The 72089-nt window shown below is 35.6% G+C and overlaps 3 protein-coding genes across 8 annotated transcripts; all 3 read right to left on the reverse strand.

Annotated features, from left to right (window-relative positions):
• Positions 1–1027: 1027 nt before the first annotated feature.
• LOC109046545 (methylsterol monooxygenase 1-like) lies at positions 1028–6482 on the reverse strand. Of its 2 annotated transcripts, none has more exons than XM_042777506.1 (6): positions 6211–6482; positions 5214–5487; positions 4930–5078; positions 4716–4842; positions 3729–3883; positions 1028–2160 (listed from the first exon to the last, which is right to left on the reverse strand). In XM_042777506.1, exons 1-6 carry the CDS (start codon positions 6465–6467, stop codon positions 1971–1973), a joined length of 1152 nt encoding a protein of 383 aa, XP_042633440.1. In that variant the 5' UTR covers positions 6468–6482; the 3' UTR covers positions 1028–1970. The 2 variants fall into 2 exon arrangements, with proteins under 2 accessions (XP_042633440.1, XP_042633498.1); XM_042777564.1 differs by lacking the exon at positions 6211–6482 and adding an exon at positions 6088–6109.
• Positions 6483–7902: 1420 nt separating this feature from the next.
• LOC109046540 (kelch-like family member 2) lies at positions 7903–21877 on the reverse strand. The gene is made up of 15 exons (XM_042777662.1): positions 21516–21877; positions 20931–21056; positions 20007–20113; positions 19242–19363; positions 17667–17829; positions 17446–17555; positions 15708–15824; positions 15457–15607; positions 14197–14313; positions 12895–13092; positions 12671–12759; positions 11479–11620; positions 11248–11388; positions 10999–11142; positions 7903–9264 (listed from the first exon to the last, which is right to left on the reverse strand). The coding sequence occupies exons 1-15, from the start codon at positions 21530–21532 to the stop codon at positions 9236–9238; spliced, it is 1773 nt and encodes a 590-aa protein (XP_042633596.1). The 5' UTR covers positions 21533–21877; the 3' UTR covers positions 7903–9235.
• A 1689-nt stretch (positions 21878–23566) lies between these two features.
• Positions 23567–58261, reverse strand: LOC109063458 (rap guanine nucleotide exchange factor 2-like). Of its 5 annotated transcripts, XM_042777766.1 has the most exons (30): positions 57524–58260; positions 45570–45640; positions 45418–45474; positions 42563–42646; positions 42404–42479; positions 42151–42318; positions 41809–41826; positions 39232–39354; positions 38628–38805; positions 38395–38531; positions 38158–38316; positions 37047–37199; positions 36772–36936; positions 36586–36693; positions 36288–36491; positions 36077–36185; positions 35743–35986; positions 35369–35529; positions 34272–34286; positions 32164–32404; positions 31690–32073; positions 30319–30530; positions 30101–30224; positions 29632–29655; positions 28511–28728; positions 27293–27421; positions 27062–27199; positions 26158–26317; positions 24571–25100; positions 23567–23875 (listed from the first exon to the last, which is right to left on the reverse strand). In XM_042777766.1, exons 1-30 carry the CDS (start codon positions 57605–57607, stop codon positions 23850–23852), a joined length of 4500 nt encoding a protein of 1499 aa, XP_042633700.1. In that variant the 5' UTR covers positions 57608–58260; the 3' UTR covers positions 23567–23849. The 5 variants fall into 5 exon arrangements, with proteins under 5 accessions (XP_042633700.1, XP_042633962.1, XP_042633831.1 ...); XM_042778028.1 differs by lacking the exon at positions 39232–39354 and having other exon boundaries at positions 57524–58261; XM_042777897.1 differs by lacking the exon at positions 29632–29655.
• Positions 58262–72089: the final 13828 nt, after the last annotated feature.

Below are 72089 nucleotides of genomic sequence, written 5' to 3' on the forward strand. Positions count from 1 at the left end.
TTTTCATTAGAGGATTACAGACTATGACAAAATCATCATTAACTTCATGATAATGTCGTGAATCGTTATAGATACTTGACATCACAGGAACGTACAAAACAAAGAAATATACATTAACGGAAACATAAGCTATTACTACATATATAATAAAAAGAGATTGTTTAATACCCCTCACAAAAAGTACTGTGGCGGTACCATCATGAAGTGATGTATCAGAGGGTAATACCACGCACATCAAGATATTTGATTTTAATTTACTGTGATATTCACATGGTACGCTGGTTCATGTCCTAAACCCCATGGTATTTTTTGGTACTTTGTTGTATGCGACATGTATAATGTACAGTGTGAGGTGAGTCTATTTTTTGGAAACACAATAATAAAAACTTTTTAATTAGGATCTAAGGCGCCCCCTGCTGGCCAAGCCACCCACCTCGCAGCTTCATGAGGTCCCCTGGACGGAGGTTCCTGGTGCTACACCCCAAGTACCAATCTAAACTAAAGTATAATGGTCCCCATGTAACCCCAGAATGAGCTTGTGAAGCCAGGAACCCATGTAACCAGCACGCATGAAGAGATGTTCTGTGTTGATAACCAATGTTAGTGATGTCATACCGACAAGCTCCTCATTGAAGCGTTCAAAAAAATGATAATAATTAAAAAAAAATAAAAAAAGAGGCCATTTTCCCTTGAGCTCTGAGTGTCTCTCGCTTACTCAGACCTCTTTGCGAACCGGTTTGACAGATTCAAAGCAACTGAATTAATCGACTGTTCTGTGGAATCAAACAAAAACAAATAAGTAGCCTATATATTAACATAAATATATGCAACTACATAATGAAAGGAGTTTTTGTTTAATACCCCTCACAACAAAACGTGGATTCAAAAGAACTGAACAGAAGCAAAAGATCCTTTTTGCGATTTTGCAGTTGCCAATGTCATGAGAGGGTCTGGAGAGAAGTAGCAGTGTCAAAGTACACATTTCCTCTGTAGCTAAGAAAAAAATAGAAGTCAACAAAAACTTGCATACGAGTAATGCAGAAATTTCCAAAAACTGTATTTCAGCACAATAAGAAAGTACTTCATTATTGGACACCTCTGTGCATTTAGATAAAGGGAAGGCCATCTACGCTTTCCATTGGATACTTTACATACTGTAATATGTGACTGTCTATCCACCCACCCCATATAGTTATTTACATACAATAATATTTACACTCTACAGCATGCATTTCCAACCTCATATGACACATTAAAAACCGTAGTATGTATATGCTGTTCTGGGACTGTCTACACACCCTATATTGTGTGCATACTGTAATTTGAGGTTTAGGATTATCGGTAATGGGGAATGTGAACTGTGATGAAAACACATACAGAAGTGTTTGGGAGCTCTCACAGTTTAAATACAGCACAATCACAGAGTTCATTTTTGTTTTTATTAAGTTGCATCTCAATTAGCTTTTTCCCTTATTAACCTTAAGTGTTTTTTTTTTTTTTAATATATATATCATTTTTCCACCCAAATCCTTTCAAAACCATATCTATATGCTATATACGTGGTCACTGTGGAAAGTTATAAAATCTTTAGCAAAAAAATCAGATAAGGCAACAAAGCAAAAAAAAAAACATTACAAAAATAACAATTTAAAACATTGCATCTTTGTTTAGGTGAAAGTAAAGTGCTTTTGAAGAATAATGTCATTATAACTCGAAACACATGAATGTTTATAATAATTGAGAGAAGGCTGAAATTCTTTCATTCCTAACAAACACTCTGTTGTTGTACCGTGAGCTGTGTTGGGTGTTTTCTCTTTTCAAAGGCACATTGCTGTAAAAAGCTGGCATTGATTCGAATCCATTCAGTCCGATTTTAAATACATTACAGTGAGCGAGTGCAGTGGAAGACCAACCAGAGCCCACACAGCAGTCCATGAGAGACAGATTGTTCTGGTGTACACGAGTGAGTCTCAGTCGCTCTTCACAGCTTTATGTTGTGAGTAATGTTTCATAAACTGGGAATCAGTGTTGAAAAGTCTGTCCCACCAGGTGAATGTGGATCCATAGTTGCCCACAAAATTCATGTGGTGGAAGTCATGGAAACGAGCTCCAGCGTAGAATGGAATCAGATGTAGGGGGTTCAGAGGAATGTCGTAACCACTGAAGAGAAGGCAAAAGAAGGAATGTCAAAGAATGAAACACATACATATTAGAAAAGATAAATCATGAAAAATATTTTATCAGGACACATTGTCCACACAAAAAATAGTTTAATTCTTAAGAATAAAAAAAACTAGTATTCTTATATAGTCAAACTTGTGAATTAGTGTCCATATATTTCTGGTCGTGTAGTTTTTTTGTGCACAGGCTATTAAATGAATTCACTGTCAATATAGTGCCCCCTACTGTTGCAATAAGTTATTATCTATGGAAGCCCGTTTCTGCCACTAAATAAAAAATAAAACAAGGTAATTGCGACTTTTAATTTCACAATTCGGACTTTTTTTCTCAGAATTGCGTGATATAAACTTGCAATTGTGAGTTATAAAGTCAGAACTGCGAGTTATAAAGTCAGAATTGCGATATATAAACTCACAGGTCTGACATTTTTTCTCGGAATTACAACTTTATATCTCGCAATTCTGACTTTAGCACTCACAATTCTGAGAAAAAAAACAAGTCAGAATTGCGAGATGTGAACTTGCAGTAGTGAAAAAAAACCTTAGAATTGTGAATTTATATCTCACAATTCTGACTTTATTTCTCAGAATTGTGAGTTATAAAGTCAGATTGCGATATATAAACTCGCAGCTCTAACTTTTTTATAGTTAGATATAAACTCGCAATTCTGACTTTCTTTTTCTCACACAATTGCAAGTTCTTATCTCGCAATTCTGACTTTATAACTCACAATTGTGAGAAAAAAAAGAAAGTCAGAATTACAAGACATAAAATCTCAATTGCGAGAAAAAAACTCAGAATTGCGACTTTATATCTCGCAGTTCTGAGGAAAAAAAGTCAAAATTGTGAGGTAAAAAGTCACAGTTACTTTGTTTTATTTTTTATTCAGTGACAGAAACGGGCTTCCATAATTATCAGCGTGACTGTGTAGACACTGCAAAATATACTGATCCAGACCATGGCATTAGTGTTAATTTCGCCAGCTATATTTTGCATTTAATCTTAGTCCTGTGTCAAATGTCCTTTTTAGTTTTTAGCATTTTGTTAAGTTTTTGTTAAATCTGTGAATTTTAATCTAGTCAATGAATCTCACAATTTCGCTCAAAATTGTAATCACGATTAAATATCGTGATTGTTGCTATTTGAGACATTTCTTTTTACATTTTACATTTCTTTTTACATTAATTCCTAATATTAATTCCAATAATTAGAAATTAAGTTTCTATTTTTCTATTCAAACAACAACAAACAAGACTTGTTTTGCCACACTGAGCTTGCATATGAGCGTTTAGTCAGCAACCACAATCACAAACAATACAGTCGAGATCCATGTTTGGATTTATTGAAGAGTTAACTGCTGAGAAGGTCTGACCTCAAATTTAGTTGCACCAAGGCAAACAGCACATTATTACACTTATTGCACTTTCATTTGTGCATTTTTACAGTTGGCATCGTCTTTTTGTCATCTCGTCTAATTTTTCAGCCTAGTTTTCATTAACAAAAGTAAAAGTACATCTACAGAAATGCAGGGTGTGTACTGAGCTTACCTGTGAACATCAATGGTTTCAAGCAAACGGAAAGCGACCCAGGCCCAGAGCAAAATCATATGATTGCAGAAGACCATGATACCAATGAAGAATCCCGCGCCCAGAATCAGAGTCTCAGCAGGGTGGGCATATTCTGCCTGCATGCCAAATGGAGCCTAACATACACACACACACACACACACACACACACACACACACACACACACACACACACACACACACACAAACAAACAGATGATACAGTAGATCATCTACCATTATCAGGATGAAAAGGAAATAAAAAATAGGATTTGCAAAGAAAAGAAAAATAGGCTGAAACTATAATTTACTAGTGGTGTAACAATACATGTTTAGGTTTGATACAGGATACAATACAAAATAATTATTACTTCTAAGACATGTGATAAACAGTTAACAAAAAGTACTGCTCATTAAAATGCAAAATTTGGTATTTTATCAGGGGTGCACTTGAATAGGCTTGGCCTTTGTTCTTCTCCCTCATGCACAGGGCAATGGTGACACCAAAATAGAATTAAATTTGCTTGCAAATTTAAAAAGCTTGAAGTATTGTGTTTTATTAATTAGTATAATACTTGTGGTGTTTTTGTCTTGTGATATATTGTGTGATGCAATATATTGAATTACAATATAAAACTAACATAAAAAAATATTTAATAGTATAAATTCACTCAAATTTAATTTATTTCCTCTGCAGGCCTATCTGATAGTTTTTCTACATATTGTGTGTGTATTTGTGAGTTTGTTTGTTTGTTTATTAATTTTTTTATGCCATGTTAGCATCATGGCTATTTACATGGCAAAAAAGTTCAGTCTCATCCATAAAATTTACATTATATAAAACATTTCAACTTAACATAAGACAGAAAATCTAAAATACATTCAGGTGGTACATTTTCAAATATTCCATGCAAGCATGTTTCTGAATAAAAGCGTTTTTGTGTATTTGTGAGAGTGTGAGTAACTTACAGTGAAGTCATGATGGACTTTATGAATGTACTTGTAGATTCTGCGATGATGTAGGGCTCGGTGGAGGAAGTAATGCCATGTGTCCTCAATTACTGCACAACCAAAGCACTGGGCCAATATAAAAGGCCTGAGATGGTGAAAGAGATTATAAAGAAAAATGGTTAAAGCCACAGTACAACGTCAGGCTCAACTTTTTATTAACAGGTGTTCTCACCAGCGAGGCATGGAGGCCCAGTCATAAGGGATGCTGAAGAACTCAGTGAAGTAATACGTCCCGCAGATGAGCGGTAGCTGGATGCAGAAGTGATTAAACAGCAGCATCTTAAAGCACTTCCACTGTTTCTCCCATGTCTCTGGTTTATCCTGCAAGCACAAAAACATATATAAGCAGTTAATAATAAAACCTTTTTTTTCTATTTTTAACTACAACAACAAATAAGCTATGCATATTCGATTTAAAATAAGAACAGATTAAAAAAATTACTTGATATTACATACCGGTTGGATCTTATACTTCTGCATGAAAGGGAGGAACTGGAAGATAAATCCAGGCAGACAGAACAGGAAGTAGATCAGTTCATGGACGATGAGCGAGCCCCAGGTGGCGATCTGGAATTTGCTGTAGTTCTGCAGCATGTGATTCCATGCGTGCTTCAGAGGCTCCTGCAGCGGATTTCCAGGAAGAAATGAATCCACATATTCCACCGCCAGATACGCCGAAGACAGAATGTTGGCCGTGCCGTTCACCTCCATGGCTGCTCCAAATGAGTTACTGTATTTAAACAAATGACATGAATAAAGATCAGCGAGGCTCAGTTATCTCTCTCAGAGTGTGGCATGCATGAAGGACAGGAAGTTAATATTGAACTGCATGCATCATATCAGGACAGTGTTATTACAGACAAGTTCATTCAGTCTTGTCACTAGTACATGTCTTTCAAATCCTAAGTCAAAGTTTTCAAGTTGGGTTGAGTTTCAAACCATGCGTTTGTTGTCTTGAGTGCATCTAATTATTTAAATATATTTAAATAAAATTATTATTATTATTGGGAAAAGTCAATTTGCATTTTAAAGTTATCAAATAATTATGGTGAGATTTCACATTACATTCCAATAATTTGATATGTATAAGATTTTTGTAGCCAGACAAAACAAAATCAGCTCGTCTGGTTGCATAACCACAAATAATCAAACACACAAATCCTTAAATATAACAATATAACTGGCTATTTTAGTCACTGCATGAGCATTATTAAATCACAATTACAATCATGACCTATAAACATTTTATTTATCACTCAAAGGCAAATATCTATTGAAATAATTTCACAAACAAATCCACTTTACAGTAAGTTACGTGGGTAATATTTACCTTTACGCGTCTTTACATTACTCTGCAGCTCGAACTATTATTTCTTAATCTAACATTTCTAAAAGAACATCACAACAGATATCTAGATGTCTGCGTTTCTTCGAGAACGCGTTGCTGACTCACCTGTGAGAAGCTCTTCTTCTACCTGCGCTGGCAGAACAGACGCTTTTAATGTTAAAGAACTTCACATAGGACCATTGGCTGAGACAAGAGGAGACGACGTGGGAGGACTGAGGCCGAGCGCTGATTGGCTGAGGCAAGAAGAAGATTGACGTACGCGGGCAGAGGCGGCGGCCTGATTGGTTGAGGGAATGAACTGACGATAGTGAGACCTTCAGTTTCCGCAGAAGCAGCCAATCAGAAACGCGCCTGTCTTTCATAACCTATAAACGTGCGCTGACTGGACTGAACCTCCTCCATTATTATTATTATTAAGTCAGGGGTTTTCAGTCTTTTAGATATATGGTTTCTTGTATAAAGACCCAAATTAAGCAATGTAAAAAGTATATTATAAATTATAAATGTCAAAAATATAATTGACATTGTTAATTTAAATTACCCCCCCACCATTATAGTACTGTATTTATTAATTTTTATTTTAAATTATAAATGTAAAATTTTTGTTTTGTATTTTTTTTTGTATTTATATATATATATATGTGTGTGTGTGTGTAATATACACAGATACACATATACATATATACATACACATATACACATATACATAATACATATAATTACCATATACCCATATACATATATACTATATACATACCATATATATACATATATCTACATTATATATACATATACATTATACTACATATACATATACCATATAATATATATATATATATATACATATATAATGTATATACATATACATACATATATATTATACATATAAAACATATACATATATATATAGACATATATACATATATATATATACATATATATACATATACATATATATACATATATACATATATACATATACATATATATCATATACATATACATATACATACATATAACATATACATATACATATACATATACATATATACATATACACATATACATACATAAATATACATATATATTATATATATATATATATAATACATATACATATATATATATTACATATACATACATATATACATATACATACATATAGTCTATACATATACATACATATATATATACTTTTTTGAGAAGGACCTGTATCATATACATACATATATATATACATACACATATACATATATATATATACATATACATATATACAATATACCATATAATATATATATACATATACATATAGTATACATATACATATATACATATATATATTATATATATCTATGTGTGTGTGTGTGTGATATATATATATATGTGTGTGTGTGTGTCTAAACTATTATTTGGAAAAATGTTGTTTCTATTACGTTATTGTTTTTAACTATATACTTCTAATTTGTATTTATATATTATTTATTCACCCATTTACTTATTTCAGTCTAATTTTTATTTATTTGCTTTGATCTAATTTACTTATTTTCAAATTTTTGTTGAATTATTATTTACTTTACTTTTTTATCTATTTGTTTTTATGGTATTATTTTTTTATTTAATTTATTTTAATCTTTTAAATTTGCTTTAAAAAAAAAAATCACATAAAAGTGGAATGTTAATAGTGGTGTATTCAAACAAGAAATCTTCTCTCACTCTCATTTCCCCCACAATATTTAGTACCCAATACATGCATTATTCAACAAAATATATTTTATGTAAAAAAAAAACAAAAAAACAAGTTCATTCATAAGTTACTTTCACATTGCAATATTGTCTTGTGCTTCACGTGAACACAGACACTCTCCCACGCAAACAAAAACATTTTAATGTTAAGTGTATTTACTAGAAGCATGTTTATTATTAATGATATAAAACAAGTTATGAAACTTCAAGAACACAACATTCCTGTTGACTGACAATTAATAATACACTGTTGTATATATATATATATTCATTAATAGGCTCGGTGACAGTAGTTAAAGAGACTTAAATACTAAACAGCAAGAGCAGAACAGAGAAAGTCATTAAAGTTACAGAAAACAAAGAAGAAGAAAAAAGAAAGATTTATATAAGAAACAGTACCTTTATACTTCTTCAGTGTTCAGTACCGCTAGTACAGAGAGCACTTCACGCTGGTTAGTGAGTACAGCAGTAGTTTAAGAATGGCACACAAACATCAGTATTTAGAACCATGCAAAGCGGTTTAATACCCGAGCAACCAGCGTCAGTCCACAGTATCGTGCATGCCGACGCATTCCTGTTAACGTTTCAAATGTCAAAGACCGCAATTCTCCAACAATCGGACCACAAGAAAAAAGCCAGAGGATATTAAAAGAATGAAAAACAACAGACAGTTCAAACTTTCAGACATCAAAAGTTATTTGGCAAACAAACTGCAAAATGTAAAAGTTTGTTCATCTTCAACAGAGGCCTTTCTTGCGTACAAGCAAGCAAAGTTTCAGCTCTAAAGTTTTGTCATCATCATCATCATCCATAATGAAGATGGTTCAAGTCCAGTGACTTCATAAACAACCTTCCAAGAGGCAACAAAGTGCTGGTCCTAAACTAGACACATTTTCCCTCAAACTTTATTTGAATAGGCAAAAACCATCAAGAGGTTCCTTCAGATCAAAAGATCAAGCAGCAAAAAATAGCTGGCCGTCCCCTCGTCTCAAACACAGGAACGCTTCGCTTCCGTTCGCGCTGGCCAAATATTTGCACCAGTCTTTTCTCAGAGTGTTTCGATTCTGCTTCATCAGTGCTCCTCAAAGTGCAATAAACATCGTCACTGACTACTCTCAAACAAGAGAAACAGAAAGAAAAGAGAGTGTGTGAGTGTATGTACTAGAGATAAAAAGAGGTAGTGTGTGAATGCTTGTAGTTGCGTATCCGAATGAGTGTGTGAATGTGTTTGAGAGAGAGAGAGAGAGAGCCGTATCCTCCAGGTCATGTCCATGGTGAAGCAGTTCCAGGATGAAGCCTCAACCATGATAAGAGCTTCAGTGTGAGCGAATCCTCAGCTGTGTGTCAGCTTCAGCTCCAGTGTTCAACGTCTTCACGCAGCTGCTCAGAGAGGCTTATCAATGACAGTCACACCTACACACACACAGCGCTCAATACAGTCATTCTACAAAAGCTTTGCGAAATTAATAAACGTTTTTATCTATTATCTATCATCAACAGTCACAAAAAAAATTCAAACAGAAACGATTTCTCATGCATTGTTGTAGATTTTGGAACTGACATAGTTTGTCAAAAGCTGATACAGATCAGTGCAAAATTATATTTGGGCCTATCACTGTTCATTTACACGCAAAAGGATTGAACATTTGTGACTTTGAACACCAGGTCATTTGTGACACTAAACAACCACTAGATGGAGCTCTATTCCACTCTATGCTCTCTTTTGGACTCAAGTATCTGTTAATCTTTGATCCTATTCCATTTAAATAATTTTAATTAAGCACATTATTATTCTATTAAAAAGTAAGTCTGGCCTCCCCATAACTGATGAACTGATGATATTGTAAAAAGCCTCCAAAACTGTTTTATGACTCGTTGTTTAATCTAACTAGTAATAAGCAATGTGAAAGGGTTAGTTCACCCAAAAACTAAAATTAGCCCATAAATGACTCACCCTCAAGTCATCCTAGGTGTATATGTCTTTCTTCTTTCAGACGAGTCCAGTCGGAGTAATATTAAAAACTTCTTTGATCTTTCAAGCTGTTTAATGGCACTTAGCGGGTGTTGCAGTGCATCAGTCCAAAAGAAGTTAAATAAAAAGCACCCATCCACAATAAAAAGTGTCTCGCATGGCTCCAGAGGGTGAACAAAGTCCTCCTGTGGCAAATTGATGCATTTTTCTAAGAAAAATATCCATATTCAAAAGGTAATAATCACTTTAATCTAGCTTGCGCTCACTGTTGTAGCAGTTCCAGGAGTATGACGTATGGAGGTCGCTTTTTATTTCACTTCTTTTGGACTGATGCACTGCAACACCGGCTGAGTGCCATTAAACAGTCTGAAATATCAAAGACAATTTTTAATATAACTCCGACTGGATTCGTCTGAAAGTCATATAGACCTAGGATGCCTTGAGGGTGAGTTATTTATGGGTTAATTTTAATTTTTGGGTGAACTAACCCTTTAATATCTCTTCTGCGTTGATAATTTTTTAAATTTGCAGATGTCTACGTACAAAGAAAGTAATTTATATTACATTATATAATATATTTGTATTATATCAAGATTAAATAAATAATATTTTTGTTAGTTTAATTGGTATTTGTACACAGAACACAAAGAATTTAATTGTATTTGATCAAAAATACAGTAACCATGTCATATTGTGAAATATTACTACAACTAACTGTTACAATTAAAATATTTTTATATATATATATATATATATATATATATATATATATATATATATATATATATATATTTTTTTTTTTTTTTTTTTTTAATATATAATTTATTCATGTGATGGCAAATCTACATTTTCAGCATCATTACTGCTGCTCAAGAAACATTTCTCATTATTACTAATGTTGAAAACAGTTTTGCTGCTTCATATTTTGTGGAAACCATAATTTCAGGATAAACTGATGAATAGAAAGTTCACAAGAAGAGTATTTATATGAAATAGAAATCTTTAGTAACATTAGAAATGCATTAACTATCAATTTTGATCAATTAATGCATCCCTTCTGAATAAAAGTATTAATTTCTTTCTTTAAAAACATACTGACTTCAAACTTTTGAACAAATACTGTGCACTGCCTACAGTACACAAAAATCAAGCAGTAGTTTGCTTCATTTCCTGACCTGCGTAGCTGCGTCCTGTGCTCATGCAGGTGGGCAGTAGGCTCCATTTATCAATGTTTGGATTGTAGAGCTCCACTGAGGCCAGGTTGCATGAGCCATCATCGCCACCAACCACATATAACAGGTTATTCACCGCACACACGCCTGAAACACGGACAAATTCACTGAAATATACTGTTAATCCAAAAGCATCACAGCTGGAATGTTTGATGTGTGTTGTGCTGTACAGCAGGGATCTGACCCACTCACCTGCGTTCCTGCGGCACATGTTCATATCAGCCACCTGCTTCCATGTGTTAGTGGCAGGGTCATAAACCTCACAGCTCTTTCTAACCAAGGGCCCGTCGTGCCCACCTACTGCATACAGCAGACCTTTTAACACACCTACACCTGTCCAACACAAACACTTCGTGGTTTACACAGACACAGGTTGATGGCAGTATATGTGAAGGTATGCGCAGGGTTGTGTGTGGGTGTTACCTGCACCGCTACGGCGGGTCCCCATCTCTGCTGTGTAGGACCATTCATTAGTGTTGGGGTTATAGACCTCCACAGTGCTCAAACACTGACGAGTTGCTCCGTCATACCCTCCCACCGCATAAAGCAGACCTAAAAAAACAGAGTTTGAAATCAGTTGAAATCAGCTGTTCGATATCAAACTAAATAAAAAAATAAAAAATATTATATATATACATATATAGTTATATATATATATATATTATATATATATATATATAGTAAAATTATATATATTTTTTAATATTATTATAATTAAAAAATATTATAAATTAATTACAAAATATATATTAAAATATATTAAAATATTAAAATAACTTCAAAGCTATAATTATAAAGCTAAAGTTCAAGTAATGTTTCATTTTCAATCACAAATTAAAATATATTAAGTATAATTATATGTGTTTAATAAAATATTAATAATGTTCACCTAAAACTAACATTTTGGGTTGGTAAGATTTTTTATTTTTTATTATTATTTTTGAAATGTATTATGCTCAGCAAAGATGCATTTATTTGATCAAAAATACAGTAAAAACTGTAATACTGTGAAATATTATTACAATTTAAAATTTCTAATTTCTATGTTAATGCATTATAAAATATAATTTATTTATGTGCTGTCAAAGCTGTATTTTCAGCATCATTACTCCAGTCTTCAGTGTCACATGATCTTCAGAAATTATTCTAATATGCTGATTTGCTGCTCAAGAAACATTTCTGATTATAAACAGTTGTGCTGCTTCATATTTTTGTGGAATCTGTGACATTTTTCTTCAGGATTCTTTGAGAATAGAAAGTTTAAAAGAACAGCATTTTTTTTAAATTATATAATTATCCTTATTATATTAATAGCTTTACAATGTAAGCACAAAGCACCACCAAAACAAAATATGCAAATACACTAATATGGCAATATTCTTCTTATTATCGGTATAATGTAATTTTGTACAATACATAATGGGGTCTCTTTTCTGATAAGGTTGAAGAGCTCTGGTTAATGGGGTCTCTTTTCTGATAAGGTTGAAGAGCCCTGGTTTAGGCTCTATAGTCATCAAAAGGCAAGGTTGAAGAGCTCTGGTTTAGGCTCTTTTTTAAACTCAGAATTCATTAGTATCAAAATGCAAACAAAAGCAGAACAGTCATGTACGTATATTAGATGAGTGCTGCTGCGCCGCGTGTTCATGGGACTGACGTGGAACCACTCATTGGCCTTAGCGTTATATGCCTCTACAGTAGCTAAACCTGCAAGCGAACATCATCATCATCATCATCATCGTAATGGTCACAGATGTGGGAATACAGTATATGTTCATCATCTCAGTCTGATGAGCACTGTAACCAGATTCAAGATAAATGACTATATTGTGCATGTATTACCTGTGCTGCCATCAAAGCCCCCAACAGCATAGAGCAGTCCGTTGAGGACAGCGGACCCTAGAGTCGACCTCCGGTCCTGCATGCTGCTGACACAACACCACTCATCTTTTATTGGGTCGTACGCGTCCACCGTCCTCACTCGCAACGACCCATTAAAACCTCCGACAGCATACACAACACCACCCATGTACACCACACCTACACATACAGAAAAACATTCTTGTGGTGAACTCTATCTTTCAAACTTACGATATTAAGAATCAAAAATCATCACATTTTTGTATCAGCTGTTGAGTAAAAAGGTACATCTGTATTGGGGCATTGTCTTTTAAATGTTATGAACTTACATCATTTATTAACTACAAAAACAATAGTTTATTAATTATTTTGTATTTGATAATTGATTTGATAATTTAATTTTGTGATGTTTGGTTTTTTATTGTTTGTTTGAGTGTTTCAATATATCACATCATTTAAGTTATAATGTAAAATTATGTTCTAATGTCTTTCAAGAGTGGGAAGGTCTTTTTTAATGTTGTGAAGGCTGCTTTTTTGATCAAAAATACAGTAAAAACTGTAATACTGTGAAATATTATTACAATTTAAAATTTCTAATTTCTATGTTAATGTATTATAATATGTAATTTATTCCTGTGATCAAAGCTGTATTTTCAGCATCATTGCTCCAGTCTTCAGTGTCACATGATCTTCAGAAATCATTCTAATATACTGATTTGCTCCTCAAGAAATATTTCTGATTATTATCAATGTTGGAAACACTTAATTTTTTTGTGGAAACTTTTGTGGAAACTAACAAACTTTCGAATGGGAGTGCATGCTGACACAAAATTGTGTTTAGTGAACTGTATCCTTAGGGACAGTGAGTAGTCAAGACTTGCAGTATTTTCTGTATAAAAATGTTTATGCTGCATAAAAAGTCTGTGTGGTACATATTCTACTTAAGCCTCTTTTGTGATGTAATTTTTTTTTTTTTTTTTTTTAACCCACATGTTCAGGGTCTCCAACACTTCAGTCATCTTCTATCACGTTTACACTGACTAAACATCACTTTCATCACCGGAGTTTATTAAACATACACATCACGACAGACACCCCAGCAAACAGGTGTCTGATTCTTTTTTCAGTACATAGTTAATCAGTATCACCATGACAACCTTTAGAATCCGAGTAATTACAGTAAGCGGTCAAGTCAGTACTGGAGGGATGAAGTGAAGTTCTGACCTGGAGAGCTGCTGAATGTGAGATCAGGGCGAGTCATTTTGGTGTCTGCGTGCAGCTCACCTGCTCGACATCGTCTGGAGGGCAATTCTGCCACTTGGAACCATCTCTCCTCCTCGAAGTCATAGCACTCCACACTGCGGATGGCTTTAGGAGCCTGCCCCCCCACCACCATCATCACTTCAACACACACACGGGAAAAAACTCCAAATCAAACGCCTCCAGAACACTGGTTCACAAACCTTTCTTTAAAATGCTGTTGTAATTATTTAGTTTATTCGTTTTAAAACATGCCACGTTTTAAGAAACTAATTCTTTGTATTCATGATATATATATATATAAACATATGCCATGTTTTAAGATTTTTTTTATTTGTTTTCATGTTATATCTGTAAAAATGTCATGTGTAAACATTGTGAAAATAATGCAGGATATAAAAATTCTTTAATTGTAAACATTATACATTCATAAACTGTATGCACTTTTGGGGGAGCTGTGTAATTTTAATATTGTTTATATGCTATTATACTTTTTTATTAATATTGTGAATTAGTTTTAAATTTAAATTTTATTATTTTCTTTGCACCTTTAACACACACACGGGAAAAAACTCCAAATCATAACCCTCTAGTACACTGTTTTTTTTTTAATCTAGATTTAATTATTTTGTTAATGCGTTTTAAAACACGTGCCATGTTTTTTGAAACATATTGTTTGCATTAATGAATTTTTAACTATAACATTTTTTATAAAAGTTTAAATATAATAACTCATGCTTTAATAATTTCATGTGTAACCATCAAGTAAAATTCATGTAGTATATCAAAATTCTTAAATTGTAAACATTATAGATTCATAAACTATATGCCTTTTTTGGGGAGCTGTGTAATTTTAGTATCATTTATATGCTATTATACTTTTTTATTAATATTTTGAATAAGTTTTTCTTTTTTTATTAATATAACAGTTGTTGAAGAGGTGAATTAAAATGTTTAGATTTTTAGTTGTTTTGGTTTATTTGAAATAATTTGGGCCCTCTAGGAAGTTTCCCGAGGCCCCTGTTTGAGAAACACTGACCAAGAACTTTCCCTACAGTTTCTTCAGGCAGATTTATTTAATACATTCATTTAATAAATCTCTTTAAAATCTCTATCATTTAGAATATTTATCACTATTTGAACATTTATATGACATTTGTACAAATCATATTGATATTATGGCATATGATATTAAACTGGTTAAAACCTCGTCACAGCCAATATCAATGAAAATGTCCACAATTTAAGAAATAAATAAATAAAAATGCCCATAATCAAGACCAACCTTTGGGTAGCTGATGGGTGTTCTCACTCTGGTGCGGATGGTCTTCATCATGGAGCGCTGCTCGGCCGGCAGCAGGTGGTACTTCATGGCTTCAATTAGGTAGTCTTTACAGGCGCTGCTGTTCTTTACTAAAGTTTCCTCTTCCACCCTCTGTGTACACACACATGAAATTAAATTACAATTAAAGAACGTCAATGCACATATTCACTGATGCGTATGCACACACACACACACACACACACACACACACCTGTACGAGGTATTCTCTGGAAAGAAGGGGTAAGCGAACATGTTCCATCAGATGAGCCATGTGTTCCTGACGCACATCCGTGTCATGTGTGACCCACGCTATGACCGCTTCAAACACCTGTGAACACACAGTGAGAGCTGATACACGTCTCATCTCTTATACCTGTGATTCAGTCACAAATTATCAGCATGAGATACAGGTGTCAACAAGGTGCAAAACATTTTGAGATCTAATAACTGCAGTCACATACAGAGACAGTGTGCAAGTGACCACATCGCATTTGGAGCATAAATGCTAATGCATCCTGGGTGTAGTGTGAACACATACATCGCAGTGTAGTGTGAACACATACATCGTGGACAACATAGGCATCAACGATAAATTAATTTTAAAATTCTTGTTTTTAAAAGTTCTTTAAAAAAAATACTCTTTGTATTAATGTTTGTTTCATGTTTTTCTTTTTAAACTATAACATTTTTTAATAAGAGTTTAAATATCATTTTATAAATATATCATTTGAAAAACGTAATGGAGCTACTATTTCCTTACACCCTGAATCATATCTTTTACTATAAATTCATAAATTTTATGATGTTTTTGGGGAGCAATGTTATTTAAGAATTATTTATATGTTATTATAGTTTTTATTTATATTTTGAATTAGCTTTTATTTTTATTTTTCCAGTTTTAATTTTAGTTTGCTTTTTTAATCATTTTTATGTTTTTAATTCTAGTAAGTTATGTGCTTTAGTCATTTTTATTAGCTTTTGTTTTTTAATATATATATATATATATATTATATATATATATATATATAATATATATATATATATATATATATATATATACTATATATATTTTTTGTTTTTTTTTTTTTTTTTTTTTTAATTTTTTAAACTATACTATTTAGGTTTAATTCAAAAATTTCTATTATTTTTTTAGTTTTAGTTTATGTCCAGTTAGTAATTTTAGTGCTTCAGCTTAAATTTATTTCAAGTAGTTCCCAATCAAGTATTTAAGCAAATCTAATATTTATATTTTATTTAATTCCAGCTTTATTTCATTTAATTAACAAAAATAGTTTCAGTTTTAGGATTAGTTAACAATAATAACTCTGTTGAGGAGTCACATCAAGACATCTTAACCTAAACTAATCTTGCCTTGTGATCGAAAAAGGTCATTTATTAAATTATCTGAAATTTTAAGAGATTTCTGACCTTGACAAACAGTCATTAGAGTCCGCAGGGCTCCTCTGTAGGATTTTATTTCCTTTAATACATTTATTTGCAGAAATTAGCATTGGGTCAAATTTGAATGCATGTAGTCATGAAATGAAACGCAGGAGATGTTTCTGAGATGCGTGTCAGTACTGGGTGAAAACAGTGCTCTGTCACGTCTGTGATCAGATCACGAGAGACGGATGTTAATACCAGGTGGAACAAGACAGACGTAGAATTAAAACTAATAAAAAGACAAAAATATCATATCTTTAGAAGCTGGTGTTGCCATGGCAAAAAAACAAAAATACAACAACAGCATGGTGCCCACGCCTTGCATCTTCCATCTCCAGTTTCCATGACGACCAACAAGCTCTCATCAGCAGCTACAGCTATTCCCATAGTGTTATTGTACCAGCGGTGTTACCATGGCAACAGAGCTGCTAAAGTCTGCATGATAAAACCACCTGTGTGCTGCTATAGTGACAGCAACACAAGCCTCTCATCACACGTGACGTTACCTTTTCTTCTGATGGAATGGTCAGTTTGTCGCTTGCTATGAGGCTGCACACTTGCTCCATGCCCAGATTGAGAAACTCCTCACTCTGCACGACCTCCGAGAAGTGTTGCTCTGTGAGTGTCAGTGAGTGGGAGAGAGATGGAGACCATCACACAGAGTTACTGACACACATCTGATAAGAACTATCGTGTGTGTGAATTTCTTTTATGGAAGGACACACACCGGCGTACGTGTTGGCGAGACTGAGCAGCTCCGTGCAGGCGTGCAAATCGGCGAAGGCGCAGATGCCGAGGCAGTTGGTTGGGTGAAGCTGGGTTGTGAGAAACTCGCAGCAGGCCTTTTTAACTTCCTGTAGCTGCAGCAGACCAGCAGCGGGCAAGAGCACCTAAACTAAAAAAAAAAAACACTGCGAGAAAAGACCTCAAATGAGCCCTTCAAGAAATGTGTCTGATGTATTTTTCCTTGTCCTGGCAAGAATTTTACATGCATTAAGGACATTTTTTTAAAATGGTGCTAAACTGTTTAAAACATCAAAACATTTTTTTATGTTAAACAATCTTTTTAAATTATTATTAGTCCAATAACCTTTTTTTCTCTCATTGAACATCCTGTTTCACTTTAAAATACATATGTTTACATAAGTAAAATGGTTTGCAAATGTCGTTTCTTGACTTTAAGAAAGCTGTTTTTAACCCTCTGGTGTTGTTGGGTCATTTTGGACAGAAAATTTGTTTTGGTTTGGTATTGTGTTTTTTTTTTTTTTTTTTTTTTTTTTACTTCTTCATTAGAATGGTACAAATCTTGGTTTTGGCACTTGCTAAGTACACACACACACACAAAACTATGGACAGGATTCGAAAAGGTTAAATCGTCCTGAAAAAAAAGGTCACACTTGTATTGTTTGCAGTTAAAAGTGAATTTGATCTAGTAGAAACATTTGGTGCTCAACCTCAAATTTGGAACACAACTTATTTAGATTTATGGCTTTGATTTTCTTGCTGTTTTAGAGTAGAATGTGTTTTGGAAAATATATATTTCAAATACAATTTTAAAACAGTATTTTTGTGCATTTTTCGTAATAATAAATTGAAACTTCTATAACTTGTTTTTTAGTTTCACCTTTGCAAAAATGTTTTTCACTATAATCTGCCTAGTGTTTTCTTTAAAAAAAGACCGAACTTAAGTCTGTGCTCCAAAGAATTCAAGATTTGCGACAATTTAAGCTGGAAATTTCATTTTCAGGTCTATGCTCTAAAAGTGTTTAACAGATCATAAGTAATATTTAGTACCATAAAATCCCCTAGAAACACAAAATATTAAATGAAAAACATTATCAAACTCAAACATAGCACATTCTTTCATAAAATAAAAAAGGTAATTTTTGAATGCAACCTGAACAACACCAGAAGGTTAAGCATCTCACGCCACTAAATGTTGCAACAAGTTAAAAGTAGACCAAGTTGCATTTCACTGGCAGTCAACTTCTTACTGTTAAGCTTTGCATAAAAGTTAGAATTCCTAAAAAAAAAATTCAGCCTCATTTTAACACCCTCCGTCTAGTCAACTGTGCAGACACAGACACATAAGCTACTGACACCCACCCACACAACACACACACACACACACACACACGCACGCATGCACACTTCCTGGACGTGATTTTCTGTGCTCTCAGTGTAATACCAAAGAACAAAACATAAAAAGAGCACAGATTCAGTCACCTGTGTTTTTAGGCCATGCGTTCATAGCATGCAAAGAACAGAAAGTGGCGCTCCAGTCCCCCCCACACACAGTTACCTGCACATTCTCCTCTGTTACTTGGATCTCAGCAGTGTAAACATAGTCGATCAGCATTCCCAGAGTCCAGCCGTCAATCTCTTTGATTCGAACCTTCTTCTGACGGCTCTCGGTCATCTCTCCTACAAACACAAATATTCACTAAATATTTCATGTTCAATATTATAAGTGTATTCTTATTATTTAATTTATATATATATATATATATATATATATATATATATATACACATACACATATATACATACACTACTGGTCATAAGTTTGGGATGAGAAAGATTTTTAATGTGTTTTATGGGAGTTTCTTATGCTCATCAAGGGTGCATTTATTTGATCAAAAATACAGGAAAAATATGTAATATTGTAAAATATTATTATGATGTAAAATAACATTTTTCTATTTTATTATACATTAAAATCTAATTTATTTCTGTGATGCAAAGCTGAATTTTCAGCTTCATTACTCCAGTCCTCAGTGTCACATGATCTTCAGAAATCATTCTAATATGATGATTTATTATCAGTGCTGGAAACTGTGTGCTGCTTGATAATTTTTTTGGAACCTGTGAGACTTTTTTTCAGGATTTTTGATGAATAAAAAGTCAAAAAGAAGAGCATTTATTTAAAACAGAAATCTTTTCTAACAATATACACTACAGTTGGGATCAGTAAATTTTTATTCTTTTTTTTTCTTTAAGAAATTAAAACTTTTATTCAGCAAGGATGTGTTAAATTGTGAATGTGTGTGTGTCAGTGTGTCCTCGCCTGTAAACATAGCGTGGAAGTATGGACACCCGGCAGCTAAGACGACTCGATGAGCAGCTATCTCCACATCCTCCGCAATGATGGTGACATCACACAACACACTCTGACTGCGGAGAGGGGAAAGATTTCACACACAGCGGTCACACAAAGGATTTGGACAAAATATCTGAGTGACACTGAATTAGACATTACAAACATCAAACCTAGCAGCATCTGCAAATACAGGAAGACCTCAGACCTAACTTCTTTTGAGCAATAGTTTTAAAGCAACTGCTTATGGTCATGTTTAACGTCTGATGACCAGATACATTGTTTTCTTAAATTATGTTTTCGACATAAGATAAGCATGTTATGATTAGCTTGAAAAGTTTGAGGTCGATTTCTGAAAACAGGAATATTGTAAAATATGAATACAATTTAAAATGAACGCTTACCATTTTAATATATTAATAAATTCGAATAATAGAATGTAATTTATTCCTGTGTTAAAAGCTGAGTTTTCAGCATCATTACTCCAGTCTTCAGTGTCACGTGATCTTCAGAAATCATTCTAATATTCTGATTTGCTGCTCAAGAAGCATTATTATCAGTGTTTAAAACAGTTGCTGCTTCATATTTTGTGGAAAATGTGAAATTTAGAAATATAAAGTCTGTGGCAACTGTATTAATATAACTATGTTACGACAACAAATAACATTTTAATACACACACCTGCAAAGCCCAGTCATAATTCACTCACGTTAAAAAGAATATGTCACCCAAAAATAAAATTCTGAGTTTTTTTTTTTTAGGTTAAGTATCCATTTAAGAGCACACACATAAAAAGCGGTGTTATTAAGAGGCTCTGCATGATTTCTACCAGTATCACACACACACACACACACGGTGTTAATAAGAGGTATCTACACACACACACACACACACCTGCGGAGCTCGTTCATGATCCTGAAGGCTTTCCTCATGTGACGTGGATTGATGGTGACCGCACTCTGTTTCTCACACACATCATCCTTCAGCTCCACAGCTTTATGATGGCAAAGCTTGGTGCATCTGAAACACACACACACACACACATGTTGGTATTGGTGCTTTATGGAGACTCTCCATAGGCGTAATGATTTTTATACTGTACAAACTGTATTTTCTATCACCCTACACCTAAACGTACCCCTCACAGAAAACTTTGTGCATTTTCAGATTTAAAAAAAAACACCATTTAGCATGAGTGTCCTCATAAACCACCTTCATATCGTAATAGCCGTGTTATACCCATGTCATTATACAAATTTGTGTCCTTATAAACCACCAAACCAGTGCAGTGCCCTTACACAAGAAGTGAACATATATAGCAATTATATATATAAACATGTGACATAAAAAGTGTTGGAGGTGTGTGGACAAGGAGAGATTTACTCTGTATTGACATTACAGTAGTGTGAACACAGCTCTCTCTCTCTCTCTCTCTCTCTCTCACACACACACACACACACACACACACACAGCTCTTACAGTGGATGTATCTCCATAGCGCTGGTTCTGTTCACATCAGTCTGCGTCTCTTCATCTCTGGTCGGGGTCTGTCGTTTAAATCCCCGCTGTGTCCCGTCCGCCGAACCGAGCCGAACCGAGCCAAACCGGGCTGGACCGAGTCCTGGTGTGCGGGTCCAGCTCCGCTAATGAAAATCAAAAAGTCAGTCGGCCTCAGAAACGCTGTCAGTGTGACTGTCGTGCCCGGATAATGAGCGACAGAGAGGTCCGTTGTGTGGGCGAAGACAGGACACATCCAGAGACTGAGACGCTACAGCTCACACACAAAAACAAGAGTGAAGCAAAGGCTGACACGCTCCTTCGGCGAAACACAAACACACGCGCGTGCCTACAGCGCCCCTACTGCTGGAAGACTGAATGACGGCAACCTGTGTTTGGTTACATCTCTATTGTGCTCTCCACGAGTCAGACAACGTCTTACAGAATTTTTTTTATATGATTCATTATTATTATTATCATGCATTGGGATCAGTAAGATTAGATTGGTTTTAATAAGAAGTCTATTATGCTCAGCAAGCCTGCATTTAATAAAAAATACAGTAATAACATAATTATCGCGAGATATTATTACATATCAAAATAACTGTTTTCTATTTTATGCATTTTAAAATGTAATGTATTCCTGTGATGGAAAGCTGAATTTCCAGCATCATTACTCCAGTCTTCAGTGTCACATGATCCTTCAGAAATCATTCTAATATGCTGCTAAAGAAACATTTCTGATTATTATTATTAATGTTGAAAACAGTTACTGCTTAATATTTTTGTGGAAACCATGTTTTTTTTTTTTTTTCAGGAATCTTCGATGCATGTAAAATACAAAAGAACAGCATTTATTTGAAATAGAAATCTTCTTAAAAAATGTCTGACCCCTATATTGAATTAAAAGAAAGTTAAAAAAAAAACTAAAAATTTGAATTTGTGAATATTTCTCAGTATTTTTGAAAATTAATTTCTGCACAGGGACATACCTTAAAGTACTGATTGCAAAAAACAACCAAACTATGAAATATTTAACTGTTATTGCATAAAAAAAATGTTCATTAAACATGTGTGAAGTCACCATTTATAGGCCATTAAATTTCAACTACCATGCATAAAATGTCCCCACTAACATTGAAACAAGTGTCCTGAGGCTCAACACTGGCAGAGAAGAATCTGATCACAGATCAAACTTAAAACATGTAGGAGGCTCTCTGCCGATGGCGTGAGTGTTGGTCAAATGTCAAAAGTTCATCTGAAACGCAACATTAAATCATCAAAGATGGAGATACGAGACATGAGATTGCATCGCTACAGTGTTTATTTTCCCTCAGTCATTTGTAGCTGAATTGCGTCCAATAAACAGAATAGGTCTCTGAAATCTTTAACAAAATATAACCAATATTTACAATAGCTATATTAAAAATACAAAAGTAGCTACAGACTTTGCCAGTTGTCTTTGTAAAAGACGTAGAAATACATGTGATTCTTCTAGATTTGTCTGGGTAGAAACACAGGAGCTGTAAGGGATACATTTGAGCACACGACATTCTAAGCAAAATATACTGTTTACTGACCGTTTCAACCACCTATCGTCTACGTAACTATAATTTATATATTCTTGACTACAATCGCTTGCTTCTGAAAATGTGTGCAACAATTCATGATTTGTGCCATACACTTGGAGAGCTGGAGACAATGGTACTGACAGATAAAATTAAATTAAAATACAAAACATAAAATCTTTTCAAACTGAAACTCGTGAGCACATCTGGAAAGTTTTAAGAACACGATCAGATAAGAAAAAGGATGTTGAGTAACATTAAACACTGATATCAGCACGGAGAAGACGTCTCGAGTCTTCTGAGCTCAGTCTTTTCTTTCTGTCCTCAAGTGTCCGAAGAGAACATCATCTCTTTCTGTGATTGATTTCAGCACTCCCTCTCTCTCTCACACACTCTCTCTCTCACACACACACACAAAGTGTCAGAAGAGAAAATCATATATTTACACACACACAACACACAGTTTCTGTAACACGTTTTTGTAACACTGATACTGCATCATGTGTAACACCTCTCATCACTCTATTCTTTAAATGACACTACGAGCTTTATTTTATTATGCAATAGTCTATTGGTTTTGAAGAACTTGTTAAAAGTGCCAACATTTTCTCCGCTCCTCTCCTCTTTTACAGTGATCTCCATGAAAGTCCAAAATGCGCTGCTGTAGTTCAGTCCATGACCACGTTTACATATCAACTGTCATGTGGATGTTGTCCAACTTTGGGACAGAGATATGAAGTGGCTCTTATTAAACTGCAGATATTTGCTCGTTTTCTGTAGAGAAAAAAAGACACAAAAAAAAGAGCTTGACTTATTATTAGAGTTTTAAGAGATGATATCATCCCATGACCAGAGGTATTATAGTTAAACTAAAACTGAAACTTAAATTAAAACCATAAAAAACAATTGACATAAATTTTAATAAATTTTTACTTAAAATATTTCTATTTCTCTTTCTCTCTCTTTCAACATTTTAATTTATTTTAACCTGATGTACTAAAATCTACTATAACTGAAATTAAAATTGATTAAAAAAAAAACTATATCGACATACATTTAAAAAAACACTACAAAATATTAAAACTTTAATATTAAAATGAAAACTGCTTTTTAATTGTTTTTCCTGTTTATCATAACTACAACAATAAAATCACAATATGAATAAGCACAATTTTTATTCTATAAATAAATGTATGAACTGATTTATTTTTATTGCCATACCAGCATCTACGGCTATTTTCATGGAAAGATGAAACAAAGAGTAATAAAGCAGTAGTAAGGAAAAACAACAATTCGCATCAATATAACAAACATTCCATATGATTTAAATAAATGTATGAATATTGGTATCAATGTCAAATAGATTATTGGTCATTCTCTAGCAGATTTTAACAATACAACAGTTACTTCTGGTATTAATATTATTATTATTATTTTTTTTTTTTAAGTTTAAGTAATCAAATACTCACCATCCGGTTGTGGTCGTCGTGGTGACTGGCAGTGGTTGTATGCTGGTAATCTACTGGATGGGTGTGGTGGAGGAGGATCACATGACCTTTTCAGGAATCGAGATCTCTGCAGAGCCGCAGTGTAGTCTGGTGGGCGTCGCCCGTGCGCATGACTGTGGCTTTCTGCCTCAGCCAATGACAGCGCAGTATAACCAGGTGGTGTGGGCGGCGGCTCTCTAAAGCGTCCCTCTCTCCGACTCGCAGTGTTCTTGTTTGTGTTTGGAGTCTCGTCTTTTCCACCTCTGCGTTTTATGGTTCCCGTGTCTCCTTCCAATTCATCGCCCCAGTAACCGGTAGGTGTGGTCATGTGACTACGTCCCATCCCTTCTGACAGCGTCTCCCAGCTGCGGTTGTCATAATAACTCACACGCTGTGGGATGCTCTGGATGTTGTCATGGGAACCACTGGAGCAGGACGTCCAGCTGCCGCGGCCGCTGTCTGCTGCGTCCAGTGACGCACGGTCACACTGATCCTGAGTCAAGGAGTAGGATCTGAGAGAGAGAAATATAGAAAGACTTTAGAAATAAGGTACGAGAGCAATTGTATTTACTGAGATTTACTTTTTTAGATACTTTTTCTATATACAGTACAGACCAAAAGTTTGGAAACATTACTATTTTTAATGTTTTTGAAAGAAGTTTCTTCTGCTCATCAAGCCTGCAATTATTTGATCAAAAATGCAGAAAAAAAATTTAATATTGTGATATTATTATTACAATTTAAAATAATTGTTTTTAAATTTATTATACTTTAAATTATCATTTATTTCTGTGATGCAAAGCTGAATTTTTAGGATCATTATCACATGATCCTTTAGAAATCATTCTAATATGATGATTCATTATCAAAGTTGGAAACAGTTCTGCTGCTTAATATTTTTTTTCAGAAACATGTGATACTTTTTTAGGATACTTTGATGAATAAAAAGAAAAAAAAAAGAAAAAAAAAAAGAAAAGAAAATATGTTTTTAAAATATAAATATTTTGTAATAACAATATACACTACTGGTCAGTAATTTGGGGTCAGTTTTTTTTTCCTTCTTTCTTTTTTGAATAAAATCAATACTTTTATTCAGCAAGGATGTGTTAAATTGATAAAAAGTGATAGTAAAGAAAATATATTATTAGAATATATATTATTGAATTTTGTTTTTATTTTGAATAAATGCAGTTCTTTTTAACCTTTTATTCATCAAATATATTAGACAGCAGAACTGTTTCCAACACTCATAATAAATCAGAATATTAGAATGATTTCTAAATGATCATGTGATAGACTGGATGTTACATGTGACACTGAAGGCTGGAGTAATGATGCTGAAAATTCAGCTTTGCATCACAGGAATAAATTATTTTTTTTAAAGTATATTCAAATAGAAAACTATTATTTTAAGTTGTAATAATATTTCACAATATTACAGTTTTTTCTGTATTTTTGATCAAATAAATGCAGGCTTGATGAGCAGAAGAGACTTCTTTCAAAAACATTAAAAATAGTAATGTTTCCAAACTTTTGGTCTGTACTGTATATATATATAAAAGCCCTTACCCCAGGCTTATCTGGTCAGGTTCAGCTCTGCGCGTGCTGAGTGGGTGTGTAAGCGTGTGGGGTTGAGCGTGTGTGTGGTCATCAACCATGATGAGGTCAGAGGAGGAGGAGCTTAACAAACTCAACTGATCCGGAGCTTCACTCACCACTAACCGTGGGCCTATGAGAAACACAAGCATAAATAACCAAACAATTAAATACTTCCGAAAATGTCTAACTCATTCTGAACTGATCTGATTGGTTTTCGATTTCAAAATTCCATTCAACACATGTGAAAAAACACAAATGTATTAAAATACGCATTTCTTGGAAATTAAACATCACTCATTACAAAAAAAACAACAACTATTATATATTAAAATATGCAAGTATAACTATTTATCATTGCATAATTATAAAATAAAATTAGATAACTTGTTAAATAATGCCATATTCAATATATGATACAATAATCATAAGCAAATCAATTTAAAAAAAAAAAAAAAAAAAAAAAAAAAAAAAAAAAAAAAACATTTAAAAAACTGAAAATTACATTACCAACATACTATAGAAGCTCCAAACAGAATTTAATAATTTCATGTCAGCTTGATCAGCTGACATTAACTTGGTAAAATATTTACATATTATATGCTAAGTTAACAAAAACTTAATTGATTTTATAGCATTTTAAAACAGATAATGCATTTACCTTAAAACAGTAAACAGAAACAGCAATCACTCAAACAAATTATTACAATATTATTACACACAGATTTCAATTTCAATATTGAATGATATTTAAGAAATGACTTGGACTAATATGGTTAAGGTTATTGACAGTCAGGTTTAGTACCTGGTTATTATAGTAAAAACATCAAAACAGAGTGCTACCCAATATCTTCAACTAGACATGATCAGCAGATACCTTTTCTAGGTGTGCTGTGAGGCGAGGTGCGTGGAGAGGAGAGCAGAGACTGGCTGTTCTCAGGCGGCTTTCGGTGTCTGTCCCGCCCCTCTTCTGAGAGAGACAGAATCTTATGGAGAGACTGAGGAGACTGGGCACCTACAGACACAAAAACCTCATCTCAATACAAACAAGACTTCCGAGTCACCAGCAGATCAGGACTCGGATCATTCGGATAGGTACAGCTCTTACCAAATGGCGGTAACTCTTTGCCAAGTGATTTCTTGCGACCATGATTTCCATTGGTTTGCTGTGGAGTGGTGCTTCTTTGACCGACAGGAGACACATCCACTCGCTTCCTCTCGCCTGAGTTCTTCAGCACTGAAACCACAAGCACACACACATTCCACTATAACCATTATGTGTAACAATGTACACAAAAGTAACACAATGTAACAATAATTTCTGGTTCTTTTGTAATCTTGTGGTGCTAATTCTTATTGTATTATTTTAATGTAGCAGCAATATTTTGGTAAATACTTAGATCAGGTCAATTTTAGAACTTCTATTATTAATGATAAGTTTTTGTACTAATTTTACATGTTGTTTTAAATATTTTGCGCAGATGGGAGAGTTCTATAAGTTTCTTTATAAAACGGATAGTTCCGGTCCTTGATTCTGATTGGCTGAGCTGCATCCGAAGCTATTGTAAATTACTCTACAATCATACACCTTTGTTTATGTTTGTTTGGAAACATTGGAACCACTTTGCTGGAACCACAACTGTTTCTAAGGAACTACATTGTTTGGTGGAAGAATACTGTTTTTATTGATATCATTACACTTTATTTGCTCGGTTTTAATTTGTGAAACCTTACTACATATATGGAATAACCATTTTATAAAAGCAATAAACCATGTGAAGCTGTGGTTTACAGTGAATTTATAACAGCTAAGCTTTGTGTCTTACCTAACAACGCCCCTTAGCAGTTATAAATTCACTGTAAACCACGGCTTCATGGGCTTAATGCTTTAGTGGCATTCTGTAATATTTTAGCGCTTTCTGGAACATTCCAGAGCACTGTGGGACAAAAATCATCCAACGGACACTTCTGAAGTTTTGGATCACTTATTTTTTACGTCAAACTGTTATTAGCTCAGTTTTATGTATTACATGTACCATGTAATTTTTTATGCACGAGTCATACCAGATAAGCTTGTTTAAGTTGTCAACATTTTTTTTTTTCATGATACACAAAGTAATGTGATCTTTGCATTGAGCATGACAAACTTCATAAAGAAACATTAAAAAAAAATAAAAAAAATTTCCTTGGGAAAGCTCAAGATGGTAAATGAGAACATAAAAAGACAACCAGCCATTGATGATCAATTACTTTTGATGTTATCACAATAATCAATGAAAATAAAAAGGCAAGGTGAGAGTCTTCTACAAATGTGTGTGTGACTCACTGGAGCTGTTGGCAGGCTCACACTGCAAGGAGAGTTTGTGGAGCTTGTCCTCATGACTCTCGTGTGTGCGTGTGTCCAGGTACTGCCGCACGCGTCTGCTCATCATCTCCACCTCATACAGCTTCTTAGTGCTGAGAAAAGAGCTCCGCCTCCCCTTCCTCTTCCCGCCCATCGTTCCGATGTCAGAGAGAGAAGAGCTGCTCACCTGACTTAGAGACCTAGTACACACATCAGAACAAAAGACACGGTGAACGCTAAAGGTAACAGGTCATTATTGAACACGTTAACAAGACAACTTTATAAAATCAGAATTATGCTGGGGAATTAACATGGCCATTTTTAACATGCAGAAAGAAAGGAATTGAGATGAGTGACTATTTTAGACATCTACAAGATAATGAAATATCTACGTGTCTAGAGAGTAGAGATGTGCATGAGTTATCAGGTACTCATTCTGCAACCAAGCAGACAGCTATTAAAATAACAAAGCAAATTATTTTCAAATGTTTTTTTTTTTTTTTTTTTGTACTAAACAACCAGCACTAACTTGTATATAAAAACTAAAACTGAACTATTATTATTATTTTTTTTTTTTATTGAAACCACTGTGCTGGCAGAAGTGCCTATTTTTTAATACCTCCTTTTATACATATAATTAGATTATACATGCATTTTTTTTATTCAAGCCGCAGATGTGTGCATATTTTTTTTAAATACTGATGTTTTCATTAATGCATATTTTATTTTATTTTTTTTACTTTTTTTTAGGAAAAGCATTTTAAACTGGTATTGATAATTTAATGTGCAAATAAAAATAAAAAAAAGTGTACATTTTAGGGTACTCTACTACAATATTACTCAATGCCTGTTCCTTCTTTAGTAAAAACATTTATACAACCATGTAGAAAACATTCATAACAAAAATTCATGCCTTTCAAGAAGATGACAATGAGAATTTAGGAGAAGGAAGTCAAAGATGTGATTTCACATACGCAGTGCAACTAAAACAACTTCGACTACCAAAGGAAGTGTTAGTGTGGTTTAGTACATGACAGCAACAAAAAAAACAGACAGTTAACAGAAAAAGTGACAGAGAGAAAGACAGTAGCAGTCCCACTTACCCAAGACTTCTCCACTTTTTCTTCCTAAAATAGAGAGCCATGAAGAGCCAAAGAACAAGAAAATTAAGAGACTGAGTAAGAAGAGACAAAAACACACTAGTGCTTAGACAGTGAAGCCCACAGAGCAAAACAAGAAGTCCAGTAAGACACCAAGCACACAAATGACTGAGAGCAGAAACTCATCAGCAATGGATATACGCCACACTGTGCAAGAGACTAGCTTGGTTTCGGTTCAATAAAGAAAACGCATTATGTATGTATATTATGTCACTGTTTGGAGCACTATTTGTGTAGCATGCACTTGCCCGTGTAGTGCATTTCAAATTGGCTTCTAATAAGGTTACATTTCCTGTCCAGGTAGTGACGCAGCTCAGTAAGTTTGTGTGTCTTTTATCTCAAGGTTATTGATGTCGTGAGTTCATGTGTATGAAATATCATTGCTGAATAAGTTTACACTTTGTAGGTGTACCTCGTCTTAAAAAGCAAGGCAGGGTCCATGGTGATGGAAGCCATTCGAACCACGTGCCGGATCTCTCGCGCAATCATCCTCAGCTTCTCGAAGTTCACCAGACCGTCCACCTTGGAGTTGTTCCCTATAAGCACATGCACGTTTAAGAGATTCATATTTCATTTTCAAACCAAATTCAAAATTACGAGGCAACAGGAACAGAGAAAGGTGCAAGTCACCCTCATGGAGGAAAGTGAGGTCTTTCTTAATGACAGGAAACAGAGGGATGACGGGCGGCTGCAGGTTGTGTTTGTTGAGGAGGTTGCGGTATTTGGCCATGTTGCGAGAAGGGTCGAAAACGTCTTGTAATTCTGCCAAAAGCTTCTCATATTTTCCAGGCAACCGTTCCCATGTGGATCGCAACCGAGAGACAGGTGCTAGATTGAACCCACTGCAAAAGAGATACATTCAGGAGACCATACAGTGAAGAGAAAATGACAATTCCAAGCATCAGCAGGAACAAACTTGACAAATTACGCAAGGAACAAAAGCACATTGACATGTGTGTATGGTGAGAAGCACACATATGAAAAGATTGCATCCTTATATTGTATCAGCTGTTATTTTATTGCAGACATAACTGATTCAATTCAAGTTTTGACAGTGCTGTTTTTCCATCAGTTTTCTGAAAATGAAGAATTAAATAATTTATAATAATTTTATATGATGCATAAAATATTTAGCATTGATTCAATTCAAGTTTTGACAGTGCTGTTTTTCCATCAGTTTTCATTATATAATCACAATAATTGTCATTTTCAACAAATTATTTATCTATTATCGACAACATTATTTTTTGTATTAATTTTATTTGTTGTTTGTGTTTTTTATGTTTTGAGAATTTATTAAAGTTTTTATTGGTGTGTAAACTGTCTTGACACATGAAATATATTTACATAATAAATACATTTTTTTAAATAATTTAAATATTATTAGTTTATATATATATATATATATATATATATATATATATATATATATATATATATATATATATATTTTATAATTTTAATATAAATATTTTACATTTTCCACATGAATAACAATAACATATTAGAAAACATTTATTATTATTATTATTATTATTGTGAAATTGGCATTGGCTATGTATTTTATATGATGAGTAATATTTTTAGTATTTCAGAATTATATGATTTTCATATTATTGTTGTGTAAATTTTCATGATAATTTTTTTTTTTTATATTGTTTTTTTTTATTTTTTATTTTTAGTTTATAATTATTTGTAACAAATATATATATATATATATATATATATATATATATATATATATATATTAATAATTTAATATTAATATTTTTAATTTTCCACACGAATAACAATAACATATTAGAAAACATTTATTATTATTATTTTTATTATTTTATTATTATTATTATTATTGTGTAATCTGCCATGGCAATGTAAACTAAAGCCAAAATAATTTAATATTAATATTTTGAATATTTTGATTATTCTGAAGTACTTGGTGTTATACTGTGAATCATAATAAAGGAATCAGGATGACACTAACAGACACATAAACTCTACCTGATTATGGCAAACATAGAGTTGAAGTTCTTGCAGTCACGGCAGTGAAGGGCAATCTTTATAAAGTGCTTGATGATCTTGACTCTTTTGGCCAGGTTGGCTTCCTGTACTATCTCTGTGGCGACCCAGAAGGTCTCCTGGTTTACAAGATCCTCAAAGTTGCGCAGGTTGGTGGGAGGCTCTTGTGGGTGGAGCTTGAAGAGGTCAGTGATGTAATCCGTCGGTTCAATGCCGGAGAAGAGCAGATAGTTGCGTGCCGACAGCTGATTGGCTATCTCCATGGAGCTCAAGGACAACAAAGGGACCACAGACTCCCGCTGCATCTCCTGGGCCTCCACATCTGAACACAGCGTCTCGGTCTCCATGTGGCTCTTCAGATAGTACCTGACAAAGCAGCAGAAAAACAGCCATCACATATAAAATTAAGTCACAAAATCGCCAGTTTAACTTCTTAAATTCAGCTCAAGACCAAACCTGGCACTCAGCTGTATCCTGTCGGCCAGTTTAGAGAGCTGATCAGGTAGCCGTCTCTGTTTGATAACTCCCTCCTGTGTGACTGACACCTCACAGAGCGAATAGGCTTCAGGACTTGCCGTCAAGCCAAACTCTCGCATCGCCTGATTGGCTGCCTCTCTTGCTGTGGTGTCCTTATTGATCAGTAAGTAACGACTTTGCTGGTCTGCCTTGAAAACACGCAGCACCTGTTCTTGCAATTCTGTGGATGAAAAGACAAAGAAAGCATAATATTAATATATATAGGTAGTATGTGTATGTCAATCAGAACTAGGATCCAAACATTCCTGCACAGCACAGATTACATGCAACTTCTAGAACTATATTCAAACATTAAAATGAAAAGAGATGAAAGGAACCCTAATAATAAAGACAGAGAGGTTAACCGGAGATCCAGATTAAGCAGACTGGCACTAATGAAAATAAAATATGTTAGTAAAGTTGTTAATTTGTATAGTGATATGTACACTACCGGTCAAGAGTTTGGGATCAGAATGATTTTTAATCAGGAGTTTCTTCCAAGCCTGCATTTATTTGATCAAAAATACAGGAAAAAAAAAGTAATATTGTGAAAAATTATTATGATGTAAAAAAAAAATTCTACTTTAATATACTTTAAAACCTAATTTATTTCTGTGATGCAAAGCTTCATAACTCCAGTCTTCAGTGTCACATGATCTTCAGAAATCATTCTAATATGCTGATTTATTATTCTATTTTAATATACATTTGCTGCTTGATATATAAATATATTTTTTTTTTTTTACTTTTTTCAGGATTCTTTGATGAATAAAAGTTAAAAAGAAGAGCATTTATTTAAAATAGAAAATATTTTCTAACAATAAACACTACAGTTCAAAAGTTTGGGGTCAGTAATTTTTATTTTTTGAAAGAAATTTAAACTTTTATTCAGGAAGGATGTGTTAAATTGTGATAGCAAAGATTTATATTTTTTTTAAAGATTAATATTTTGAATAAATGCTGTTCTTTTTAATGTTTTAATCATCAAAGAATCCTGAAAAAAAGTATCGCAGTTTCCAAAAAAGTATTTGGCAGCACAAATGTTGCCAACACTGATAATATTAGAATGATATCAGCATATTAGAATGATTTCTTAAGGATCATGTGACACTTCACACTGGAGTAACGGCTGATGGAAATTCAGCTGTGCATCACAGAAATAAATTATATTTTAAAAGATATTTAAAAAAAACCATTATATTATAAAAACATTTTGCAAGATTACTGTTTTCGTTCTGTATTTTTGATCAAATAAATGCAGCCTTGATGAGCATAAGAGACTTCTTTAAAAAACAAGTCTTGATTGATTTGTATCTTTGTTTTACTCTTTACTTGAATAACTACTTTAGAACTTGCAATGCTTAACTGAGAGGCAATGCTTTTAGAAATGTTAAGCATGAACAGAAGCAACATAAACTAAGTTAAATTACATAAAAAGACAAAGCAGTAAGAGTAGTATATCAATCAAAGTTTGAAAAAGGGAAAGGTAATTTAACTACAGGACTTGGCCCAGTGGCATGTTTAGCAGATGGCACCAATTGTATTAATCTACAGACAGGCCACTGAAACAAACCAGAAACAGTGTAATAAAGCACGGATACAGTACCACAGCCTTAAATCGTGTTTAATCTGATGCAGGGCGTGAGTCAGGCTTGCCAGACGACTGGCAAAACACAGTCAACTTGTAAAAACACATGGCAACAGTGCTGCTACACCTCTTTTTTACTTTCAAGAAAATGAGAACTTTCCATAAATCTATTTTTATCCACAAGTGACAGATTATCCATGGTGACGCCATCAGCGTGAAAACATTGCCACTGACTCAAGTTTGCAAAAATGACTCATTTATGTACAAGAACAATACTATACAGGGCTGAAAAAATCAGCAGAAAGGAGAGAAAGAAAGTCAGTCAAACAGATAAAACTAGACAGGCAATTACGTACGACAGGTATCTATGAAGACGAACAGCTATCTAGAGAGATGAGTGGAACTATACGAGAGGTGTCTAAATAGACGAGCAGAACCTCAGCAGTGCACAAATACTCACGAGTTAATCCAGGTGCTGTGAGCAAGCAGAGGGTCGCGGGATCATTAGTACAATGACACAAATATAACAAAAGGAAAGCAGGAACACAAAAGGCAGCAGTAAAGCAGAGAGAGAGAGAGAGAGAGAGAGAGAGAGAGAGAGAGAGCACACACAGAAACATAGGAACACAGAAACTTGTTGCCAGCACTGCCCCGCACTTTTTTTATTATTATTATTTATTTATTTATTTATTGCTTCTTTTGAATCCAAACAATCCGAACTTGATTTAAATGATTGACGGTAACAAATCTGACCTAATATAACACTTAACAATGACAGCCAGAGATATGACGCCCCGCACTTTTATTAATAAAATGGCCAAATGGCTAGCCGTGCATTATCCCTTACATATAATTATTATTACATTACAATCAATTAAATGATTACAAAAATGTAAGTGTAATTAGTAGTATGTATGTGTGCTGCATATAACAGAAATATTTGCTAACAATATAAGTCTTTACTATAACTTATCAATTTAATACGTCCTTGCTAAATCAAAGTATTTATTTCCTTCAAAAAATAAAAAAGAAAAAAAAATTGACTGACCCCAAAGTTTTGAACGGTAGTGTATATTGTTACAAAAGATTTCTATTTTAAATAAAAGCTGTATTAATATATATATATATATGTATATGTATATATATACACATTTTTTTTTTTTTTTTTACTAAGCAGCACAACTGCTTCCAACATTGATGATAACACATTGAAGGCTGGAGTAATGATGCTGAAAATTCAGCTTTGACAAAGGAATAAATTACATTTTAAAATATATTCAAATAGAATTTTTTTTTTAAATTGTAATATTATTTCACAACATTACAGTTTTTTTTGTGTGTATTTATGATCAAACAAATGCAGCCTTGATGTGCTTAAGAAACTTTAAAAAACACTGATCTTACTTATAACATCAATATACATATATACAAACTACACATATACGTATACATATTTGAATATTTAATTTGTCTGGTTTACGCTAGCTCCCGATCTATTCTTTTATTTGTTTTATACATATACACATACACACACACATTAATATCTTGTGCATTTACCTGGTGGTTGTGTACTGTAGTCGATGATGCGTTGTTGGCCTGGGGCCAGGTCAGGGTTACTGGATGAGAGATTTCCACTAACTGCCATAGTGGGCGGAGTCTGTTTGCTCTGCCGTAATCCCACAATGCTGTCATCCTGAGTCTGCCCTAACCCGAGGTCACTACACAACAGAAGCACAATGACTCAGCATGACTCGATGGGAGGTCAACATTACATCAAAGTCTACCATATAAGTCAAAAAAAGTGGATGTGAAATAATGCTAAAACCTTTTCCGTTTATGAACATATCACTAACATGACAAGATCTGTACTGATGTCTTTTCTTCTTCAGGGTTTCAAGTCAGCAAAAATATGAGTTTGTGTGCTTGTATACCTGTAAGGTTTCTGAGGTAGGATGCTCATGCGTGTCTTGTCCAAAATCTTCATGAGTTTGTTTCGGCCGCCCACTGTATGTGCCTTGACCTTCTTGCTGACTTTTTCTTGACCTATTACATCAGAATCAGCGGCAAGTTCAGCTACAGAATAACGGCTATTTTTCTTTCCGTCACCAATCTTTGGAAGATGAGGAATGCCGTTTTTCCTTTCCTCTGCCGCCCTGGCCACCAACTCCTTGAAGACTGAGAAGAGTGAAGAGAGATGAGAAAAAATTAGAGATATTTATCAGCAGCCTGTGTGTATTGGAAGGCGTATCGTGGTGGGACTCTTACCCAGGAGGTTGGTTTTGACACTCATACAGAGCTGTGTGTTGTTCCTGAGGATTTCAACTGCTTTGGACAACTGCACGTTCTCGAACGTCTGCCCGTTGACCTCTAATATCTTCACGAGAGTGACAAAGATGAGATCAGAAAAAAAAAAAATTGTTATAGAATACGTTCATTGTCTCAACACTGCTTTATAATGAGGTTTGAAAGGTGTTACCTGGTCTCCATGTTTAAGCCCCGCCTCTTCTGCTCTGCTACCGACTTCCACGCTGCTGATAAAGAGGCGTGTCCCTCGTTCAGCTCCTCCAATGAGTGTGAAGGGGAGGGGCATCTCTCGAGCAGGCCTATTTATAGTAATCACTCTGGGTTTGGCTTTAGCAGCACATGCTATGTTAAGTAACCGCAACTGACCTGTCATTTTCTGTTTGGATAAATAGAGGAAGTTAATAAGGATGGCTGTCTGTTAATGTGACGACTGGATATGCATTGAAGTGACACATGCATGCAGTTCATACCTCTCTTTCCAGATTGCTCTGGAACTCCTCCAAAAAACTGCTCATAGCAGGATCTCCTTCAAAGTCACTGAAGTGATTGTTAACCCATAACAACACAACTCGGGTTACCTGATTAGAGGAGAGAGAGAAGAACTTAGAGTCCCGTCCAGCTGAAGATTTATGTGTGTTTTTAGTCAGTCACACTACCTTATCCCGGTAACTGGAGTCATTAAACCAGTCTAGAAGTCTCTGTCCCAAAATCAGAGGACTGGGCAGGAAGGTACGATAGGTCAACAGGAAGTCCTCAATGTATGTGGGGTCAACAACTGAATGGTCCTCCACTAAGTGCTGCATCAGCCTCTCAGCAGTACCCTACAAAGTGTACATCAGATTTTTTATTTAAAAGGGAACATCGGATGCAAAATTCAGTGCATTCGTTTTTTTTTGCCCCCAAGTACGATTTTTCCAAAAGACAGTAATACCTTAACAACAATGTGTCCCTTGCGGGTGCCCGTCCGGTCGAGTTCTCTGTGTTCTTTTACCATAACGATTTCTCCTTCCTCTTCTACTCGCTGTGTGTTCTGCTCAACCTGATTCAGAATGGAGCAGTACTCCTGCTGCGCAATACACACAAACTACACACACACAAATATAATAATGTTAACAGGCGTTTTTTGATCTCATCATTTTACATTACATTTACATTCAGTCATTTAGCAGACGCTTTTATCCAAAGCGACTTACAAATGAGGACAATGGAAGCAATCAAAAACAACAAAAGAGCAATGATATATAAGTGCTATAACAAGTCTCAGTTAGCCTAAACACAGTATACGTAGCAAGGGCTTTTAAATAATATAATAAATAAAAGAAAACAGATAGAATAGAAAAAGAATAGAGCAAGCTAGTGTTAGAGGTCTTTTTTATAATTGTATAATAAATGAAAAGAAAATATATAGAATACAAAAAGATTAGAAAGGTAGTTACATTTTTTTTTTTTTTTTTTAAATAGAATTAGAATAGTGAGTGAAAAAGTTAAGAGGGTCAAATAAAGATGGATGTGTTTTAAGCCGATTCTTGAAGATGGCTAAGGACTCAGCTGCTCGGATTGAGTTGGGCAGGTCATTCCACCAGGAGGGAACATTTAATTTAAAAGTCCGTAAAAGTGACTTCTTTGGGATGGCACAATAAAGTGACATTCACTTGCAGAAGGCAAGCTTCTAGAGGGCACATAAGTCTAAAAGTAATGAATTTAGGTAAAGGGGTGCCAAGCCAGTGGTGGTTTTGTAGGCAAACATCAATGCCTTGAATTTTATGCGACCAGCTATTGGTAGCCAGTGCAAATTGATAAACAGAGGTGTGACGTGTATTCTTTTCGGCTCATTAAAAATTAATCTTGCTGCCGTGTTTTTATCCACAATTTGCATTACAAATAAAACTTGTATGGGGCTTTGTATTTGATACATTATCATTGAATAGGAGATATTCAATTTGCATTTCTAAATTCTAAAATAATTGAAGATCTAGATTACATTTGTTGACAAATGAGCTATTGGGTGATTCGTGCACAATTATGCCCATCCATCCTCTTACCTGACAATCATCCACTTTGGTCCTCATGACTCCGGTCATCAGCTGTTTGTCCATAGAAGGGGAGACACCAAAACTTCCACCCATACACACACTCTCACTGCTGCCGTCTGGATAGATCACCTCAACCGCTCCATTCAGAATGACCGACCATGAGTCCAGCTTAAAAACACACACATGTGCATGTTATCAGCTGAACACAAATAAAGAGATGAAATGCTGCGAGGGGTCCCGTCTCACCTCTTCCCCGTGGTTGAGTACGATGGTTCCGGCCCGTTCCACGACCGCAAACACCATGACGGCACAGAGTTCCCTCCGCACCGAAACACTCAGACTGGCAAATGCCGGAAGCTGCTGCACAAACTCCAGCAACTGCTCTGTACACAGAAAGAGAAAAGAAAAGTGAAAGCGTAAATGAAAGTAAAAATGAAAGCAGAACACATCATTGAACACGTTAAAGAACTAAAGTGTACCGATGTCATCATCTGTACGGTCCATAGGATCTTTCTCCAGACAGTCTCTCACAATATCTCGACTCATAAGAGGGTCCGTTCCCCTCCCTACGTCTTCATCATCATCATCATCATCCGTGTCCACTGCTGTTTCAGGAAGCCCACTCAGATCCATGTCTCCACATTCACTTTCAGTGGCCTGTGAAAGAAAGCATGTGAGTTCAAAATGTGTTTCTTCACAAATTTTCAGCTGATGACGTTCATAGACATTTGCAGCCGACATATGATTTGCAGGCTTTGTGACCCGCATTTATGTTTCCGCAGAGACTTTGTGACTCTGAGCCGGCTGTGTTTGTACATGCGGTGGATGTTTGTGTGTGCATGTGTAATGCTGATCTGTGGATCAGAAGGTACGTGCGCTTGAGGACTGACATGAATAGGTTATGGAGAGGTGACAGATGGAGCACAGAGGAGGGTGGGGGGAATCTTCTGCGGGACAGGATTTAAATGTGTGCAAGTGCGTGTGTCCCAGATGTTCACAATAAATCTCTGTCAGGGTGCGCTTCTGTTGTGGAGTGCGTAAGGAGATTGCTTCCTGGTATAAACTCTTAGTGTGTCTTATCACCTGGTAAATATCTGATAGGCTGCTACTTCCTGAATCACTGGCGATGCTGGAACGTGATTGGCTGGAAGTGATATGGGAGTGGCAACTGTCAGAGGGGTGTGGCTTTGAGAAGTCAGCAGGAAGCTGTAAGAGATACATATACCATTACAAAAAGAGTGATAAATAATATATATATTTGTGTGTGTGTGTGTGTGTGTGTGTGTGATTGGTCAGCATTTTCTTTTTTTCAACATTTTAAACACTTATTAGTTCATGTAAATTGTCCTGCAGTGACAAATGAATTTTTAAAAGTACAAATATTCCATGTAGACTTCAATTAATATGATTATGATTATACTGCATGTACAATCATTTTTTAAATTATTGTTTAATACAGTTTTATCTGGAGTGTTGCATGTCACATTACAAGACACCGCTGTCATCTCTGCAAATGTCATGTTATATGCAGAATAATACAACAATTCTTCCCTGACACAAGCTAGTGATCATTTGTGCAAACATAGCTTTTTTCCCTTTTCTAGTTCATCAGGAAACCAAGGATTAATTTTAAACCCTGTGTGAGTGTCAGCACAATTATTCTTTAGTGGAATGAATGATGTGTTCTCACATACACACACAAGTTCAGCTGAATGGTGGCATTTTAAACATTTAATAATCCATCTACGAGTCATTTTAATCATTGGTTGATAGAAATAAACACAAAATGAAGCATTATTGCTTGCAGTTTGGCACATACCTACCCTTTCCAGGTTTGGCAATTACCACAATTCCTTGATACAAACAAACACACAGCACCACAAAAAGGTCCAAAAAGTAAACTAATGTATGGAATAATGACTGAAGCTTTCATCAATAAATTAACCAAAGTAACGATTAGACCAGCTAGCACACACATCAACATCCTACTGTACAGCATACCCTGAGGCTTAATACAGTAAAGTTGATGGGTTCATGTACTGATGTCCTAAATCAGATGGCCTACATACAGTGACCCTACAACAAAATCACATGTAGAATACACTCACGCAACTCAGAAACTTAATAGTGTGGCCCCTTAAACAAACCACTGATATGAGTACATGACGTATTAAATATCAATAGCAAGAATTAAAAAAAAAAAAAACCTGCAAAAACATTAAAATTTTTATTATAAATGTAACTAAAATTATGCAAATAATTTACATAACTGTACATTAACAATTATACATTTAAAATGAATCAGAATTTAATTAAAATCAAATTGAGATTGCACAACAAAACTCAAAATATTTTTGTTCACTTAAAAATTGCATATTGAAAATAATACTTTTTCTGCTTGGACACTGTCAATGCCGAAACTCAGTCCACTCATTAAATTCAACAGCTCCCTAATACTTTATAAAATGAAGCATGCATAGCTAAACAAAGAATGCATGCACATCATGTTTATTTAAAATTAACTAATGCATGCTTTTGTTTAGCCTGTTGTTGCAAAAGAATTATGCATGTAGTCCACAGGCTTTGTGTTTCGAGAGAGAGAGATACTCACAGGCCTGGTCTCCTGTCCCCTGACTCCATAGCCATGAGACCGGACTAGCTGTTTCATAGCCTGCAATACTGAATGCCCAATCATCCTGTGTGCTAACCTCTAAAACATCTTCAGTCTCTTTCTGTACCACACTGTTCTAACCGCACCTATTTAATCTTCAAATATCTTTCTCCCCAAAGCTCTCTCTCAGAGACAGCATCGCTCTCTACTGTAATCTGCCCATCACCACAGTAACAGACAGCACTCTGGCAGAGGGATGTTTCTGCAGACACAGTTTTCATCAGACCCTGCCCCTCTGTCCCATTCACACACACACACACACACACACACACCCCAATGTGAGATCATGGGATTATCAAGAGGCTGGTATTGTTTAAGGGGAGGGGGGCGGGGGGTGGTTGACACCCACTGCCATACTAAACCAGTCACCAGGGCCAAGCCTGCAATGATTGACAGCTCACTGAACAATCAGGATGCCACATATATGTCAAAATCCCGCCTTCCTGCTGTCGATCAGGTCCTTGACAAGTCAGAGGATAATAAAAAAACTCATGCAAAGAGACTTAATGCTCAAAGCGTCACAAGGGGAAACAGAGTGATTGAAAAAAAGATAGGAAGCTTTTACCAGATTAGATTTGCCAAGAATGCAGACAAGACTATGGCTCTGATCCAAAATTTAGTGATCTGCCTTACTGTCTACATAGGCTGCTGTCTTCTAAGGCAGCACTCTATAGAGTTTCCACCTGCTGTATTTGATGTGTTTGTAGTTTTCCCAATCACAAGCGGCCAGCCGAGATATGTACAAACACACATTTTTTGTACATTGACAACAATGTACAAAAAATTTAGAAAATTTGCTTGGCATTTTTGAAAAGTTGTGTCTATGCCGGAACAATGTGCAAACCTTTACACCTTTTGAGGGAATCAACCTATAAATAGTGAACTTAACTGTCATCTCTACATCTGAAGCTGACAGTGTTTCAACAACAACAAAAATACACAAAGTTGCTTTGAAGATTATTATTCGATAGTATTAAAATGTAAATTACCTGGGATTTGGAGCATTCCTGCAACGAGACAAAATTAAAAACACATTAATATACATTCCATGGATTAATCTGAGGACAAAATACACTGACACTTCACAATAGATGGGCGATATGCCAAAAAAAAAAAAAAATCACAATTTTATCACATTTTTATGTGATTTTATTTTTTTTGTTTTTAGTGTTGTGTGAGAGGTATTTCCGAACCAATTTTCCTATTTTAAAAACGAAGCCTAACAAGGTAACAAAATAAAAAAATAAATCAACCTATTGCAAATTTCACTAATGTGACTGCACTTTAACGGCTGCAATTTGTACACTCATAATGTATGTGTCTGAACGGACCGAGTGGTATCCTGGAGGCAGAGGGGGCTTGCTGACTGGATAATGATCGACCGTATCAATTATAGTCTGCCGCTCTCCGCACTGGTTTATCTTGCGGAATCTTCTCCTGGACTGCCGATGAGATGTTTGTCTTTGGAAATACTCATCATTGTCATCCACGTAGTCCACCTGAGAGAGACAGAAAGTGGATAAATGTATCCTCATCTAACTGAAACATGAATTATTGCACATATACAGGCCTGATATAACTCACCACAATCATCTCAGAAGCCTCGAGGACGATACACTCACAACCACGACGCAAACTACCCGCAGAACGCTTACCAAAACTGAAATAAAACGGCATACATCACACAAAACACGGAGCAGGACACAGAGAGGATACAATGGGGCAAACCAAACACAATCATACCTGCTGCGGGGCAGAAACATGGATTCCTTTATAAAGACTGAGCCAGACAGGAGGATATACCAGCAGGTCCCAATGTCATCAGGACTGTAACACACACACACACACACACACACACACACACACAAACACAACACTTCTATTTTAGTCCATTCTTACTATTATACTCCGGGTGGAGCAGTGACCTGACAACGCAATGCCATGTTCGGGAAAGGAAACTAAAGTGATGAATCATACGAATGTGAGTGAATGCATCTTGCTCAATTTAGTAGTTCCCAGAACAAAGGGGCACCAGTGGTTTGCTAGTCTTCCGTAGCCAGACATACAAGGAATTCATTCTGGTGACAGAAGCTTTCAGTACACAGAGACAACAACACACTGATAATAAGAAATATTAGAAAGAAATATTTTATTAAAAAAATGCACTGTTGTTATAAGTTGCACTGAGTAAATACAGCTGGATAAAACAAAAACTGTGTCCGTCTTCATTCATGTTGCAAAGCAACAAAATATGTGACCCTGGACCACAAAACCAGTCATAAGTGTCAATTTCTCGAAATTTAGATTTATACATCATATGAAAGCTGAATGAATAAGCTTTCCTTTGATGTATGGTTTGTTATGATAGGACAAGATACAACTTTCAAAATCTGGAACCTGAGAGTGCAAAAAAAATCTAAATATTGAGAAAATCACTTTTAAATTTGTTCAAATGAAGTTCTTAGCAATGCATATTACTAATCAAAAATTAAGTTTTGATATATTTACATTAGGAAATTTACAAAATATCTTCATGGAACATGATTTTTACTTAATATTCTAATGATTTTTGGCAAAAAAGAAAAATAGAAAATTTTGACCCATAAAATGTTTTTTTTTTTCTTTTTTTTTGGCTATTGCTACAAATATACCCCAGCAACTTAAAACTGGGTCCATGGTCACATATGATTATTTTAAAAGGGGGGGTTATTTTCTATACCCCCTGTATGTATGTATCTATGTATATGTGTGTGTGTGTGTGTGTGTGTGTGTGTGTGTGTGTTTGTGTGAGTGTATTATATATAAATATATATATATAAATATATATATATATATATATATATATATATATATATATATATATATATATATATATATATATATATATATATATATATATACCACACACACACACACAGACAGGAACATTTTCCAAATATGTGTACTGTTACATCCCTAAAAATTGCATAAAATGTGTTAAAGACTGTGATCTGTATTTCTCTCCAAAAGCATTAAGTTCAGGATATACACTGCTGTTTAAAAGTCTAAGGTCAGAATACATTTTTTTGTTTGTTTGTTTGTTTTTGAAAGGAATTTCTTATGCTCACCAAGGCTTCATTTTGTGAAATTTTATAACTGCATATTGTGAAATGTTATTACAACTGAAAATAACTGTTTTCTGTTTGAATGTATTGTAAAATATAATTTATTCCCGTGCTCGAAGCTGAATTTTCAGCATCATTACTGCAGTCTTTAGTGTTATATAATCCTTCAGAAATCATTCTAATATGCTGATTTGCTGAACATTTCAGGTTATTATTTTTATTATCAATGTTAAAAGCAGTTGTGCTGCTTAGTATTTTTGTGGAAACCATGACACTTTTTTCAGGATTCCTTAAATAGAAAGTTCAAAGTTCAGAAGCACTGAATCTAACAGCCAAGCACCTAAACATGACATGTTTCCCAGACTGAAGCATGCCAGTTTGAGAAAGCACTCGCCATGTTCGTGTGCAATACGAACTGGTGAACAACTGTTGGTGGTCCCCGGGCATGCCATCTGAGGTTAAGACTGGTGGGTTTTAAACTATGCTGAGGAAAACCATATGAGCCCACGCATTTTGCACAACACAACTCTCAAGTGAAAAGAAGCACATGGCTGATTTTGTGTGCTTTGGAGAGCACAGACTTTGACAGCCTAGTAAATGCAGGCATTACACCACAGTGAAATTTACTGCAGATAATGGGAGGTTACAGCTAGAAAAATGTGGGGGGAAAAAGTACATAACTGATGGGGAATGTTTCAGATTTTGATGAGCTACCATGACTTCAATTTTCCATAAGAAGCGTTGGTCCGCCTATGTAAAGATTTACTTGAACATTCAAGTATGAACTGAGAAACTTAAAGGAAACTTAAAAAGAAAAATTAAAGCTGAAGGAATGCAATGAACTTTCATAATTTCATATTTTGATTTTAGACTTTTTATATCAATTGCTCTTGAGCTCTTGTACCTCATATGTAGCACAATATTTCATTTAGATAACTTCGTATTATATTCCATATAACATGTGGAATCATGTACTTGTATTTTTTAGTATTCAATTTATATTTTTTCTTATTCTTTTTCGTGTGTGGGTATTTGTATAAGATGCTCTGTTTTTGTTTTTGAGGTGACTTTTTTTTAACATTCTGTCAAGGGTCTACAGATAATAAAAAAATAGCATTTTTGGCTAATTCTGGTACATTTACAGCCATGTTTATTAATGTGCATTGCCCCGTAAACAAACAGACTAAACTAGGATTCAATACAATCAACAGTGTTTTGGCTGCAATGTTCACAGAAAATACAAGTAAATGTAGCATAAAAAATTATGCTTGCATTTTTCTTAAAATCACAAAATAAGACATAATAGATTATTTATTATAGAGCACAGAGAGAGGGAGAGCGAACAGATGTGTGTGTGTGTGCGTGTGTGTGTGTGTGTGTGTGTGTGTGTGTGCGTGTGCGTGCATAAAATCATCCTTGTGACTTTGATGTAAACCTCTGAAAAAATGACCTAGACAGAGAGTGTATTGAGTGTGTAAGTGTTCGGATACTCACTAGTATAAAACCTCATTCGCTTCATGCTGTTCATATCGAACTGTCTCACACATCAACCTGCAGGTGAAATAAACAGTGTTAAGCAAAGCACATTCCTTCTGTAATGTAGTAATGAAAGTCTCGTCACGCGCACACACACTGTTGTCTCGTACCTAAGCTGGTGTTCCCTCAAGTTGGACAGCGCTTCCATGCCATAGAGGTACGAGTACACGATCTGCAGATCCTGCAAAACAGAGACATAGGAGGTCACGCTTGCAATGCTACCGAAAACATCACATTTAGCTCTGTGCCACATTTTGCATGCAACCGTGTGCAGTTAGCAAAAAATTCCTTAAAATGATGTCATTTGGGCCTTTTCCAGAGCGTAAATAATCTCATTCCAGATTTCCTAACTTTTTACACAAATGGCTGCATTTGTCAAGCTCAACAATTCAACCAATAATACTAAAGCTATTGCAAGAAAATAAGATAAAACAAAATACATTTCCATGTATCAATAACTAAAACTCAATGTGTTAAAGATGTTTTTTAGTTCAGCATTTACTATGATTAATTAGTTTAATCTATTTTCATTGATGGAAAAATAAATCTGTATTTAGACACGTCTCAGATTTTGTAAACATGGAAAAACATAAAAAATGTGTAATTATTTTATACATTTTTCGGAAAGCTAAGCACTTTTTTTTACCAGCAATTTAAATTTGGAAAAGAAGCAGGGAAAAATGTTTTTATGCCCATGCAGCAATAAATAAGAAAATTATTTTTTAAGGACACAAATGTCCCTGATTTAACCTGCTTTCCCCCCTCACAAGACATTTAAAACCTGCCTGTATTTACACAAAAGCACCAGTAGGAGGCGCCCCATATATAGGAATATATACACAAATAATAAATACACACCTTTACCAAACACTCTGTATACACAACCCTCCTTAATCACTGCTTAACTCCACCCATCCAGAGTTACGCAGTTAGCATTTAACAAGAATGGAATGTTTGCAGATACTCCATTCACTCCTTCACATTCAGGTCTTTTTTTCTGACTTCTGTTTTTCACTCTCTACTTCTGTCATTATTCGATTCCTCTTTTGATACAAGATGAAAGATAATATGGATATGTCTCAGAAAGTGCCTAGAAAGTGCCTACCTCTTTGGGCATCTTATATAAACTTGTCAGACATTCACAAAACATATAAAAAATATATATATTTAAAGCTAGCTACCTAAATAACACCACTTTTCATTTAATGGCAAATACATTTAAAGTTGTTGAAGTTTGTTACTGCCACAGTAATGAAATGCTAAGTACACAACAGGACTGTGTGCTTGCAACATATTCGTTTTGTGTGTTTCTGGTCTAACAGACACCGTTGCTCAAATGTGCTGGTCTATGGATGTTTTTGTAAGCAACTTACTGATTAGAAAAATCTGGTGAGAGAAAACAATAAAACGGAGTACAAGTACAAGCACTTTAAACTCAATGTGACGACAATATCTCAAAAAGACCCAAAACAATTTATCACAGTAACTAAAATGTGACTAAAAACCTGCCAAAACATGTATTTTTGGCACAAGGCTTAATTTTTAACTTGATATACTAACATGTTAGCTTGCTTAACCCATTCTTAAAGGGCCGGTCATGCAGTCCTGTCGACACAGGTTTAGTGTCACCAACTAAGCATTTCCTGCGATTTGGTAAGATTTCAAAACTTCAGATGTGATTAGGTCATACTGGCTGTATCCTGAGCTTACGATGGCTTGATATACATACTAAAAAAAAAAAAAAAAAAAAAACACACAATGAGGTTTAAATATAATATAATACATATTAAATAGTTATTTTTTAATAAGCATGAAAATTTCATTAATTCAGATATTTTATCAAAAATTTCACATCACAATCTTTCATTATTTTTAATATGTCAAAATTCTGAAACTGCTTACTTCTGGGTTTAAATCACAGATTTTCAGCATAGTCTCAGGAGTTTGGGTCTCACTATATGTGTGAAGTGTAGTGCGGAGACCTTTAAAGGCCACAACATTCACACATTTATCTGTTCTGGGGGTGTGTGTGATATCACATTTTTTGATTGTGGAAGATAAAAATGTCACCACGATCTGCAGCACACATTCTATCAGTTGCAGTTCTGGCGCCTCGGCCTCAATATACTGTACAACGCCACACACATTCACATCAAATGTTAACTCAGCAGTAGAGTTACACTCACGGGACATTGCACTTCATAATCACAAAAGTACATTATTCAATGTATTCAAATTAATTAAAATGATATTTTTAAATATTTTAAAATGAAAATTATGTAACCAATATACGTTTCACATTCTTTCTTCTGAAAGTGACCAGAAGTGTTTTAGCATTACATAAAAGCAATGTCACAAACCTGAAAATGAAATTTTAAAATCAATGTGAACAAACAATTAAAAATTAATGCTAAAACGTTGACCTTTTGCAACGTTTTGATTTAAGTAGCCTATTATTAAAATGATTCAGATATCGAATGCCGTTGCATTATGCATATCGCGATATTTACATTTGTGATATTTCAATAATTTCGTTATATCATGCAGCCCTACTAAAAAGCCTGTCAAACTGCACCTGATTACTGGACTAAGTTATCGTTCGTGTCTGATTGTGCTAATAATATCAAAAACACACAAGGTTTACATATAAACACAGCTGGTTATGTCTAAAGTGAAAGTAAATAGTTTCAAAACAGTTTCAGGTCCCCATTGACTTTGATAGTTTAAAAAAATAAAAATAATAATAATTTAGTCACTGGAGCCCAGCAACTGTTTGGTTACCCAAATTCTTCGAAATATCTTCTGTGTTCAACAGAAGAAAGAAACTCATTCAGGATTAAAACATTTTGAGAATGAGTAAATGACGACAGAATTTTCATTTTTGGGTGAACTATGCCTTCAATATTAATAAAACAACAAAACTGCTCTTGACTGAAGAGGTTTAACAGTTGCTTTAATAAGAATCAATGTACAATTGATGTATATAGTGTTTTTTCCTTATATTTGTTCATTCAGTTTCTTGAATGCTACTGCTAAACAAACTGTACCTAAAAAAAAAGCAGTGTTTTATTTGTATATTATAATGTGTATCTTTGCTCTTATTTTTAAAATGACAAAGATTTGTATCTTAGCCCACTTTGGCCTAAACATCTGCCGTTCTTTTTTTATTTTAGATTTTGTTACCTTGTAAGGCTTTGTTTTAAAAATGGGAAAATAAGTTTGAATTGTGATAAAATCGTGAATCGTGATTTCCTGAAACAAAACTATGATATATTTTTGTCATATCGCCCATCCCTAATCTGTACCATCAGCTCTCCACGGTAAACTCTCTCAAACAGGACATCAGAGGAGTCATCTTTTCCTTCTCTCCTCCCTGACATTCCAACAACCTTTCTCATGGTCTATGACGCCCCTCCAACCCATAGATATCTCTCATCTACACTTACTACATTCAAATCAAACTAAATTCAAACTGCCCAATGGGTTCCAGTCAGGGGCGCTGTGCTGTGGCCTGCAATTGGTTGATTTGAGTGGAAGGGCATGAATGTTTATTCTTGGACTATGGCATTTCCTCTTTGAGAGACAGACACGCACGTAGAGTTCTGATTATGGCAACGGACTGAGACCTCCGAGTCAAGAGACCAAGGTCACATTTCAGTTGGTTGTAGATGACCTGGCCACTGGATCACTGAATTAAATAAATCAAATCTGGAAAATACTTACTTGCACACATGTTGGCATGTCCCTTCAGGCTAATTATGTTGGTGTAACTAAGTTGCAGTTCCTCTTCAGTAAAATACCAACAAATTAAATAATAAAAATTTTTTAACTGCATCGTTTAATTCCATTCTATCAAAGTCCGGCATCAGAAGTTTCAAATCCGTAAACTAGCCCTATATGATTGATCTCTGACTAAATCTGAAAATCATCCATTGCAAACAGGGTTTTCCCACTTTTAGATAACTCAATTTTGACTATTTTTTCCAATTGTTTCAAATTCAAACTAATTCAAATTCATTTAAATTCAGATTCACATAATAAATTATTCAGGCCGATCTAAGAATCAGTTTAATCACTTATTGAATAAAAATCAACTCAAACTAATTTCCTTACAAATAGCACATTACTCATTAACTTGTAAGCAATACTGAGTTGACTGAATATTAACAGCTACAAAAACATTCAACATTTTACATGAATATTTTATTAACATGTGACACTTCCAGGCCTCGAAAAAAAAAAAGTTAAACTCCATGACTGTGGGAACACTCAAACACGATTCATCTGGGAAACTCGGCTTCCTTCTGTTTTCTGTTTGAACCATGTGCCACTGACTATTCTATTCTTCAGTAACCTCCAGAGTTTCCTTTCTCTTCAGAGCCCTAAAATCTGTTGACATCTTGGCAGAGTTTTGCACCACTCCCCCTCCATCTTAAAGGGATACTCCATCCCAAAATGAACATTTTGTCATTAATCTCTTACCCCCATGTCGTTCCAAACCCGTAAAAGCTCTGTTCGTCTTCGGAACACAATTTAAGATATTTTGGATGAAAACCTGGAGGCTTGAGACTGTCCCATAGACTGCCAAGTAAATAACAGTGTCAAGGTCCAGAAAAGGTATGAAAGTCGCCTTCAGAATACTCCATCTGCCATCAGACGTGCAGTCTGGGTTATATGAAGCGACGGGAACACTTTTTATAAACGAAGAAAACAAAAATAACGACTTTCTTCAATAATTCCTTTGTCAACGGTCTCCTCTGTGTCTCTCCATATCACCGTATGCTGTGTGTGCTCTTCTGTATCATCCGAGCCACAAGGATGCACTGTTTTATTTCAAATCAAAGCTAAATTTTTTATTGTGGATTTGTGTTTTATAGTTGCGTTAGCAGCGCAAAGGTTGTGGGTTCAATTCCCAGGGGAACACGTAAGGTAAAAAAAAAAAAATGTTAGCCTGAATGCAATGTAAGTCACTTTGGATAAAAGCGTCTGCTAAATGCATAAATGTAAATACACGTAGAAACTGTTGACAAAGGAATTATTGAATTAAGTCGTTATTTATGTTTTCTTCGCTTACAAAAATTGTTTCCCTTGCTTCATATAACCCAGATTGCACGTCTGATGGCAGATGGAGTATCCTGATGACGATTTTCATACCTTTTATGGACCTTGACACTGTTATTTACTTGGCAGTCTATGGGACAGTGACAGGCCTCCCGGTTTTCATCCAAAATATCTTAAATTGTTTCTGAAGACGAACAGAGCTTTTACTGGTTTGGAACGACATGGGAGTAAGTGATTAATGACAAAATTTTCATGTTGGGATGGAGTATCCCTTTAAAACTGATATAGCCAAATTACTGGTACTATACATAAACAGCAAATATTTCCGTAGAATCCTAAATTCTACATCAGTACCTGTTTCAGCAGATACCTTTAATGAAGTTCTCAGTAACAACTGTTAAAATGTGCCAATGTTCCTCTACATGAATTAGTGTACAAGTTCTTCTTTACCCTCTTTCCAGTACAAACAAACACTGTTATTCACACAGCCGCCTCAAAATCAAACAACCCGACACAAGCTGCAGAGAAAGAAACTTTACACCCACTTTCCTTTCAGTTCTCTCATGGTTGTGTGCACAGGTGTTTATTAGTAAAGCCATGTGAGCAATTATAAATAACAATGAGTCACTAACCACACAAATTAGAAGTGAACATTATTACATTGACATCTCAAACCAAAACATTACTGCCATATATCATGGAAAAGCACAAAAAAAAAGCACCATGGAAAAAAACATTTACCGTGTACACCATTGTTCTTTGAAAGATTTTGGATTATAATCTATGATCCTGAATGGCATTTAGAAAGTGCCAAGGTTACGGTGTACTTTTGTATCACTTGCAAACATTGTGGCAACCAAGTCTAAACATGGTGGCCACTTATTATATAGTTGATGTCTTTTTTGTAGTCCAAAACAAATGGCTTTTTAGCCCACTGACAACACTTTTCAAGTTGTTCTCCTAAGAAAGTTCCTGTGAAAATGCAAAGTGAAAAAGTTCAAATGAAAACTAAAAAGCTAACGGTTGCCCGGCATCTGTGTTTGTGCGGTTTCTGAGTTTCACAGCGCATTCTGTGTAAACCGTGAACCCCCCCCTCCACCCCGGTGTCTCGGTGGCAGTGTTAGCAGGTGGGAAAAACCATTATAGCCAGCTGGGTGAACAAGATGAGGAAGGATTTAAGAGCAATGCCACTACTGAGAAATAAGTGCTGCTAAATTGAGCAAAACATTGTCTGAGCTACGGTTCAGATGGTGAATAGGCCATTGTCATTGCGACAAACATCCATATGCATCCTGTACACATATAAATGTAAAAAAAACACTATCGTCCTACATGAATTCAGATTCTGACCTTCGACCCTGAATTACTCACATTCCAGTTAGTCCACTAAAAGCACACAGACACTGTGTAACTAGACGGCTTATGCTGTGGACCTGTGTTACTGGGATGGTTGCTCATTCAAATTCATCAAAACAGAATAGATCTTACTTGTTCTTGTACATAATATGCATGTACATATTTATGTTAAATGCTCTCTTCTATCACAGTTTAACTTGCAAAGACAATTCTAAGCCAGCAATAGAGGTTGATTCCTCAATAAGAGCAACATTTCGATTTGTTGAGCATCTCAACCAGCCTGAGTGCAACAGAAATTGCACTTAAAGGGATAGTTCACCCTAAAATGAAAATTTGCCTATGGAGTACTTTTATGATGGATGGTTGTAGTTTTTTATGCTTCTAAATGAGGGGCACCATTCACTGCCATTATACAGCTTTGAAGAACCAGGACTGTTTTAAAAATAACTGCGATTGTGTTCCTCTGAAAAAGGAATGTCAGATTCCCCCTGAGGGTGAGTAAATTGTGGGCTAATTTTCATTTCTATCCCTTTAATGACCCCTGGAACAACTGTGATTCCAAGTAAACATCCACCAGCAGGCAATACTAACTGTGAGGCAATACTGCTCTGGTTCATGTCTTTCCGTAACAATCAAGAACTCCTTAAAGCTATCAGACTCCAGAGAGGAGACTCACTCACACCAACAGCATAATTACAGAAACAGGCAGTTTTGCATAAGTGTTCAACCACCAGACCACAAGAGAAAGCAGAAAGGTCACATCATGTCCACTAAAAGACAAGCAGTTTAGTAAAGTCAAGACAGTCTTTTCATTATTTTTCCTTATGAGAACAAAGCATTGTTTTGAGTCACCATTCCTCTGGAAAATCTAAAAAAAGTGACTTACAGTGAGGGCTTGGCATACCAGAACTAAAGTAATGAAAACAACCACCATCACACTCCTTTAATTTGACTAAGCATGTATTTACAAAAAGACTTCAGTTCAGTGATAATGCAGGAGAGGAGGCACATTATCAGCGCTGATTAATGCACAGGGTTGAGAAGAACATGGAAGGAGGAGAGGAAAAGCTGATAAGACATTATTATTATTACAGTAATGTGTCAATGCACTTATCAGCACTGACACATCACTTTAATAAAGGGAAAGAGGAACAGGAACATTTGTGAGGATGGGAGACATACTCTCACTCCACTCACATGCTCAATGGGCCTAACTGGGGTAAAAACGGAAACAACCTTTACTAAAAATACTCCAAATCAGTTTCACCAATGACTTTAATGATGTCACCAAAGTTCTGGGAAAGGAATAAATGGTTCACAGCTGAGAATTTGGCCCCAGACTCAAAAATAAATAAATAAATAAATAAATGAATTCTGTGAAGTGTACTTCAAACTAGGCATTCATCTGAGCCAGTACAGAAAATAATGCTCTTCTTAAATCTAACACTAAAATACTTTTCAATATTTTTATCAATTACAATAAGACAAAAACCTAATTACTAACAAAAAGACAAATACAACAAAGCAAAGACACAAATTAAACTAAGTTGTCAGCTACAGCAAGTTTATTTACATGTACGAAATATCACAGAAATTGAATAATCAATTGTTTAAATTAAACACTGCATAGTCTTTACTGTATGAGTCAAATGAGAGTTGATTCTTATTAATGATGAAACGTCATGAATGTCCTTGAATGCTTTCTCCAACTTTATTTACATGCATATCGGGACACATTCACACATTATAAAAAATAATTATTATTATTAAAAAAAAGTTAAACACTAACAAAAATAGTAACTAGGCATTATTTTTTATTATCAATAACTAGCAGTAGCCATAAATCATAAGTATTGGGTGGGTTATCAAGATCAACTGGCTTTTAAATAGTCTTGTCGTATTATGTGCAAAAGATAACGGTTTGCTCCATTTAAATCTCAAACAACATGTGATTCTGCATTTCTCTAAAAGCCCTTTCAAGAGGTCCCATTCACTAATGAAATTACACAAAAATAAGCAGGAGGGAGGAAATAAAACCATTGTTATGAAACTGCAGGGCTAATGCGTTTTGGAAGAACGTGAATCAGTTCCAAAGTCCATTTTTTCACACAATGCGAAAGTAAAATTATTTATATTAAAATTTACATTGTTCTTTTTCTCAACAGATCCCAACTTCACACCTTTTCACTACAAAATGTTACATTTTGTGATATAAATCTGTTTTAATGTCAGGTTTCAAACTGTAGTGAACTGTAAATAGTCAGAGTATGCCTGGGATCACTGGAGAGCTCAATTTTCAAATCCTTCTTGCTGTCCTAACATTGCCTGAAATGCCCATAATGGATAAAAAGTGATTCTTTTTGAGATTTGATGTATGTTTCAGCAAGCTCAAAAGATTTACCAAACCCTGACAAACAGATGTCCCACATTAAATCATCATGCAGATGAAACATGGCACTTTTATGCCTTGGAGGAAAAAAATATGAGATCTGTGTGGGTGGCATAAATGTCAAGATTTTTTTTTTTTTCTGCGTGGCACAGTCTTTGGTAAATGGAAATGTAAAGTCATAATTATGGCACACGGGTAACTTTTCATGGAAGGCTCAGAAGCAAGAGTATATCAAAATCATTTTCGGATTTATTTGTTCAGCATTGGTGTATATACACAACACATGCTCTTCTGGAGCTTGTACAGAATTAACTTTATGTACAACAAAAGCCAAGAGACTTTAGATAACATTTACAATGCTGCCAAGTAGTGAATTAGCAAATATTAAAATCAAACAATATATTGATATGTGTACTGTGTATAATATATATCATGTCACTCACAACCTGTTTAACAATTAAAGCATCAAAAAAAAAAAAATCAGTAATTTAGTGCTTTTTCTCAAATTAATAGTACTCTTGTCAGATTATATTCCCCCACAGGCCATATTCAGCCTGTGATTTGTCCCTTTGAACCCTCTGCTCTTAAGTGTTTTCATGAAAGTATTAACAATAATCATGAGTCAATAAAAATCTGTTAGTCTCACTCTAGTCTGATGTAAGAATTACAACAGCTCCAGCCTTACAGTTATCACCAAAACAGGAATTAAAGACAAAAGTCTAGTGGCTAGATTTTAACCTCAATCAGGTTGTTTTCGCTTTTCTGTTTATCTCTCTTGTTCCCTCTTCCTCTCTTTCTTCTACTCCTCTCTTATCTCAGTACATCTCATTCTTCTGCTCTCTTCCTGTTGCTCTCAGCAGCCAGCACACCACGGCAAGGCTCATTACATCGGGAAGCAACACCATAAACTCTAAAGCCCGTGTTGTACACACACTTGCTCTAATATGTAAAATATAATAACTGGCCAGTGAACACAGACAATTGGTTACATACAGTAACTAAAGAGAGAATGGAGTCTCTGGTGAGGCCAAAGCTTCAATTTCCTGATATGTTTACAAATGGATAAGAGCAAATGACACACAAACACACTTCCTTACATGCGCACACACACAGACCACAGTCGTGAGAATGTTGTGCACAGACACCATCATAAGTATGGTTCAGTGCAGCTTTCCGCTCTCATTGTGGGTATCTGGTATTTAACCATGTATGAGACTGAATGAGCATGTGAAATATAGAGAGTGCGGTAAGAGAGAGAGAAAAAAATGAGATTGAGATAAGATATAAACACAAGGCAATTGATTATAGTGTGAATTAGGGAAGGATGATATTCACAGTTATTTTACGTGCATTATAAATTTCAGAAACATTATCGCAAGTACAGTGATTTCATTAGGCGGGTTTTATCTTGCAAGTAAGAAATTGATAAGATCTCTTACTCAAACTGTGATTAAAGCAAAAACAGCAGCAGAGTAAGCAAGATTTATTTGAATCAGCACAAATATACTGTACTGCACGGAACTAGTGGAAATATTTCTGGATATGACTTTAATAGTGTGACTAATACATTGACCCGCACAACGGTTTCACAAACATCTGAGGTCCTGACCATAAACCAACTGCAGCAATGATGCGTCTGCTTGTCTACATGATGGCATCTGTGCAAATGCTTACAGTAAACAATAAAAAAGAAACAGGAAAATGGCGAAAAAACAAAAAAAATTATTAAACAATGACCTATTCCTGTCCTTTCTCCCACCACTGCTGCGGCATCTCTATACTACTTGACAAGAATCTTAGTTTCAGCTAGTGGACTAGACTAATATTGCTAAATTATTATTGAGCTGACACTTACTCGAAGTGACAGTCACAAAACACTTTTTACTGAAAAAGCCCACTGGAAACTGGGAATTCCCAGTTGCTCACACTGGTAAAAGCTCATGGATCAACCTTTAGCAGATTTCAATATACAATCCACTTTTGGTTACTTCCCCGGATTTCTAACTAATAGTTTCCAGTCAGAGATGCAATGCAATTACTTAATTATGCAAAAGTTAGCACACAACATCAAAGCTGCAATAATGTGTTCAGAAGGTGTTAGTGCGTAGATCTTCATTTATTTCACACCGGACCAACAGTGGCTTTTGAGCTTCAGACCCCTGGAAGTCAGAGGTCCCAGGGCCTGATCCGTAATCCTCTCTTGGAATTAGTGGTGTACCTGAACATATCACACTAATAAGAAGAGTATAAACAAAATGTGAATTCCTATAAGGAAGTGCTTTGATTCTTCATGGCAGCACAAAGAGGCCCAGATCTAAATGGCCCACACTACATTCCTCACATTCTTTTGATTCATTAAATCCCCAGGCTTGAAACGCACAACCCTGAAGTCCCACACACAGAACTCAAATGTAGTTTTATGTGGACACAGACAAGAGGTTCAGTGTGCTCAGACATTCATTCAGTGCTGGTCGTTTACAGAGCTGAAACTCTAATGAGCTCGTGGTCTGGGGCTAAATGGTGCTGAGACATTTGTTTATTTCAGATGGTTTAAATAAAGATGATCTAGTCTGGACTGAAGGGCACGGTGAGGAAACGCTCCCTTCCGACAGATGAGTAATACGTGTCTAGAAACAAGGTCCTTCCAGCTCTAATGAGTGTGACTATATTAAGCAACGCTTAAAAAAACCCTGTGGGCACCGATTACGACTAAACAATGTAAATGTGGAACAAAATAGCAACTTGCTCGACTGCATAATAAAGGAACACCACAATTCCCCCAAAAATGAGTAGAACTGGAGCTTGTGGCGCCTTTAAACAAGTGAAACAATGAAACAATGTATTCAATTCCACAATGAAATTGCGACAGTGTTTTATTTAGACGTTTTAAGTCAACTATCCAAATGAAACTATTTCAAGCTGATTTAAAATGTTTAAATGAAACAATTGATTCAGCTCAACTGTGTCCTTGCGTTGTGTATAAACCGTTGTGTGAACCGCTTTGTAGTTCTGGTTGTACAGTCTGATTTTCTGAGAGAGCTTACATTGTATAAACAGTTTCCTTTAGATATTTTAGGTCAGCTTGAGTTATATAACGCGTTTTCTAGTTGTATACATTGTTTCATTCAGCCAGTCCACAGTCTCTCAAAACTGCTACTGTGTAGCCGCAAACTAAGTAAACGATCGCAAAGATACAAGCTATGTCTCAAAATCTAGCGTGTTCCCTATATAGACAGCATGAGTGCAGTGGTCTCTCACCTGTTGCGTCCTCTCGGCAGGATTCTTTATGATCGCGTGCCGAAAACTATTGTCCACATATGACGCCATTCTGTCCGCGTGCATTCACATGCAACAAAAGATCTCCTTTAGTAAAACTCGAACATATCCTCTAATGCTTCCGACTCCTTCGTTTAAGCAGAGCTTAAATCTGTAAAACCCCATGCGTCCCTAAAAGGCAAAAATGTCCCAAAGTGGGCCAGTCTCTGAGCCCCGGGCTGGAGTTGTTTTCAACCCTCGGGTAACAGTAACGTTAGATCCTGGCAGTGGCGTAAACGTACAGAGAACAATATTTAACGTTACGCCGTCAAACGTTTATGGCATTCAGTAATATCTTTCCAAATAGAGCGTGAAGACTATAGGGTAACAGATCGCGTTTTGCCGAGTAACATCACTGAAACAGCGATACAACAACTAAACCCGTCTACAAATGTCTGAGCATTGACTTGTGTCCGGATGGAGGTTCACGGTTCTCCGTTGTTTCGGGGGTCGCTGTTCATCACTCCGCGTCTGGTGAGAGTCTCTTCAGTCGCGGCGAAGGCGAAAGCCGAAACTAAACGTCCGATTATCCGAGTTAGAGTAGTTTAACGAAATTACGTGCGTCCATAGCGACTGCGCGGCGGATACCGGACGGACGGACGGGCGGGGTGAAACTGGACCGGTGACAACGCCGTGATTCACAAGAGTTGAAACAAGATATTAAACGGCCGGACTCTGGCGCCCCCAGTGGACAACAAGTTCAGCCAAACTTTGAGTTAGAGCTGTGATAGTGGAGCGGCACAGAAGCGGCGACCAGTGGAAAACAAGCGCGTTACAAAACCAGACACCGTCCCTAAAAACACTTTAACTCTTAAATGTTTTTACTTTTGATTAATAATAATAATAATTAATTGATTATAATTAAATTGGAAAAAATGCACAAAAAAAAAAAAATTGCAAACAACACTAAGACCAACTGATCCACAGGTTTAAATAGGCCTGTCTTATTTCAGGATCAGAATCAAATCTTGGAAACAAAATAAATATATGTACTTGGCATCTAGGGCCGTCGCTAGAGGGGAGAAAGGTGGTGACAATTATAGGGGCCCACGGATGTGGGGGCCCCCTGGCAATTTCTACCAAGTGCCTGAGGCCAGCATGAAAGACGTTGAGGCAGAGGTGACTTACATTACATTTAGTCATTTAGACAATTAGGCATTTAGGCAAATTACTTACCCATTAGGCAAAGGTAGGCGACCACCTTGGGCCCTCAAAATCCAAGGGCCCCCTAAAATGCTTTTCATGTAGAAGATGCACACTAGGCGCAGACACTCGATCGTTTGCTGTGGTGTTCATTACCACGACAACTGTCTGCGTGTGCTCGTGCTTTTTGTGTATCCTTGTAGCAAATGAGAATATGATGCATTTGAAGCTGTGATAAAATATTGAGCAACAGTGCATATCATATGTTTATTGTTTTAAATGCCGCTTACTTTGGGGAAGTCGTGGCCTAGTGGTTAGAGAGTTTGACTCCTAACCCTAAGGTTGTGGGTTCGAGTCTTGGGCTGGCGGCACCACAGGTGCCCCTGAGCAAGGCACCGAACCACCAACTGCTCCCCGGGCGCCACGGCATAAATGGCTGCCCACTGCAGTCACCATACTTGGCTGGGTCACCATACTTGGCTGTATGTCACGTCACTTAGTCACTTACTCGTTTATAAGAAGGACCCAAGTAGAGTACGCATGCGCAGTTACTTTCCGCTGCACATATGTTCTTCATTTTTGGTTGATATAATCCATGTGTAAATGTATAATTTCCATGTCATTTTTTTTCAAAGCACCACCTAGTGTCCAATCTACTCCAATACCGTTATAAGCTGTTTAAAAGTGAATACTGCACTGCACTGCACTGGGTGGGGTCAAAATAATGTCATGTACATGAAAAATGTAGAGCATTGGACACAACTGTGGGGCACCACTGTGCAGCAGCAAGCACCACAACAGAGAAAGCAAACTCAAGGTTGATCGAGCTAAATGTGTGCTAATCTATAGGGCCCCATTTTATATGTTGCCTGGGGCCCCCAAATCACTAAATCCGCCCCTGTGCTCAGGACTTGATAGGCCACTGCTGCGCGTCTTAATGAAAACTTATCATTTGCTTTTTTACATTGAGTTTTATTGTTATTATTGTTATTATTATTCATGTGTGTGTTGTACCAGTTGACAGATTTGCCCACTACCTAAAACGACCAGCAGGTTGCGCTAGATTACTGTGCATTTAGTGAATTCGTGTTAATTTAATTTAGTAGAGCTTCATGAGGGACATGCAGAAGGATCTTGAGCTTATCATAGCAATGCAACTGACGAATGAAATGAAATGAAAAACATAAGTAAGTAAAACGATATGCAATGCATAAAATAAATCTGCTTTTTTTTTACTAATTGATATTTTAAGAATTTATTTTTTTTTGCTATTTTTTTTGATGTATTTAATTTATTTGTCTGGTTGTTGAGTTTATTTTTGGTAATTCACATATTTTAAATTGGGGTTCAGCTGATAAATATGGAAACATTAGGATGAGATCTTTCATGTGCAGGACCATATTTACAGTGTTTGTACAGTTTTATTTATGGACTAATGTCTTCCCAGAAGTGAGCTAAATCTAAAACCTCCCTTTGGGACATCCATGAACATCCTCAATTAGATAAAACAATCCATAAATAAAGTTTATAGGGGTAAAAGTTATGTTTAGTCCATAGCAATTACCATTATCTTTATATAAAAACAATAAACACATGGTATGTCCACATTTAGACAAGTAAGTGAAATAAACGTGTGTGTGTGTGTGTGTGTGTGTGTGTGTGTGAGTGTGTGTGTGTGTGTGTGTGTGTGTGTACAGGTTTGGCTGTCCTTGTGAGGTCCAAATTCTTGAAAATTTCCTCAAAAATAGTGAAGAATGACTGAATTGTCAAGTGGTTCTCTATTTTCTGATAGACTCACAAAATCCTTTTTGTTTCATATTTTAATAAAGGTTTAACAAACCTACCACTGAATTGTGTCCTCTATAAAATAGTGAAACCATTGTGTGTGTGTGTGTGTGTGTGTGCCTGGTATTCCCTAATTCAAGGGGATCAAATGTCCCCACAAGGATAGTAACACCAGTAATTTTTTCCTTGTGGGGACTTTAGAGCAGATTAACGGCTTGAAAAGGAGCGCTGGTTATATAGCCTTAATGAGCCGTGTTACAATCGTAATTTCATGTTCATCTTGTTGTCTGAGAAGAGAAACAGAAAAATATATAAATGAAAACCATTTTATTAAGAAACTGGCTGTATTAAAATGCAGTATGTGAGCCCAGAGAGCGAGAGAGAGACAAACAAATGTAAAAGGTTGGCACTAGGTATGTATTAAACCGTGGGTTAACTGTATTGTTGCATCCCTAGTTTGTAGAGTAAAAATCATTACACCTATTGAATGTCACCATAAAACGTGTGTGTGTGTGTGTGTGTGTGTGTGTGTGTGTGTGTGTGTGTGTGTGTGTGTGACCATCTATTAGACAAAAGCATTAAAATTAGAAGAAAGCATTAAAATGGGGTTATCAAAGGATCAGCCCAATAATTTTCAGCAGAATAACAAATCCCCATTGTGTCTTAATAAAGCGATACAGTATTTAGCCAAGCATGCACCCAGACAAAAACAAAACCCACATAACACACGCCTACACAGATGTGATGAAATGCATCAATTTAAGTGTACATAAACAGGGTATTTTAAAGCACTTAGACGGCAGGTACTTGGATGTAAAACATGAGTGGTGTATATAGAGATGTGGTTAGTATTTATACTACAGGTGATTTGGGAAGAGTAGTGTACACAAAGAGAAAGAGCAAGGGTATGATGAAAGGAGTGTAGGATATGTGTGTGTGTGTGGGGGGGGGGGGGGGGGTAGCGAAAAAAACAAGGCAGACAGATATTCTTCAGTTTGTGTAACAGTCCTGTATAACAGAAACAAGAGCCAGTAACATGTCTGTACAAAGATCTATAGGAAACTATTTACCACCGTGAGGATGGGTGTTAGAAGTCTGTGACTAAGACCAAGTGTGCTGGTGTTCTGTTCCCCTAGCAACAAAGAACTACTAAAATTATTGCCGCTTTATCTACCTACTCTATATGGTCAGATAGTTAAAGCTATGTAATGAAAACATGGGTGTGTGTGGGTATATCAGGTATCGGTGTGAAAGTATAGGTGCTTGTTTGATTTATGGCTACTTTTGTATGCTTAATGTTCATGTGTTATTTTGAACCTTTATTCATCCTGTAATTTACATCCACTTTCAAAACTTAACAACATGCAAAATATAATTTCATCATCCTGTAAAAGCAAACAGCACACTCACCTACATGTGTTTTTTCCTACCGATTATGCAAATATTGACCGTGAGTACAGTATAAAAGAGGCTTGGTTCCTTCATTGTTATTCTAAGCCGCTCTCTGATTTAATTGAGGTAATGATGGAAATGATTGCTATAGGGAAAAACAAACGTTTGATGAAGGATCCAGAATTCATTTCAGAAAGGCATCTATCTTAAATGCATTTGTGTTTACAGTAATTACTGTTTGGTGTGTGTTTGTGTGTGTCATCTGGTGTTCAACAGCTTTTGTCACTCTTCTGTCCAATTGCATCGGTCAGCACTGCTTGAGATAACACCCACATGAACAGACACACCTGCAAAATCTCCAAACAGACTGATCACACAATGCCATCAATCTTATTGTTAAGTGACTCATATCATGACACTATATTATACACAACATAACCAAAAGTATGTGGAAACCTGAACAGCATGAAATATGTGTGTTCCAAACCTGCATGACTTTCTTTCATCTGTGAAACACAAAATAACTCTTTTTGGCCACACAAAGAATGTCAGTGGGGTCCAAAGCAACATTAGACCCTATTGCCTTTCATTGTATCTGGGGGGAAAAAAAACAATACTGAGAAATTTTTCAAAATAAATGTGCTGTATATATCACTTACTAAAATTTGAGCTTTACACCTCAAGTAATGAAGAAGTTTTAACATAAAAATGTATGTAAGTAAGTTTATATGTGCTGTATATATGTTTAATTTATTCCTTTTTCATTTTAATTTTTATTTTATTTATTGAATTTTTTTTTTTACATTTTTTTTTGTATTTTTTAAATTGACAGTTTGATTCATTTTATTTTAGTTTCAGTTTTTAGTACATACCCTAAATAAAATATAAAATATAGATATAAAATATAGTTTCCCCCCAAAGTTTAGTTTCAGTTATCAATAACTTTAGTCACCACTAAAATTTCTCTGAAAGCCAAATCTGTCAATTTAAATCAGTCTGTTCACTTACTTTTGTTTATGTGGTGTAGATAAATGCACACATTTTAGTACATAAATGACATTTGTTCAATAATATGTAAGGACTTTAATTTTTATCTTTGGAAACTTGACATTCCCTTTGAAGGATTTAATTCGTATCATGTTTGATCCTCAAGAGCAGCTGGGCTGATAGTATATGAAAATAACGAGCTGGGTCTGTATTTTGGGCAGCACTTCAAAGCTTGTGAAAAACTCTCCCCATTTGTGTCTTCCTCAGAGAACCTTATTAAACATGCAACATGCTCACACTACTTTCTGCTGCTGCAGACAGTTCATTGTAAATTATAATCACCTTTGGCACCTTTAGAAAACAATATCCATTTATAACCTGATGTTCAGTCAAAGGGCCAAAGACAAAAAGTATATCCCCACATTTTCAAGAAGAATCAGCAGACAATAAAATAGGGAGAATATATATTTTATTTTCTGCTGATTCTTCTTGAAAATGTGGGGATATAATTTTTGTCTAATTAGCTGATTGTATCATAAAGATCAAAGGATTATACCATAAATATTGCAACTTGCAGTAAATCAAAAGCTTTTATTGTTGACTACTTTGAATGAATTACTAATTAGAATTTGTCCCAGACTTTGGCATACAAAAATAAAATTCAGTGATAGAAAAATTGTATTAGGCATAGTAAAGGGCCTAGCTGTGATATCATGATCAGTTGAAAAACAGACAAACACACAAAACAAAAAACAAAACACTGATAGAGCTTAAATAATTTACTTAATACTAAAACTGGCACTGCATATTAGGTCACAGCACAAGCATGTAAGGTCAGATTTGTATGTATGTACAAAGATAATATCGCTGATATTGGTCATGTTGTCAGCAGTAAAGCAATTTGATATTAAACATGATTCATTTTTTAACCATATAAGTCCAACTTTTTACAGCAGCACGATGAAACATATTTGGGTCTAAGAATTTTCCTTAAGATTAAGAACAACACACTTTATCATACCTCCTGACATGCACAGCCCTCCCCACACACACACACAAATACACCCACACTCAGTTATAATTTTCTTTTTTCTTTCTTTCTTTCTTGCTTTCTTTCTTTCTTCGCACATCTTAAATATGTTTGTGTACAGGTAAAGAGTATTTTCAGTTGAAAAGCAACCAAAAACAGCTTTAATGATACAAACCATTCTTTTCCACTTTGAAATGTAAAAATTAAGCTTTTGAGCATTTGGAAGCAGACTCAGTCTCTCTTTCGTTGCCAGTCATAGTCAAAGAAACAGTAGCAGAAACAGTAGGAGCCATCATTAGAGCAAGTGGTTTAACACAACAGACGTAACACGAATAATGAGAACGCCTGCATTGTTGTGCAATTTGTTCTCTTCCCTTTTGTACAATTGAAGAGAATTCTTACATCATCCACATTTTACATCCAGGATGTTTTAATGATGTTGTGTGGAAGTGGATGAATAAAGGTCCTCTAGACTGCTGCTGCTCTAAGAGCTTAGTCATTTTAGTCCATTATTATTAACCGAAGAGATTAGAAACCATCTTAATGAAGTGAGCTCATAATGGAGAGGACAGAGAGAGGAACATATCGTGGCAAGGAAATTCAAAAGGACTACTCAGTATCCTAAGAGACAGTGCTTTCACAATACCAGCACCTTATTTTTATTTGGTGTGTTCAGTTTCCCATCTGGTTTGAATGTTCACTTTTGAGTGTGTGTGTGTGTTCCCTCATTCATTTGATAATTAAGCATCATTATGTGCTGGATATGTTTGTGTCTGTTCATAAGGCACACAGTATGTGGGTCATTCCTGCCATTTAGTCCATTTTCATCACCCCAAAATATTAAACTCACAGTTTTTGAATATAAAAATCATGTTAGTTTTTTTTTAATTTTTTAATATCTAGCATGAAAATCTGTCAATTTATTAAAAAATCCTTACCTTTCTTTTTCACCACTCTCTAATTTAGACATTTATAAAAATAAAAGAAAAAAGAAAGATTATTTAAAGCACAAAAGGCAGGTCAATAGACAATATTAGCAATAGATTTTATGAATTCAGTGATTCAGTTTTGTGCTATTAGTTCCCTCCTCAAGATCATTGTAAATTACAAAGAAAAAGACATACACACACACACACATATGAGTTAAGTTTATCCCTAACTAATGTTAGCTCTTTATTTCCATCATATTCTGTTTTATTTGACTTGATGGGAACATTTTATTGCCAGTAAATAACCCTGACGCTCATAATTAATCTTCTTTCTGTCGAGTCATTTTAACAATCAGTTAATTCAATAGCAAACATGTGAAGATGCATGTTTCAGTTCTTCCATAGAGGTGATGAATCAAAGATACTAGAGTATAGGCTACATATGTATATCTATCCAATATCTGTTCTAGCATCACAGATAGTTTGTTCACACAAACTGATTGTTTGTGTATACGGTAATCATCATGTCCTCGTGTAGCACTGAGGTCAAACAGACCCCGCTACAGCAATATAATAAATCAGTCAGTATGACTGATGTTGACGCAATTCACTGCAAGAAACAGCGTAGAATTTAAAAACATCCATCTGCTGCTTGACACACTGCCAACATCCTTTTTTTTTTTTTTTTTTTTTAAATGTGATTAAATGTCTGGGAAGAGACCTATTAGATACAGAAAATGACTAATTTCAGGCATTTCTCCAAAGCCTATTAAAACAGTTGTTAAGTCCCTTCTAAAAAGCAATCCAGAAAACTGCAGAATTGGAGGAATTCCTTTTGGTGTCAGGAGCTTCCAGTACCGAATATACAGACATAGTGCAGAAATATATATAATTTAAGGTAATTAAAAACACTAATAATAAAGAGAATAGACAATGAATTATAAATAACAATATAGTAATAAAATGTAGAAAAAAGAGAAAATGTCAGTAGACAGAACTGTGAATGTGCATATGTGCTATTTACAGATGAAAGTTTTGATGAGTTATTTACAGATGTACAGTCTTAAGGTGTGTTATGTGTTGTTCAGGTAGGATATGACATGGGGGGAAGAACTGTTCTTGTGTTTGGCCATTTTGGTGCTCAGAGGGCAACAGTTCAAAGAGGGAGTGTGCTGGGTGTGATTTTACCAGCCCTTTTCCTCACTCTGGAGGTGTACATTTTTTGAAGGTTGGGCAGGGGGGCACCGATAATCCTCTCAGCAGTCCTGACTGTCCGTTGTAGTCTTCTGATGTCTGATTTGGTAGCTGAGCCAAACCATATATTTACAGATGAACACAAGACAGACTCAGTGACGGCTGAGTAGAACTGTATCAGCAGCTCCTGTGGCAGGTTGAACTTCCTCAGCTGGTGAAGAAGTACAACCTCTGCTGGGTCTTTTTCACAACAGAGTCAATGTGATTGTCCCACTTCAGGTCCTGAGAAATGGTGGTGCCCAGGAACTTGAATGACTCCACTGCAGCCACAGTGCTGTTTATGATGGTGAGTGGGAGGAGTGCAGGGGGGTTTCTCCTGAAGTGCACTATCATCTCCACTATTTTGAGCGTGTTTAGCTCCAGGTTGTTAAGACTGCACCAGACAGCCAGCTTCTTAACCTCCTGTCTGTAAGCAGACTCGTCTCTGTCCTTGATGAGGCCGATGACTGTAGTGTCATCCGCAAACTTCAGGAGCTTGACAGAGGGGTGTTAAGAGGTGCAGTCAGTTGTGTAGAGGGACAAGCGAAGTGGGGAGAGAACGCATCCCTGGGGGGCACCAGTACTGATAGTGATGGTCCTGGATGTGAGTTTCCCCAACCTCACTAGCTGCTGCCTGTCTGTCAGGAAGCTGGTGATCCACTGACAGACGGAGGTGGGCATGGAGAGCTGGGTCAGTTTGTCTGAGAGAAGGTCAGGCATTAAGATCCTTGCATAATTCCCAGGTCTGTCGAGGTGTTGCAGGATGTAATGCAGTCCCATGTTGACTACATCTCTGTACGCAAACTGAAGAGGATCCAGGAAGGGTCCATTGATGTCCTTCAGGTAGGCCAGGAGGACCAGTCTTTCAAATGACTTCATGACCACAGACATGAGAGCGAAAAGTCTGTAATCATTAAGTCCAGTGATTTGGTTTTTTTTGGGGACCGGGATTATGGTGGAGTGTTTGAAGCAGCAGGAAACTATACACATCTCCAGTGATCTGTTGAAGATCTATGCAAAGATGGGAGCCAGTTGGTCAGCACAGACTGTTAGACAGGCAGGTGAAACACCATCTGGGCCTGAAGCTTTTTTGTCTTTTGCTTTCTGAGGACCCGGTTCACATCCTCTACACAGACCTTAAGCGCAGGTTGAATGGTGGGGGAGGCAGGAAAGGGGGTTGCAGGAGGGATAGGTGAATGTGTGAAGTGCAGATCAGAGAGGATAGGGGCTGGTAGACTGTGCTTTTCGAATCGGCAGTAAAACACATTCAGATCGTCAGCCAGTTGTTGATTCTCCACAGACTGTGTGGTGTTTTGTTGTTTGTGTTGATTCTCAGACCAGTCCATACTGACGCCGAGTTGTAGGCTGAAAACAGTTTTTTCAGCTTTTCAGAGAAGGTTTTTTTAGTTGCTCTGATCTCCTTAGTCAGTCGGTTTCTGATTGATTTGCTTTATTAAAATCCCCAATAATGATTAAAAGAGAGTCCGGGTACCGTTGCTCCATTTCAGTTCAGCCGGCTGTTGCAGCGCTGCGCTTACGCATCTGCAGGGATGTAAACATTCACAAGAATGAATGAGGAAAACTCCCACGGTGAGTAGAAAGGTTTACAGTTTATGAAGAGCACCTCTAAATTAGGAGAGCACATCTTCTTCAGAGTTGTTACATCTGAACACCAACCTTCATTTATGTAAAAACACAGTCCGCCGCCTTTTCTGCATGCTATACAATGGAAGATCTATCTTAAATCTTCATTTCATAGGCAAAATCAATGTAAAGGTTATCTTCATTTGGCACAACAACTTTGTAAATGCAAATTAATACCTGAACAATTTCCAATATGCTTAATAATATTGCCTACATACAGATTCAGGCAAATTCCATTGCTGATATAACTAGATCTTAGATACAGTCATCCACAGTATACTCCAGGACACAGACAACACTCTCTGAGATGGTGCTCAGCTGGTTTAGACAATATTTAGAAAGCAAGTATTACTTATATTAACAACTAAAAATCTGTGAGAGCCTCTATGAACTGTGGAGGCCCCCTGGGCTCAGTCCTTGGACCTTTTCTGTTCAATCTGTATATACTCCTGCTATTATCCAAAGATTCTTACCAAAGCTATATTGAATACACACATATCTACCTAGCTCTATCACCAAACTATTACATCTCCAAAGACTCTCTATATTTTATTTTAATTTACTTAGTACAAATACTTCGTTACATTACTTAAGTAGAAATTTTGGGTATCTATACTTTACTTGAGTAATTATTTTTCAGCCGACTTTTTACTTCTACTCCTTACATTTTCACGCAATTATCTGTACTTTCTACTCCTTACATTTTAAAAATAGGTTCGTTACTGCTATTTCGCCTTGTTTTCATTCCGTCTAGTCATCATTAAAAAAATAAAATAAAAAAAACCTATCCAGATAAATCGCGCCATCCGGATGAAGTGAAGTTGATTGTGGTTGGATGAGAAGTATAAACATATACCATTCCGACACCCTATTGGTTTGTATGCGATCCATCGCACCTGCACATGACACAGATCACATCACACTCCAGTAAGGGCATAGCCAGTTGGGTTCGTATATCAAAAAATATATTTCTTAAAAGTAGGGTTGGGGGTATGGAACCGGTATGCACCGAACCGAATAAGGACGCGGATTTCGGTGCCTCTTAAATGCCTGAGCGATCGATTGTCCTGGTTCTCCGATATGTAGGCCTACACAAGAAGCATGGGCGTCGCTAGGCTTTTTTATAGGGGCTATAGCATTTAGCTCCATAAACTGTACTCAAATTCGCGATCGCCTCAGAGTCAGTCCCCTTAAATTTCATATGAAAAAGGCGGCAGACCGGTCTACTCTCCGTCTTTCAGCGCGCTCTTCAATCCACAGACGGCGGTGGAGCAGCGCGAGCGCACTTAAACAGAAACAGAGGACACAAGGTGTGTGTTTATCGATAGATTGTTAGAATATCTGTATCTGTGCAGTTCTTTGTCATAAAAACAGTTTACAAAAGGTCACGAGGGAGCAGTCGGTTTCTGTAAAGTTTTCGCTTGTCACCGCTCATCACACCACAGCTGTTTCCTCCAGCGACAATCTAGCCCTTAACACATATAAACGAACGCATACTTCAATTGTACTTATTTAAATATACTGAATTAAATCATACGTACTTTATACATACACTACTGTGTAAAAGTCTTAGGCACGTTAGTGTTTTCACCCCAAAGAATGGTGTTCGGACAGTTATTTATATATTTTGCTGTAGTGTGTCAGTAGAAAATCAGTTTACATTTCCAAACATTCATTTTGCCGTTGTCAGACTGCTTGTGCATTCAAAATCACACTAGATTATTATTAAGATTAATGGCAAACTGATATTTCCTACTGACAAACTACAGCAAAAGATATAAATAAATGGCTTAAACCCCTTTTTGGGGTGAAAATACTAATGTGCCTAAGACTTTTGCACAGTACTGTTTTTTACGGACGTCATTGTTGCTACTTTATAAAGAATGACCATACAGTCATTTGCAGAACTGCTTAAAGACAGTGACAGACACCACTCATTTTAACTAAATATCAGAGTGATTGACAGAGATACAGTAGAAACATTATGTGTGCTTTTGTATTAAATAATGACCTAGATTGTGAAATACATTTATTAGCCTTAGAGTAAGGGAAGCACAACTTGGCAAATGAGAGCATCCAAGGTGAAAGCTATGGATTTATTTTAAATATTTGTAATGTTCTTTATTGTTAATCCAGTTTTTTTTTGTGGCTCTTTTTTTAAGTATCGTTTCATGCACCGTTTAGGCACCGGTACCATTTTAAAAGTATCAAAATGGCACCGGACCCTACTTAAAAGTTATTATTTCTCAGCTACTGGCTCATTTATCAAATGGGTGCTTTCTCTTCATCCTCTGCAAATTAAGCTACTGTAGGTAGTCCGGTAACTAGACGTTTGAATAAATTAGCGTTTGCAATTGACAACGCGATTGACTATGTGAAAGTCGTGACATTTGCCAAGTACGGTAACCCATACTCGGAATTGGTGCTCTGCATCTAACCCATCCAAGTGCACACACACAGCAGTGAGAAGTGAACAAACCGTGGAACACACACCTGGAGCAGTGGGCAGCTATATATCCAGCGCCCAGGGAGCAACTGGGGGTTCAGTGCCTTGCTCAAGGGCACTTCAGTCATGGGTATTGAGGGTGGAAGAGAGCGCTTCATTCACTCATTCCCACCTACAACTCCTGCCAGCACCGAGACTCGAACCTGCAACCTTCTGGTTACAAGTCCAAATCTCTAACCATGTAGCGAATACAGGAAGCTATCGATCAAGAAGGTATTAGGATTATGAATTATTTTTCATTTTTATTTTTTGATTAATCACTTGGATTAATCATTCATTTTGACAGCACTAATGTTTATTGTAAATAGACAACCATACAAGGGTAATTGTTACTAAGCCTGCCCTGGGTACACCAATTTTCTTGTTCATTGCCCTCGCAGATTCCTGCAGCTAAGCTTGGATGTACATTAAATACATTCCATTAAAGGTTATTGATGACATGCCTCTGAAGTTTGACTTTTTGCACCATTAGAATACTTATAGGCAACTAGTCATCATATCTCTAGTTCTTTAATGTATTTTGCATTGTACTAAAGTGCGTTCATTTTCAATGGGCATATATGCGGCTGAAACAGGTAATCTAGTGCATCCCAAATTTTTCAACATGAATATTTTAATATAACATTATAGTCATAATGGCCTATAGCCTTTAGAAAAATGTTTTTTTGAGGAGGTGGGGTAGTGCACAATAGGCCCCTGTGGCGTGGCCTAAGCTTTTGTTCTTAATGGCATTTTTTTTTCCTTACATTACTTTTATACTTTAAGTAGTTTTGAAACCAGTACTTTTACACTTTTACTTGAGTAAAAAGCTTGAGTTGTTACTTCAACTTCTACAAAAGTCTTTTTAAACCCTAGTATCTATACTTCTACTTGAGTAATGAATGTGAATACTTTTGACACCACTGAAGTATTTTTTATCTATAGTTTTTATAATTTTTTTTGTGTTTTTATTGTAACTAGATTTGACACCACTGTCATATGTTACAAAACTTTTTTTTGATACTTTTATTGACATTTTTTTTTTAGACATTTATTTATTTAAAAACTAATTCAGATGTCATATGTTACAAAACTATTTTTTTCTTGCAGTGTACTTTTATATATATACATTTTTACAATATGCATCTTCCAGTTAAGTCTGTATCTGTCCAGCTGTTGTGCAAAAAATATAATAAATAATAATAAATAAATTTTATTTTATGTATATTTATGTTTATTTTTTTTTTTTTATGTTTTTTTGCAAAAAATATTATAAATGGAGGAAGTGAGAGAGTGTGTTATGTCATGTGATTTTGTTTTGACAAGGTAAATTCAAGCTAACAGTGTAAGCTCATACATAAATTCACACACATACTCTTTATGCCAAAATCCTCCTTTTCATCAGAGGTAAAGGTGCACTCAACATTTACTACTACTACTACTAATAATAAAAACATTTACACAAGAAATTACAAGTACTTTTGAAAAAAAAAAATGCTTTTATCATTGCTTACATAAAAATGTAAGAGCACACAATTCTAAACATCCCATATTAAAATCTCAAAACATTTAATGCTTCAGATATATATTTTTTTAATGATGAATGATATCTGCTTCAGACAAAAGAGAAAAAGTCAACTGAGATCCACAACTTTGTCCTCTTCAAGATGTCTACCTCTTGTTGCCAAGCAACAGATTTAGCCTGGGAGCCACTTTGTTACACCCCATGTTTTTGAGCTCATTGGAAATGTGAGTTTTTAAACTACTGAATCTTCTCAAGTTTTACATTATAAAACAAAGCCTGCTGTGTGGCATCTTTTGTCATGGTCTCTATTCATACCCAGCAACCGTCGTCACTGCTCCTTGTTGTTAGAGTAGCTC

This window comes from Cyprinus carpio, chromosome A1, assembly GCF_018340385.1.
Source record: "Cyprinus carpio isolate SPL01 chromosome A1, ASM1834038v1, whole genome shotgun sequence".
NCBI lineage: Eukaryota > Metazoa > Chordata > Actinopteri > Cypriniformes > Cyprinidae > Cyprinus > Cyprinus carpio.

Excerpts from the sequence above, each read along its gene's own strand:
- LOC109046545 (XM_042777506.1), bottom strand. The coding sequence starts at position 6,467 with ATGAAAGACAGGCGCGTTTCTGATTGGCTGCTTCTGCGGAAACTGAAG. Across the intron at positions 5,488-6,210 it reads AGAAGAAGAGCTTCTCACAG|TAACTCATTTGGAGCAGCCA; the intron begins GTGAGTCAGCAA and ends GTTTAAATACAG. Across the intron at positions 3,884-4,715 it reads AAGTCCATCATGACTTCACT|GCTCCATTTGGCATGCAGGC; the intron begins GTAAGTTACTCA and ends TGTGTATGTTAG.
- LOC109046540 (XM_042777662.1), bottom strand. Across the intron at positions 15,608-15,707 it reads CCAGAGAATACCTCGTACAG|AGGGTGGAAGAGGAAACTTT; the intron begins GTGTGTGTGTGT and ends GTGTGTACACAG. Across the intron at positions 14,314-15,456 it reads ACCCATCAGCTACCCAAAGG|TGATGATGGTGGTGGGGGGG; the intron begins TTGGTCTTGATT and ends TGTGTGTTGAAG.
- LOC109063458 (XM_042777766.1), bottom strand. The coding sequence starts at position 57,607 with ATGCACGCGGACAGAATGGCGTCATATGTGGACAATAGTTTTCGGCAC. Across the intron at positions 35,530-35,742 it reads CTACCTCAGAAACCTTACAG|TGACCTCGGGTTAGGGCAGA; the intron begins GTATACAAGCAC and ends TCTGTTGTGTAG. Across the intron at positions 32,074-32,163 it reads AGGATACAGCTGAGTGCCAG|GTACTATCTGAAGAGCCACA; the intron begins GTTTGGTCTTGA and ends CTGCTTTGTCAG.